General features: G+C 42.0%; 1 protein-coding gene across 1 annotated transcript; it reads left to right on the forward strand.

The window, feature by feature from the left end:
- The first annotated feature begins 30541 nt into the window (after positions 1 to 30541).
- On the forward strand, positions 30542 to 56957 carry Rgmb (repulsive guidance molecule BMP co-receptor b). The gene is made up of 5 exons (XM_052750697.1): positions 30542 to 30649; positions 31576 to 31651; positions 34968 to 35227; positions 40231 to 40739; positions 53600 to 56957. The coding sequence occupies exons 2-5, from the start codon at positions 31647 to 31649 to the stop codon at positions 54257 to 54259; spliced, it is 1434 nt and encodes a 477-aa protein (XP_052606657.1). The 5' UTR covers positions 30542 to 30649; positions 31576 to 31646; the 3' UTR covers positions 54260 to 56957.
- The last annotated feature ends 15132 nt before the right edge of the window (positions 56958 to 72089 follow it).

Below are 72089 nucleotides of genomic sequence, written 5' to 3' on the forward strand. Positions count from 1 at the left end.
CCTCCTTCTTCCCAGATAGTTAGTGCCCTTCCTACCTTCAAGTCTCCCTCCCCCCTCTCTTCCCCCTCTCTTCCCCCTCTCTCCCTCTCTCTCTCCTCCCCTCTCTCCCTCTCTCCCTCTCTCCTCTCTCTCTCTCTCTCTCTCTCTCTCTCTCTCTCTCTCTCTCTCTCTCTCTCTCTCTCACCCCATGCAGGCAGCTGCTTTGTGTTCATGATTACAATGTAATATCCAAATGACAGTGTCCCACCATGTTCCTCCTCATCCTTCACTTCCCTGAGTCCTTCCGTCCTGTCCCAATGTTCCCTGGGCCTCTAAAAGTAAAATAGATGTTCAGTTTGGGGCCTGGAACTCAGCAGTCATTGACTCTTAGCACTTTGACCAGTTATGAGTTCCCACTTTGACCACCACCTAACTGCCAAAAGAGGCTTCTCCAAACAAGGCTGAGAACTGCACTATCTGTGGGTATATACGCAAGTATTTAGAAGGCAGTTGATACTTGCCAAATGTCAGTAGTCAATTCCCCACTGAGAGTTCCCCAGCCATACAGTGCTAGACACGTATTCCTTCCCACGAAGTGAGCTCAAATCCAGTCAAGAAACAGTTGGTTATTCCTAGAACACTCATGCCACTGTGGCACTCGTGGGCATATTTTGCCAGGCAGTTCAGAATGATAACACGTAGGGTCTAAGGTGGGGTGTGATCATTGGTGGCGTCTCCAGGAGCCTGAATATCACCTTCTAGCACCATGAAAGCTAGTCAGCAGGGAGCAAACTTTCAGATCAATTCTAGCTTGGTTCCTCTAAGACTTGCGTCTGGAATGGCTGTTGTCTTCAGCAATAGGGTCTTACTGGGTTAGCTCTGGGAGGCATCCAAGGGCAAGTAATATGTTTCTGTCTAACTCTCGCATATACTTCAGTTTGAGCTGACCCTGCACCATCCTTACCTTTCCTTTATGATCCTGCCACCATTGCCCATCAAAGTTCCTCCTCTAGGATTCCCTGCTTCTACTTACACATAAGACCTGTTTTACAGCTTCTCAAACCTCTTTCCAGGTCACAGGTGTTCACACACGCACACACACACACACACACACACACACACACACCTCATGGCTCCTTTCTTATTACTTCTTTAAATTCATTCAGGTATTTATTCATGCCCTCTGAATTCTTTGAACATTGTCATAATTGTTCTTTTGAATTCTTTATTTTTAATTCACCTAAGTTGTTCTCACTGGGACCGTTACTAAGGAACTGATAATCTTTGAAGGTGACACACTGACTTCAGTTTTTCTGTTGCACGTATATTTAGAATTGAATATCTTTTGTTAGTTGTGACTTTTGGTAAGTTTCTGACCTACTTTTTTGCATGGGTCTCTGTGTGTTGTTACCCTGGTTGGTCTGGTTTAAAATCAATTGGGTGATGCTTAGATTTCATTCATGGGTCAATAGTACTGATTTTGGGGTGATGGATCTTAGTTTGTACCAGCTTGGTTACGGGAAGGTGTGGCCTTTGACCTCACTATCAGGTGCTCTGTGTAAGTTGACAGAGACAGGAAGTGGATAGCCAAGATTGTAGCTTCTGACCTGAGGAGCAGGCAAATGCTCCCAAGAGGACTAAGATGCTGGGAATTGGGGAATTACAACAGCCTGACTTGAAGATGAGACAGATGTACCACACAGGTCCATACACACTGGTAATTAGGATGCCAAAGGAGGGTAGGGGTGTGTCATGTGAGCTGCGATGCTAGGAATCTGGGTACTGGAAAGCAGGAGATGCAGCTCCAGACCTGGGGACGAGTCTGTGCTCTGGCCCTAAGATGGCAGCGTTAGAGTGTCAAAAGGCGAGAGAGATGGTCTCTGACTGGGGAGAAAATTCCATTTGGGTCCTGAAGCACTGGGGAATGAGGTTCATGTGAGGCATGAGATTCATATCAGGGTTTGGGGTGCGCTTTGGCCCCTGACATGCTAGAGATCAGGCTCTGTGCAGGTCCTGAGGTGCTGGGGTTAGCGGGCCAGCATGCAGGAGACAGGCCCCTGACCTTGGAAGTGAGCTGCACTTAGGCCCTAAGACACTGGTCATTGGGGTGTTGGGGCAGATGTAACCTCTGACTTGGGGAGTAAGCTCTACATGGGTCCAGCGGTGATGGGGATTCCGGTGTCAGAAAGCGGCCTCTGACCTGTGGAATGAGCACCATGCGAGTCCTGGGGCTCTAGAGAGCAACTGCATGGGGACCCTGAGACTCAGGAGGTTAGAGTATAAGGCCTCTGACTTGAGAAGCGAGTTCCACTCAGGTCTCAACAGATATTTTTAAGCTCCAGTTTTCTTTTTTCAAAAAACAATAAATTTTGATGTAATAAACAATTAGTAATTCTGTGGTATTTATTTTGTTACCATTTGCCTTCTAAATACCTATGATTCTTAACCCTTGAGATGTTGAAATGGGAGCATTACTGATGTCTTTTGGTGGGGGAAGTTCTAAAAAGTAAGGTGGGTTTTGAAAGTTAATTCCCATGCCATTAGTAACATATAGATGGTCCTGGTAATAGAGCAATTTTTTCTTGCTGTTAGCTAGGACAGTTTTGAACTTCTTACATGATATCATGAGAAGTAGACAAGACTTTATTATTAATTTGTCTAATATTAGATTTAAGAGCTAAACATTTTTAAAGAATTTTGATGAACCTTTGATTACAATATTTAAAGATAGGTCATGAAAACTTTTATTAGCTTTAAATCTCTTAAGTTTCTTAGACATCAACTTTTTTAAGGGTCTTGTAGTGTTTTCATTTTCTGTTGTGGTTTTGTGGTATTAGGATCAAACCCTGACTTTACTCACGCAAGGCAGATGCTTTACCACTGAGCCATATCTATAGCCCTTTGTGTTTGAAGACAGCGTCTCCTTAGGTATCCCAGGATGGTTTCAAACTCATAGTTTTTCTGCCTCAGCCTCACAAGTGTGCACCACCATGCCTGGTTTTACTTACAAATTTTTGGAACTCCACATTGCCTTAGTCCCTTGGAAGACAAATAAATGTAATTTAATTTAATTTGTTGTGGGGAGATTGTTGTTATTGTTTGTTTGTTTGTTTGTTTTATGTTCCAAGCCATCAGAGTTAAGCTTCATTCCACAACAATAACTTTGTTGATTTGATTGTTTCCCAGCAAAGGTCACATTTTCAAACTTCTAATCATTCAAATGTATCTAGGTAAAGCCAATAGGAAAGTATAAGCATGCTTAAACCCAGACTATTTCAGTCACACTTTACTAAAGTGATTTTGGGTGGCGGGGAAAACTTTCAAATTAGGATAATTATCAGGCAATATCTCTAAAGAATCTGTAAATTAAATATTCAGATGTTCCTAAGTCAGGAAAGTAAAAAATTATCCTATGTAAATTGTTAAGAATAAGCCAGCTGACTCTTTCAAAGAGATATATACAACAGAAAATATCATGCAACAAGTTATATATGACATGCAGACCACTTCTAGCTAGAATTCTATCATCCAGGGCATAGTGTAGCATGAATCTTAAAAGTTCTTAATATTAAAATCAAACCTGAGGCCAGTTATTGGGGTGAACACTGGATGATCAGAGAGACAGAACAAGCCACAGCTATCTCACCTGGCCAACTTCTCAGTTGGTCCTGTTTCCTCAGACTGGAAGCTTCTGTGTCCTCATCCCAATGGCTCTCTGCTGAACTGCTGCTAGAAGCCTGAATGCTTAACCAGCCAAATGCTTCTAGTTTCTGGTCCTCATGCCTTATAAACCTTTCTGCTTTCTACCACCACTCCCTGGGATTAAAGGCTGCTTTCTGGGATTAAAGGCGTGAGTCACCATGCCTGGCTGTTTCCAATGCGGCCTTGAACTCACAGAGATCCAGAGGGATTTCTGTCTCTGGAATGCTAGGATTAAAGGCGTGTGCTACCACTGCCTAACGTCTATGTTTAATATTGTGGCTTTTCTGTTCTCTGACCCCAGATAAGTTTATTAGGATACACAATATTTTGGGGAACACAATACCACCACAGCATAGCACAATTTTTACCTATGTCAAAATATAGTCTGTAAATTTAAATTTATTCCCTGTGTTATAGAGAAGGGACACCTTGTTTAACATCTACAGCCTCCAGCATCACCTGGTCCTGCTTTCTTCCTTTCCCTCAAATGTGCATAGCTCAGCTTGACCTAGACTTGTCTTGAAGTCCATGGCAGCTCTGCACACTCAAGCCTTTGTCATCAACATTCATTCACAACAGGGAAGAGCTGAGAGGACAGGAGCATAGCACAGCAGTGAAAGGAAGAAGCTATAACTTCAAAACTATGTGCAAAATGTGATAGATCAGTCTGATTGCATATTCGGCACACAGTTATCCTAAGTCATTATGGAAAAGATATTGAAATCAGGGCATTTTAATAAGTTTCTACTGTTAACTTATGCTGAACCACCCTGGAGAAAATACTCAGAAAGGTCTCCTTTTCTGCTTGCCCAGGAAATACTTGGGTTGAAGAAAAATCAACTTCATCAATAGACATGTTTGTAGGTGCCAACACTTCTAGATTTCTCTAATCTGCACAAAAACAACCGAGTCAGTATCAGGTTGGGATTTCTAGCAGTCTGGATTTGGCACACTGAGGTTCTTTTACTAACAAGAAGCTATGATTTGTGTTACCAAAAAAAAAAAAAAATGTCAGCTCCATGGATGAAGCTAAAATGAATTGTGCCCAGGTCTTTAGATGTGGTGTGGTCTACAGTGAATGAATAATCTCAGCAAAATCAGCCACTGGCATCCTGAGTGCTTTGAATAAGTCAGTCAGCAAACCTCGATGTAGGCATTTAACAGATGGAGGTGTGGAGAGAACTAATTATTAATGTATTCTTGTAAATTACTTAAAGTTACTTTAGTAAAAACATAAAAAAGAGAGCAAATATTCCTGTTAACCTAGAATAACTATCATTTAACTTAGTACTAAGCCAAAATACAGGCGTTTTTCCCTGTTTTCCTGGTTCTCTGAGTCGTCGTTGCTAGCTGTTCATCATTGGTTTGTTTTCTAAATAATAACTTTTAATGATTTGCTGTCCATCTCTCAGAAAATATTTTTGCACTATTCCCTACATATTCCATGAAATGGGAAGTTCCAGTTTAGGAGAACACAAAGTTTCCCTTTCAGGGACATCCATGGCAAAGAGAAGAGCTCATTCCCCAATCTTCACAAGAATTCTATAACTACCATTGATATTAAATGTTGATAAACTTCTCAATATATAAAGCATTGGATTCCCACAGTCTAGAGTTGAGACTAGGAATACAGAAAGAAATATCCAAAGCAGTGTAAATGCATGAGACACCTAAGTTCAGAAATATCCAAGTATCAGGCTGGAGAGATGGGTCAGAGGTTAAGAGCACGGACTGCTCTTCCAGAGGACTTGAGTTCAATTCCCAGCACCCACATGGTGGCTCACAACCATCTGTAATGAGATCTGGCACCCTCTTCTGTATACATAATAAATGAATAAATCATAAAAAAAAAGAAGAAGAAAAGAAAAGAAATATCCAAGTATCAAGAGTTCTTTAATTTTATGTTGAGGAACACTGGTATAGAACAGAAGTTATTTGATGAATACTGAAAGGTCTACAGCAACTAAACACACCTGTAAAAAGATACATTCAGAACACTGTCTGGAATTACTATGTTACATGGACCAGCTATCTAACAAATACACTGCATTGGTAGCAGAGATGTGGAGCTAAAAAAAAATAATGTCACCCATTTTATTAAAATATGTCATCTACCCCAGGAAGCAGTTCTACATACTCTGTCAGTATATTATGCAAACTAAGTGAGTTTTTGTATAATACAGACCAGCAATGATATGAGCACCCTCGATGTGAAAGTCACACCTATACTTGCATTATCAGGACGTCACCATCAGAAAACTTCAAGAGGAACTTAGGACTGATGAGATGGCTCGGTGGGTAGAGGCATGCCAGGCATGATGAGCTGAGTTCAACCCCTGGAACCCCGCTAGTGGTAGGAAAAGAGAACTGAATGCTGCACGTTGTCTTCTGTTTAATGTCCACATAGGAGCCACAGCATACACATCCTCTCCCAAATAAGTAAATAAATGGAAAAAAATAATAGAACGTTATATCAGGAAAGCAAAAAATATCAGAATCAACATTACTAAAGAGATTTTAGTAGTAAAGTCTAAAAAGCAGAGAAATTTTATATGTTCCACAAAAGAAAAACACAGCAAATAAAATTTTCAAATGGAAGTCTATTTGTCTTGGACATTTTGCAAATGGAAAACATTAAACAAGTTTTTTTAATACTGATACTTTACATTTTTGAGGATGTACAATTACCATAAACATCAAAACAAGTCTGTTTAAATTTTTGTTTTCCTTCATCCTTATAGCAACAGAAAAACTGAACAGGAATAAACATAATTGCCAAAAATAGATCATTTATTCTTGCCTAAGTTTCAGCATGAAATATCAGTACTATAGAAAAATATAACACACAAGTCATGTGTGTAGAGGATTTGGTCAAGAATAAGCAGCTGCTAACTATTTGAGCTACCACCACAATTGAAAATACTCAACTTACCCAATTCTGAATATTCTCATCTACAACAAACCCCACGGAATACCAGCTGTCATTGTCTTGGCACAGACGGTGTTGCCTTTTTTTCCTGCCCAGCCCACACATCTCCCTTGCCTCCCTTGGTTGTTTATACAAGCCAATCAGGCTTCCCCACAGTTCTCCCTGCTGTCTATGGGGTAAAATTCTTATAAATATTCCTACCTAACTTGCCTGTACTTAAGTGAAAATAAGCTAAAATTATCCCTAAATTGGGCATTACTCTCCACGCCCTTAATTCTAAAAATAATATAAAAGAGATTTCTACAGCAGGGGAGGACTTCTTGCACACTACACAGCAGCTTCATCCCAGGGATGACACACATATGAACTGGGTAGGTATGTCATCTCCAGGCAGGAAATGCAACAACTCTCTTCTCTGTCCATTGAAGTACCGGGTGTCAAAGCCACACAAAATTCTTCTTTCTTCTCAAATATCTTCATGGGGCTCTTCTTTTCAATGAGTGTATGATTTTATTTTCAAGTTGTATAGAGAATTTCTGTAGACTACAATTCCATGTTTTCTACTGACATGTTATTAAAAGAAACTAAAGAGGAAAAAATTTAAATATCTAAATTTCCTTTGCAAACGAAAACATTTCAGATAGGAGGGAAGTGTAGGGTTTCTTTTGTTAGCTTTTTTTGTTTGTCAGCTGGGATGTTCAGGAGAAGTTGAGTATTTTTAATGTGCAAATGGACACATTTCATTTTCTGAGAACATTTTTACTTTGTAAATATTCTTCAATACATAATTAAGATGAATCATCAATTTTGTTTTAAATTAATTTCAAAGTCTAAATGGCTCAATTCACATCTAATATTAAGGGAGGGGGGATGAGTGATCCTCTTTGCTGCATTTTGATTGCCCTTTCCCAATCAAATTCATCATGGATCAATTGTTCAGATAGTTGTTATAAGTTGGAAAATATTCACTTTAACAAGAATCTATATTTAAGAATACAAGGACCATGGTAATGATCTTTCTCATTTTCTCACTCCCTCAAGCAATGTTGAAAAGTAGTCACAGATATCAGAAAAGCTATGCTGACATACTCCAATCTGAAGGCAGAGTCTGACCTGCAGGAAAGTGAGTTGCCAACAGGAAGTAGGTACAGATAGTCCTAGGTTACTAATTCCACAACAGCAACCCTAACACATTAGAAGCCAGAAGAACCACCTCAGTTACCACCTTATTTTTCTCTCTCTTAAAAGGAAGCAAAGACCTATGAAGTGATTTCCCTAAAATAATTCCATCCCACCACCACAAATGCTGTTGGAACTGAAAAACAAAATAAGAGGAAAGCAAAATCATACCAAGATGCCAGTGAATACCAGGCAAAAGAAAACTGAGCGTGCTAATTGAAGACCACTCACTTTGTTACAAGTAAATGGCACCAGAATCACCCAGAGAATTTCTTAAAACTGGCCTCCACTCTCACCCTCACAGACTAAGGAATGCAGGCAGCTAGTTGACTAGAGAGTGGATGAAGGAGGGATTCTGGATATGAGTGCGGTAGAGCTGACCTGGTAAACCTGCTCTGACAGAGCAACAATTTGGAAACCAATAACATTTCCCAATAAATAGGTAAGGGTGGGTACCTTGGTGGTCAACTTGATTGCATCTAGAATCAGCAAAGAGGCAGGCCTCTGAGCAGGTCTGTAAGGTAGTTCCTTGAAGAGCTAAATGAGGGGGGAAGACTCTACCCCAAAATGCATGACACTTTCTGGCCCCAACCTAGATGTAAAGAAGTCCAAGGAAAAAGTCCTTGCTCTTCACCTGCTAGCCTGCATACCCTGTTGGTAAATGCATCACTCTGTTGCTGCTGCTACTGTTGCTCCTTCACTAACAGAGTAACCCATATCCTTCAGCCTTCCGATGTGGGCGGGAGACCAGCAGATCTCCAGGAGTTTACCAGGCCTTCTTTCCATCTATCTCATAGGCTGAGCAGCTACCAAGTTGTCCAGACAGCATTGTTAGGTTACTCAGTGTATCACGTAAGCCAACAAATAAATTCCCTTTGTAATATATATTTACTGCCTCTGTTCTTCTAAAGAACCCTGACTAATACAGTATCTAAATGCCACTATCTTTATGTAATGCACTTTCTTGATCCACAATCTTCCCCTAGGTTTCCCCTGCTACATCCCTCAGTTCTATTGGCGTGAACTTTGAAAAACCTTAAACCTCTCCATCTTCCTCATGTGTCCACTTGGCCCAAAGGAAGAATCCTAGGGTTTCACTTCCACCACCTTACAGAATAAAGCTTAACCAACTGCTCACAAACATCCCCAATGCCTGCTTTATCAGAGAGAACACATACCTTATCCGACTGCTCTCACACATCTCAATGCCTGTTTTACCAGAGAGAATACACACCTTAACCAACTGCTCACACATAATTCAATGCCTACTTTATCAGAGAGAACACACTTTAACCAACTGCTCCCACACATCCCAGTACCTGCTTTATACCAGAGACAACATACACCTTAACCAATTGCTCACACACCTCAATACCTGCTTTACCAGAGAAAACACACACCTCTTATCTCTCATCTACTTTAAGGCTTATCCAGCATTCTAAAGTATAAGGCATGTCCTATGTACTTTGTGTTATATAAAATTTGGAATAATTATATTTAAAACATTTGGTTGCATTCATAACTTTGGATTGTTCTAATTCACATTTGATAAATTAAACAGTCTTTCCTCAATTATTAAGAATAGCACAGTATCTAACTCTGCTATATTCTCACAGAAAGGTCACGTATTTGAGTATTTTGGTATAATGGTTTATGTAAATTTCAAACATGAAGTTCACTTTTTTATTAGTTAAAACAGCCAATTGTTCCTAAGTCATTGACTTTTTTGCACAGGAACTGAGTCTTCTCTCAAGAGTGCAGGTTTTCTTTCAAAATACCGAAAGAGGTAAATATTGTTAGGTCTACTCGATGTATCGTCTTTCCTTTTTTATTTGATTTTATTACGTTATGTATGATGTGTGTATGAGTATGGTCATGCATGCTGTGGTGTACATGTTGAAGACAAAATACAGCTTGTGGAAGATGGCTCCTCCTTCCACCTGTGCATGGGCTCTGAGGCGTGAAGTCTGATTGTCAGGCTTGTAGCATCAACAAGTATCTTACTGCTGAGCCATCTTTCTGACCCTCTTAATGCCATGTTTTACTTTGAGAAATGAATACAACTTGCATCAAACAAAGTGTGGCTCTTCATAGCCACAATTTGCAGTGAATGTCGAGGCGTTCTTTTTGCAGAAAAAAAAAAAGAAATCCAACAGTGTGACTTTGAGGAAGGCACATAATTTCTCTAGACCTCACTGAAACCCATCCCTCCGTCTCCTTTTAGGAGCAGACGTAAGCTACATTTACCCGTGCTCCTTGCAATTAAATATGCCCATGTGGCTATGTTCTAATCAGTAGAATGTGGGCAAAAGTGATATGTGCTTTGCATGCTTATCCCATGAAAACCTTGAGTATATGCTCCTCTGTGTTCTCTCTTGTGTCTGCTACAATAGAGATGACTCTCAGGAAGACTTTGACAGTACTCATTGCTGGACAAAAACCATGTGCCTTCCAAAAAAGTCCCAGCATCCTTTCTTCTTTTCAAAGACATCAACTGCTGACTAGGCAGTTCTAGCTCTGCCATTGTTGGTACCCCTAATGAGAATCCTAAGACATCCAGATCATCAGGAGCATTACCATGCCTGTATGCCTTCCTGACTACTCTGGGACATTTTTTTACATTTGCATGAAGTACCACACTGTACTGGGTCTTGTTGTTTGAGTAGTTATTGCAGGAAGAATTCTATGTGCTGAGTCAGAACTCTGTAGGATGAAACTTATTCTCATTCCACAGTTACTGACTTCAAATTACCAGAGGTAAAACATCAATCTATCTCTGTGTGAGTGTGTGTGTGTGTGTGTGTGTGTGTGTGTGTGTGTGTGTGTGTGTGTGTGTGTATACATGGTGGGTGCTCTATATATGTATTGCATGCTTGAGGAAATAAGAGGACTACATTGTGAAGTCAGTTCTCTCCTCCTATCTTTATTTGTGTTGTGGAGATTCAATTCATTTGCCAATTTTGTGCAGCAAGGACCTTGACCCTCTGAGCCATCTCCCTAACCAGTGACGTTTGTAATCAACTAATACATCATTTCATGATGTTTTCTTTGTCTCTTAGCCTCTACTAGAGATAACTTTAAAGAGATCTTTTGGAGAGAAATTCTATACATGTGATTCTTCAAACCTAAATCCCATTTCAAGACCAAATTTGCTTTCTTCATACACACTATGACCTTAGCTACTGAAATGGCTCTGTGCCTTAAGATCCCTGTCTGCTAGACTCCTTTTCTTCTCTTGTGTCTGGAATTGCCCAAGGGAGTGTTCCTTCTAAGTCCAGCTGCCTTTTGTGCTTTCTCTTTATCTACTGATTTTAATGTTCTTTGTTACTCTGCTATTGTCTGGTTTTGGTTTTAGATTCTGGCCTATTTGATAAGAGTATGGTAAAAGTATGGGTTACTTCTACTCCAGAGTGGACACACACCATATCATGCATCCACACCATAAATAGGAGTATGTCACAACACAGTACATATTATTTACCATGAGTTAACTTCCTTTTGAGAGAAACAATGCTTCACAGTAACATGATAGAGAATATATTTTTCTGTTTACTCAGAATATTTGAAATAGAAAAAAATGTGATAATAACTCTAGGTCTATAACTTTTAAAAATTGAAGTTTTGATGAGTGAAAATTTTTCCCTGGTGTGAGAAGGGATTTAGTAAAAAGAACAAGCCATGACGGCTTGTGCTATGATCATCCTTCCCAAGGTCCCATCTCCAAAGGGACATAAAGCATCCTTTGCCCTCTGCTTTCTCCTAGCCCTACTAACTTTTGTTTAATTTGTATTTATTGGTAGTAGTAGTACAATGTGTGTGTGTGTGTTTGAGAGAGAGAGAGAGAGAGAGAGAGAGAGAGAGAGAGAGAGAGAGAGAGAGAGAGGAGAGGAGAGAGAGAGAGAGAGAGAGAGAGAGAGAGAGAGAGAGAGAGAGAGAGCACTTTTGTGTGTCAGAGGACAACTTCAGGACTCCTTCCAGAATGAATTCTGAGGTTTAAACTCAGGTTGTTAGGCTTGCAAAGTGTGTCAAGAGCTTTTATCTACTAAACCATCTTGTTGGCCAATCCTAGATGATGATGATGATGATGATGATGATGATGATGATGATGATGATTCACATCTTGAAATTACTTTTTTCCACTTTTGAGATTATAATATAATTATGTCATTTCTCCCTCTAATTCCTCCTATGTACCCCACTTGCTCTCTTTCAAATTCATTTCCTCTTTTTCATCATTGTTACACACACATATGTATATACGTATATATTCCTAAATACCGCCTGCTCAGTCTGTATAATGTTATTTGTATGGGTATGTTTTCAGGGTTGACCACGTGGTATTAGATAACCCATTGGTGTGCTCTTCCCTGGGGACTGTTTCTCCCACTCTCAGGACTCCTTAGCCTACCTGTGGTTCTTTGTGTAGGGGTGAGGCCTCGTGAGCTTTCCTCAACCACTTTAACATGTTTATTGTTGTTATTGTTGTCGTCCCACGAACAAGGACGTGCTCGTGTTTAGGCAACCATGTTGGTGAGACTTTACAGTTGTAGCTTCTGACATGACTAGAAGACCCAATCTCACAGCAGACTCCCTTATCCTTCCACTCCTACAATCTTTTTGAACCCTCTTCAGAGAGGTCCCCTGAGCCTTCGGTGTGGAAGTTATTTTATAGATGTGTCCATCCGTTTGGACTGGGCTCCGTAGCTCTGCCTTTTGATTGGTTGTGATTTTGTGTGATGGTTCCCATCTGATGCAAAGAGGTTTCCTTGATGAGAGCTATAGACTACATTTTCTGTGGATAGAAAACTATTTAGGATGTGGTTTTAGGCATCAGGCTGCTTTGGCCAAGCAGTGGTTGATAGTTCTCCTCCAAGACCCATGATGTCACTATCCCTGAGCAGTTGGCTAGATTTCCAGTATCAGGTATGACTTCCTTCTAGTTGAGTGAGTCTTGAGTCCAACTTAGAAAGCGGTTTTCTGCCATGGTATGCATACCACTACCGCACCCTTAGTAGCAAGCTGATTGATGCTGTGGTTCATAGGTGTCATAGCTGAGTAGGACTGTTAGTTGCCTTCCTTCTTTGTATATCTATTACATGGCATTTTCTAGTCCCTCAAGGAGGAGGTATTCAGATTCTTTCCAGCTCAGGGGTCTCTGGATCCTAGTCATTCTCAGTGTCATGCTGAGTCTAAATGCATTGTCCATCAATACTTACTATATATATAATTTGGGGCAAATAATGCAAACTTTCTGAGTTTCAGTCTTTCACTATAAAGGTATTTCTACTGCCACAAATGGTCTAAATAATGTGTTTAGAATATTCTAATATACGATCTATCAGATGAATAACACTTAGTGAGGCAGTATGACATTCCCTTCCCTTTTCTGATTTTCATCTTTCTACAGTTAACTGAAAGTGAGTCACATCTAAGCATGATCAGGAAAAATAGATCATATCCAACTGCAAGTAAGAAAGTTAACCTGCTCTCGTTTATTATATGAGTAACTGGACCACTTACAAATCTCTGCTTTGATAATTCCAGTGTTTTTATTATAAAATCAAGTCCCACATTAATGAGTTTGCCTTTCTTTCAGTATAGGGAAGTATAGACTCTTGCCTAAAAGCTTTTCTATCCTTTTAAGATCATTAGAATTTCTGCATCCATTTGTCAAAGTCCAAGCAGAACCCAGGGAACTTGAAAGCAAACTACCACAAGGTGCTTTCTCTTTATTGACAACTAAATAGATACTGAAACCACACAAGAAGGTAATTTTGTCAAATAATATGGATGTGAATAACATTATAAGCAATCTCTAAGTATGTCAAAACATATATTTTACTCTTTTTTTTAACCACCTCTAGGTTCCTTGGCCTAGTTCTCATAGGCTCCAACTAGAATCCATCAAAATAAACAGAAGCCACTGTGTAGGCCAGAAATAGAGTATTTGGGATCTTTTAGCATTTAAGCTACTTTAAGGTAAAAGGAGTTATGTACAACTTTAGGTAAAAGAATTAGTCATATGCTTTTGTATATTTTCTCTCTGATTTCATTTGCCATAGATATGTCAAAGTCAGTCTCTATGGCATGCTGTATATATACATGCTTGTATGTGTATTTCTACCTCTAAAGTGGAATCATCTCATCATAATACGTTTTTAAAAAAACCTCAAAGACTTTGCAGTGTATGATCCCAACTCTAATAGGCCAAACAGTGCTAAGGGAATGCATGCCTTACCTACTTATTATACCTCATGCCCTTTGGCCACCCCTTCTAACATTTAATGAGCCAAAATGTGTAAAGTAAACAAAAGCCAAATAGCTAGATTCTTTTTTAATCTAGGAGACTGTGTCTTTTTCAGTTTAGTTCATAGCAGTAAACACCCATTTAATTCTTATCATGTGCAAGACAGAGTGTTAGGGGCTATAACTACATAATTTATCAGGTTAAGCATGATACTAGTGAATTCAAGTTTAGGAAATAAAGCTCCAGAATCATTCAATTAATACAGCTCTATTATCTTATCACACCATGCTTATCTAATCCTAGGACTTGAACATTAAAGATATCCATTCCTCAGAGAAAAGGAAAGCTAAGCAAGAATACAGGCCCATTAGAAAATTCCATCACATCCTCCCCAGCCCCCACATCTGATAGAAAAACTCAGGTTGCAAATTAAGTGCCTATAATTCTGAGCTTCTTAAAGCTTCGTCAGCTTTAAAGTGTTTCTGTTTTGTTAACACATTTTCACAGTAGTCCCCATGATACAACCTCTTAGGTCTTCTTTCCCAACCTTTATTTTATTTTATTTTATTTTTGATTTTTCAAGACAGGGTTTCTCTGTGTAGTTTTGGTGCCTGTCCTGGATCTCACTCTGTAGACCAGGCTGGCCTCAAACTCATAGAGATCCACCTGGTTCTGCCTCCCCAGTGCTGGGATTAAAGATGTGCACCACCACCTCCCGGCTTTTCCCAACCTTTAAAAGGCAGTTAACATTCTAGTTGCATGTTTTACTTACTCTTATTCCAGTGCTTTATAGCCCTTACTTGTCTCAGAACCTCTAATAATGAATGTCATATATAAATGTTATTTATTATTTTTCTATTGTCTTTCAATTCTGGGATCAAACTCTAGGCTTTGTACATGCTAGGCAAGAGTTACATCACTGAGCCTTGCCCCAGCAAAATCCTTTTTTTCCATTGGAAAATTTTAACACCAACTAGATATCTTGGGATGTGGAGCCAACATTTTGAACTATATTGAACTATAAGTTTTTCTACAGCTTTTCTTCAGATAGATAGAACTAGTAGGCAGGTGAAATGGATCAGAAGGGACAGGTACCTGCCTCCAGGCCTGATGACCTGAGTTCGAGTCTATGGAGTCACATGGTGAAAGCAGAGACCACCTTCCAGGTGTTGTCTGGCCACCAGGAGTCAACAGTGGCACACATACATATACAAACACTCACAGAAACACACACACACACACACACACACACACACACACACACACTAAATAAATAAATAAATAAATAAATAAATAAATAAATAAATAAATAAATAAATAAATGTTCTTAGAGAAAGAACAACTAAGGCTGGACAACTGAGCTCTGAGTTCTTAGTGACTTCTTCCTCTAGCTCTCCGCTAAACCTACAGATACATGTTTGCAGTTATGAAATCAAAACTACAAGAGGGAGTTTCAGAAGTCGTCGTCTTTTCTCTAACATTGTGTCAAATAGAAGTGTTTAAAGGTTATGTCTTACACTTTTTCATTTTCATTTGCAACACTGGGAATACAGGAAGATTCTACAGGGACTTCCAAGTCCTAAGTACATATTGGTATCTATTAGGGCGAGGGTACAGTTGATCGTCATCATCCTAAGTACATATTGGTATCTATTAGGGCGAGGGTACAGTTGATTGTCATCGCCTAGGGATTCTATATTTATGAATTTGTCTACTTGCTAAAATTTATCTGTAACTCCAAATCAGCATGTATTGTGCATCTGTGGCCATTTTCCCAGGTGTAGAGAAGGAAGACATTTGAGACAGTGTTGTGTCTGTTCCAAGCTGACAAGGCACTAATTGGCAGGTAAAACTCTACCATCTCATTTCAGCTTACTTTTATGAGCTACAGCAATTAGGTTTTTTCCCTTGATCTACTTAATGCCACATTTTTTTTCAAATTTAATATTTTTTCCCTTGGTGACTTTGCTGTTTGAAATGTCCTTCAAATGAAGAGCTGAAGAACCATCTGTCATTCTTGAATACAGGAAGGCTGTGGTAGGTCTTACAAAGAAATACATATGTCAGATAAGCTTAATTCAAACCTGAGTTATAATGCTGACAGCCAGATCCTCAGTGTTAATCAATCAGCAATATGTATTAAGGTGTTATTAAACAGAAACACACAAATGACAAAGTTATGTATTGATTGGTTGATGAAAATTTTGTGGCACCACAGGAGGACTAGGCCCTGTATTTTCCTTTGTTAAATATTCATTAGCTCAGTGTTTGCAGTAGCTTTATAAAAGGCAATTACTAATAACTATTAATAATGAGAATTAACTCTGAAAGCTTGTGGCCAGAATACATAGGTGATCAGGTAATGGCAACAGACCCTTAAGGTGCTCTTGATCATGACCCCATTGTTGAACGTTGATGTCAAACACCGCTGCAAACACATACACACACACACACACACACACACACACACACACACACACACACACACACTCATTCAAGAGCATTCCTTGCATTTCTTTCCACGTAGTCGAATTAATTTTGTAACCATTTGTGGTAGGATTGCCCAGCTTTCATGATAGACTCAAATCCCTATAGAATCCTGAGTCTCTCCTTAGAATTTCTTCAAATTTCCAAACACTGTATGATTTCTTCACTCTCCTCTGGCTCACTCTGCAGCTCTGATGACTTCATTCAGTTTATGAACTTTCTAACTATTCCATCCCACTAAAACCATGCAAACTGGGGGCAGAAGTCACTCACAGTGCTCGAAATTGGGGCCTGATGTGAGCTTCCTCATGTACAAAAGATGGGGGGTTGGCAGAGAACTTGCTAGTGGAGACTTTGACTTTTATGATAGCTGAAAACCTAAGAATGTAAAGATAAAAGACAATCCTGGCACTCAAAGCTAAGCTAATCCCTGTAACGGGTCTTCAGTGTTCCCGTTCCCCTTTGGACCATACTCTAAAGGCAGGTTGCTGAGTGGAGGTTCAGAGAACTTAAGTGGAAGCAATTATGACTCAAAGAACCTGTAACATTCTAAACTGCAGTCCTGCGAAGACAGTTACCACGCATTTTCTTCCATAAGCAGTCTCTGGATTTAAAAAAAAAATAAGGTGGAGGAGAACCTTAGGAGCAGAATGAGAACGTCAGGAGATGGGATGAGACAGAGAGCATGTCAGTAAATATAAACATAGCGCATTACATCCATGCTCGATCTTACTAATGTGCCTCTTCCTCTTTCCTTTGCTTACCTGTGAATAACAGCTACCTTTACTCTAGTCTGTGAATTTGCTTATTCTTCCCATTTCTAAATGTACAGATGTTACAGAGTTCTTATTTGTGTGGGCCGGTCTCCTCTCTGAAATAGGAGCTGTACAAAGAAGAGGAGTATGTCTCATTCACTTCAGATCCATGGAGACTCTGTCTTAATTTGGGGAATGTAGTAGATACACTAACTACGAAACAGATAACTAGAGAGAGAACTCAGGAGCAAGCACAGGGAGGTTCAAACTAGCCACTTGCTATATTACAGACATGCTGACACCTCAATATCCTCATACAAAAAATATGCATAATGATGCATCATCCATAACTGATGAGAAATTAAACCAAGCTTGAAACAAGTCTATATAACGGCTATCAAAGAAAATTCTCAACAATTTTTAGAGGTTTTTTCTATCCTATTCCCTACAAACATTATATAGTTTGATAAATTATATAACAGGTAATGCAACCAGACTATAGAAATGTACTTACAAGCAACAAGGAAGACAAAATTGAGTAAATTATAGGAATCTAAAAACAAAAATTTTAGCAAAGTACTAACTAGAGTGAAAAAAATTAAATGTAGCAGAAAATTAGAAGCATAGGGGACATCAGTGATGATTTCCACTATAGAACAGAAAATAAGCACAGGCCATATTATTCACCTGTTAAAAATTTCTCCTCCAAAGTTCCAGCAATGTAAGTAACTGACAGTAGCATGGTAAACTATAATCTAACTACCGTTAAGTTGTTAATTAGTCAGACACTTATGATCTGTTAGGACTTCATCAGCAATTCCAGTGAGTAATCACCCAAATGAGTTGTAAGCACTGAGCTCATTCCTAAACAATTTAACGATAACAGTCGGCAGAGGGCAACAGCACAAGAAGAAATTGCTAAAACCCAAAGTGAGCTAGAAATTGAAATTACCTTAGTACTTAGTTGATTCCCACTCTTTCACTAGTTACTTGCAGTCCTGGGCTTTCTCACGAAATGTCCATTAAACCCTTTTGATAAGGTCTAAGGACTGGAAATACCAGGAGTTGATCTAAGTATCAAAGTGAAGTGGAGGATGAAACATCTACTCAGATTGTACACAAATACTGCAGATTAAGAGAAACATCTTAGCCACTAATCCTTTCTGTAGAGAAGGAGTACAACTTTATAGCAATACCATTCTCCTGATGGGGACGATGCTGGCAAAGCTCGTTGTAGGTTAGTCGTGTTAACTACAGCCAACACAATCTATTGTGCACATATTTAGACAAAAACTGTCTTTTGTCCTCTTTTGCCATGGAAGCCTTGATAGATGGATTTTTCTGAGTGGCTCATTTTATAACTGTATATGCCTAAGCACTTTTGTTTTAATTTTCTTAGGTGGAAAAAAATTAAAACTTCTTTTCATTAGCATATGTAAAGTATAAACAATAAATGACTTCATGTGATTATTTTCATACAAATAACATACTTTCATCATACTCACACTCATACCCTTACATACTCTTTTCTACTCTTAGGAGTAATTTTTTTCTCAAATGAATTACTTATGTGATTCTTCAGTGAAAAATGTTTTTCATTTATCAATATAAATAATGATTATTAAATCCTTAAATATTTGAACAAGAAGATTCCCTACATCCAACTTAACTTCTGAAGAAGATAATGAACATGCTTGGGTTTTTCTACTCTCTTCTTCAGAAAGGAGCTAAGAACTAAAGAGAGAAGATTGAGTGTGGTCTAATCATTTACAGTAATCTGAAATAATCATCTCTTAGCTAGATTGTTCCTCACTTAACAAGATTAAGATTCCCTTTGGAAAAAAAGGGGTGTGGGGGTAAGGACTCATGCTGGAGATATACCTCTGCAGCAGAGCATTTGCCTAGTGTGTGAGAGGCCTAGTTTCAACCCTAGCGCCAGAAGTGACAACAGCAAGAAGCTTGTTAGGCTTGTTGGGGACAAAAATGAACTGCAGTCTAGGTGTAGTGACTCTCAGCTTTCCCTGCCCGTCAGAGAGACCTGTAGAACTTTTTTACCCACCCCTGCCCATGTGCAGCTAGTATTTTAGAATCATTAAGGCAGAATCTCTGAGGATATTATTTTAAAACTGTCCCTGGTACTTCATTATGCACCCCCAAGGACAAACACTTACCATAAAATGGCTAACCATGTGCTACCCAAATTTTGATGTACCAAGGATGAGCTAAGGATAGGTTATTCAGAAGCATACTGAGGAACCAGTGACATGTTTCAGCTGATAAAGGCGCTTGCCAAAAAGCCTGACAACCTGAGTTGTATCCTCAGAACTTATATGGTAGAGGGCTGAAATGAACTCCCAGAAGATGTGTTCTGACCACACGCGTGCACACACACACACACAAGTAAACATAAAACATAATTAAAATCTCTAAAGCACATTCTGATTTAGTAGATCTTACAGATCCCAATGGTCTCAGTTTCTCAGTCTCTTCCAGGTGGTACTTCTGTGGCTGATTTGCATACCAAACTGAATAGCTGTAAGGTTTTCATGAAGATTCACTGAGTTACACGGGAATCCTCTGGAGAACTTCTTAAAATGCAGGTTGTTAGCCTGACATAGTGGCGCACGCCTTTAATCCCGGCATTCGGGAGGCAGAGGCAGGCAGATCTCTGTGAGTTCAAGGCCAGCCTGGTCTACATAGGGATTTCCAGGACAGCCAGGCTACACAGTCAGACCTTGCACTTAAAAAAAAAAAAAAAAGGTAGATTTTTTTTTAAAAAATGCAGGTTGCTACCTGATCTTCAGTATGTTCTCAGGCAATTCTAGTGCTGTAGATACCACTGAAATCCAGGAACCTATCCAGACAGGAAACGAATATAAACTGCATGCAGGAAACTACCCAGACAGGAAGTGCCCATGAACCACATACAGGAGAACGGCCCAGACAGGAGGCATGAATGAACTATATCCAGGAGACTACCCAGACAGAAAATGAACTCTAAAATCAGAACACAGATTTTGTAAATTTCTCTTTCATTTCCCAGAAGGCTTTTCATCTCTTTTCATTCCCTACTCAAGTTCTACCTACAAAGAGTATGATTGCAAAGCTCTTCCAGAAAACGCTAGCTACACAGCACTGTATATAACGAGGGGCAACACCATGTGACAGGCCAGCAAATGTGCTTTGGGAGAAGAGACAGAAATGAGCATGAGGTATGTGACTAGCAGAGACTTAGGCTAGATTTTGAATGATCTCTTTCTCGTAGATTTTAGGTGTAGCACATAACCTATTTCCCTATTTGGGCAAAACTTTAATGTTCTGAATTTTTTTTTTTTGGGGGGGGGGTTGGTTTTTCGAGACAGAGTCGCTCTGTAGCATTGGAGCCTGTCCTGGACTAGCTCTGTAGACCAGGCTGGCCTGGAACTCACAGAGATCCACCTGCCTCTGCCTCCCGAGTGCTGGGATTACAGGCGTGCGCCACCACCGCCCAGCAATGTTGTGAATTCTTGTTTCCATTGTATATGTACTTTCTAGTGTGTTTTGCTCCAAAACACATTTGTGCCTTTTGTGAACATACTGTATAATGTAAAGTAAGAATAACATAAAATATTAAAGTGTGAAGAGTTGAGTTCTGTATGTAGAAAATATTTTTCAGTAAAATTCTCAGAATAATCATTCCACCAGGCTATTTTCATATGAAAAGGTGACATATATTTCATGTCACCTATATATTTCTAAAGATATATCACTCATTCTCTTTCTCTGGATATTATACCAGAACAATTACTTAAATTATTTTATTAATAAAAATATATTTAAAGCTAGGAGAATCAGGATATAATTTTGATTTTTATTTCCCCAAAGGCTTTTCATTTCTTTTTATTCCTCACCTTGAATTCCAGTTACAATTATATAAATATGCCCAGAAGACCTGGGTACAATTCCCAGCACAAAATAACAAAACATATTCAAAACAATAAACTAAGAAATGTTGCTTTTCCCTAATAAACACATTTCAATCTAATAAATAATTGGGGTTTTGTTGATGACCAAGATCTTGAAGATAACATTTAATTAGCTGTTTATAAAGAAGAAATAAAAAGGAAGGAAGCAGAAAAGACTCACTGCAGATCTTCACCTTTACCTTTAGCTCTGCAGCAGACCAGCTGCTGTGCCCCCACCCTCACCCCACCCTGTGCTCCCATCTCCAGTGGATCACACAGATCTTCTCTTCCAACCTTCATGCCTTCCCATCCCTTCATCCTAGCCCCTATTCCAACGGGCATTCTCAGGGAGTACACAGGCCAGGAAAGCAGGTGTTTCCAGAATCCTGGAATAAGTATTCTTACACCAATGAGAGTATTAGAGAGGTGATGTCATCAGTGAACCTAAGCCAGAATATCTCCTGAGAGGTTTCAATGCTAGGTCTAGTTTGTATTCTCATTTTATACTCTAAAACCACAAGGTAGGTCAGGCAAGCGAGCAAGAGTTCACAGAAGCCTACATGGCAGTTGTTCAGGGCAACAGCCCATTGTTTCAACTATTTCTCTAGGTCATTCTGTTCCAGGTAGCAAGTGAAGTCACAATTGGCAAATAGACAGTACAAGCAATGCTTTTAGTAAATCACAAGTAAATCAACAAAGTAATATCTAATAATAGGTTTTCTCTACACTTTATTCTACTTCACAAGTAGGATAACTGTAGATCTTCATCTTTCCCTCCTCTCCTCCAAATCCAATCCCCCAGTCTTACCTCCAGCTCTGCAGGAGACCACCAGCTGTGGCCTTCCATTTCTCTCTGCCAGTGGATCATGCAGATGTTCTCCAGCCTTCTTCCCCACTTAGCCCATTGCCCAAGCCTCCAACTCCAGCAGGCATTCCCTGGTAACCGGTCAGCCTCGCCTATCAGAGAAGCAAGTAGGGCAGCAAGACAGGAGGCAAGCCTCAGAGCTTCACTCTCCCTGCTCTCCTCCAAGTCCAGTGCCAAGCTTTTCCTTTTAGGCCACAACCAGCTCCCAAATCATGACACCGAGACTTCTTATTAGTTATGAATGCTCGGCCTACCTCAGGCTCGATTCTGGCTAGCTCTTTTAACTTAAATTAACCTAAATTCTCTTTAACTACATTTTGCCTCGGGGCTTTTTACCTTCTTTCTCTGTACAGCTTAACTTCCTGCTGTCTCTGGCTAGCTGGCGACTGTCTGGCTTCTGGCCCCAGCTGTTTTCCTCGTTCTCCTCATTCTCTTCCTTCTCTCTCGAGCCTAGATTTTCTCCTACTTATTCTCTCTGCCCACCAGCCTCACCAATCACTCTCTGCCTAGCTATTGACCCTTCAGCTCTTTATTAGACCAATCAGGTGCCTTAGGCAGACAAGGTGAAACAAGTGCAACATATCTTTGCACAATCAAACAAATGCAGCAAAAACAAATGTAACACATCCTTACATCATTAAACAAATGCGGCATAAACAAATGTAACACACCTTCACATAGTTAAAGTAATATTCCACAACAGGCATATGCCCCATTGTTAACCTGATAACCACTTGCAAATGAAAATTTAGTTTTCTTCAAGGGAGTCTCTCCAGAGAAACAAACTACTCTTAAGGGTAGGCCCCATGCCCAGCTACACATGGCCAATAGAAAATGAATTCAAGGGCATCTTTGGAAGTTCCTTGTTTCATAATGTCATGCCAGGGCCTTTTCTTTTTTAATATTACCTTTTTCATTTCATATTTATGTATTTATTTATTTACCACATAGGTCCTTTGCATATGCATTATGGCTTCCAGTTTTCTGTTTTTATAGGATTCCTGATTGTGCAAAGAGTATGTCTCTGAGTCTACATCTGTTTGGTTGTATCTTTTCTTGGGCTCTTTTTCTTCTGTTTGTTTTGTCCTATTCCAATATTGCTTTTGTTGTATCTTGTATTTTACTTTATCTTATTATTATCCCTTAGATGCCTGGTTGTTTTCTAATGAGAAACAAAAAGGGTGTGGATCATGATAGGAGGAGACAGGAAGAGGAACTGGGAGTAGTAGAGGAAGGGGAAACCTTAATCAGAATACATTGTATGAAAAAAATCTATTTTCAATAAAAGAAAAGTACCCAGCACTCTGCTATGAATCAGTTAAGAATTCATACAGTGATGATAGAATCAGAGTCATTTTTTAAAATTCATGAAACCAGTGTGGATTTATAGGTCTCTAAATTATAGCATGAAAATGCTAACTTTATATTTGTCAAATCAGAGGCCAAAGGATGGATGATTGCAAAGCTCCAAATGTTCTGTCAATTACCTTTTATTCTCAGAACAACGAATAGCAAGGAAAGCTGTAACAAGAAAGGTAACTGTTTTCTTCTACTTAATTTAAAATGTATCACATAATTTTTAATCCTCCTGATTAGAAATATCCTCTTATAAATAACAGAAAGAGAGGAAAGAGAGAAAATAATAAAACTTCAAGTTACATTTTGTTGAGATGGTTAATTGTTTGCTTGCACATGTATTGGCTTGTTTACAGTGTATCATTATGTCGCACAGTCTGGCCTTGAACTTTCAAGCCTCCTGCTTTTTAAGCGCTTGGGCTACAGGTATACATCATCATAGTCCCAGCTCTGGCATTTTTAAGAAAGCAAAGGCATGACTTTTAAGACATATTATAATAAGTCTGAACCCCAAGCAGACCTAGAAATTATACATCAGAAAGTGAGATTTGATTGATATCAGACTTTGCAGCTAAAGAAAATCAGCCTAAAATGCCATAAGAAGCAGCACAATAAAGCCGAGGGATACACAAATACTCAGGTAAATGTTAGAAAGGAATTTTTTTTCTGTTTTTGTTTTTGTTTTGTTTGTTTGTTTGAGATAGGTTCTCTTTATGGGCTGCATAATTTGTTTCACAAGTACTGGGATTATAGGCCTATGCCATCACATCTGGGTCCAGAAGGGTGAATTTTAAACATTGAGTCCAGCAATACTTTGGCTTTACAATTTCACCTACTCATACTCCATAATACTGACCAGCTATCAAAGCCATGGCTAGAAATCCATTCTCATAGGTTTTCAAATATTGTGAGTGCACACACATTCTGATTATTTGCTTGTTGTCCTTTAGAACAACTCTAGAGGACAATTAGAATTCTGGCAGCCTAGAGGGAATCTGACTGTGGTAGTTTGAATGTATTTGACCCCCATAAGCTCATAGGGAGTGGCACTATTAGGAGGCATGGCTTTGTTGGAGTGGGCATGGCCTTGTTAGAGGAAATGTGTCACTGTGGGAGTGGGATTTGAGGTTTCCTATGTTCAGGATACTGCCAGTGTCTCAGTAGATTTCCTGTTGTCTGAAAGATGTAGGACTCTCAGCTGCTACTCCAGCATCACATCTGCCTGCACACCACCATGCTTCCCACCATGATGATAATGGACTGAACTTCTGAAACTGTAATCGAGCCACCCCAATTAAATGTTTTCTTTTTAAGAGTTGCTGTAGAGGGAATCTTAGAAGGTCTTATTAATAAAATCAAACCCAGGCAGGTATTGGGGTGAACACTGGAAGATCAGAGAGACAGAACAAGCCACAGCTAACCTCACCTGGCCAACTTCTCAGCTGATCTTGTTTCCTCAGACTGGAAGCCTCTGTGTCCTCATATCCGAATGGCTCTCAGCTGAACTGTGCTGCTAGAAGACTGAAAGCTTAACCAGCCAAATGCTTCTAGTTTCTGGTCCTCACGCCTTATATACCTTTCTGCTTTCTACCACCACTCCCTGGGATTAAAGGCTCACTTTCTGGGATTAAAGGCATGTGTCATCATGCCTGACTGTTTCCAATGTTGCCTTGAACTCACAGAGATCCAGAGGGATTTCTACCTCTGGAGTGCTAGGATTAAAGGCGTGTGTGCCACCATTTTCTGCCTTTGTATCTAGTGGCTGTTCTGTCTCTGACCCCAAGATAAGTTTATTAGGGTGCACAATATTTTGGGGAACACAATACCACCACAAGTTGCCATGGTCATGGTGTCTCTTCACAGCAATAGAAACACTAAAACAATGACCAAAGTCAGTTGCATCCTAAATAACCTTAATTGGAAATTACTGCCAGGAATTACTACTAAAGCCATTGTTACTAATGAAGTATAATTTATTTCATGTCTCAGATCCTGGAAGTAAAAGAAACTAAAATTAAATTATTGGTTAGGTGTGTTCCAGCACTTCAGAGTCTAATTCAGGACGATTACCACAAGTTCAAGGCCAGCCTGGCCTACTGTTAATCCCAAAGAGGGGAGGAGAAAGACCGCTGACCCCAATCATCATGGCCAAGTTAATTAAAGCAAGCTTTTTATTCATGTTCACCAGCTGCCTTCCCCTCAGGTGGGGTTGTAGAGGTCAACACTGGATGTGAGGAAGACAGGACTTTTATAGCTCAACTGTACGGGATTTCGAGATGGGGGATTTGGTGGGCAAAGAAGGCAGGGTTAACCAAAGCAGAACATGAGCATAACAAGTTAGTCTTAACAACCTCCTGAAACAAAGACACGATTACAAGGTGTTTGCAACAACAGGTAGCCATAACAAGGTAGTCATAGCAATGCTTTTGAAACAAAGGTAGGATTGTAAGATGGTTAGAAACTTTTTGAAACATATAGCAGATCCTTTCTTTCACAGGGAGCAAGTATGAAAGATGTTAAATCCTCTCCAGGAAAGTTTTGGTTCCTCATCTCTCCAGCCAGTCCCACTCCTTAAGGGTCCTGAAGAAAGGAAAAATTTCTGTTTCAAGAGGAAGCCCTCATCAACCATACATTCCTCACATTCTCCAGTGATGGACAGTTCCAGCTGTGACAGTTGAAGAGCACATTAACAACTCAATAGCAAGAGCCCAGACCTCTAACAAGCCCTTCTGGCTCCCAAGCTATATCATCTTTTGAACCAAGCTCCACTTCTAAATTCAGGCAGATTTCTTTGTAAAAATCTTATTAGCACACACTGTTTTCACTATGTTCATTATCAATTTAGTTCTGGCACTAAATACTACCTGAGGCTTCTGTGTGGCTGAAGCAGCTTGTAAGGATGAAATAGAAGAAGAAAAAGGAGAATACTTAATAATTTTATATCTGTAATAATTTGAACACTGGTTTCACTATATGTAGTACAATTTATAAAATTGAACTTAAAATATACTTGCAATTTTTTTCTAGTATTAGTCTAAGTACATTTCATCTGTACATTAAAATATACTCAATACTTTTCCTAATTTAAACTTATAATTGATGTAATAGGCTCTTGGAATAAAAGGTATCCAATTTTCTATTTCACAAAGATTACATGTATTTTAAACACTGACTGTAGTATATTCCATTTTGTCATTTTTTTTTTTTAGTGTTCTTGCCATTATGAATATAGGTGAATGTGGGTATAAAGACTTTGTCTCTAAACAAAGTTATGAAGTATGTTAATTGGTCTAAATTGTTTCATATCTGAGCAACTTCACCATTATTTACTTCTCTACAAAGGTTCTTTATCAGTGTCTTGAAGTTCATTTGTTATAGAAAAAAATGCAATGTGTGAATGCCTTTGGGACACATTTTCCTCAAGACTTATAAGATCTAAAAATATTCTGCATGTGAAAGTCTAATTAAAGTCTGCAATTGTACTATGCAAATACAACAGAAACAGCTTCTAATATTTCTCTTCTACTATTTTTCTAATGAGCTGTATGGCTAAAGAGCACATCAAGTTTTTCTAATAGTAGGAGAACCCAAAAATATTTTCTTCTGATAATTCAAAGAAATTATTGTCAATTTTCTCCTTATTCACATATTCTCTCATGAATAATGACTTTATTATTTTAATATGCATCCATTTACCTAATTCACTATGTACCTCTGTAGGGATATGTTAGCATGGCAGGATTTCCCTTGAAAATCAGGGAGGAGAAGGAGGAAAAGGAGGAGAAAGAGGAAGAGGAGAAAGGGGAAGGGGAAGGAGGAGAAGGAGAAGAAGAAGAGACTTAAAATACTAATAGAATTTTATTATTTATTTGCTTATTAATTTATTTTTCTGCTGGGGAAATCAAACTTGGAGCCTCATACATGCTAGACAAATTCCCACAGAGCTGCCCTCAACACACCTTTCCTTTGGTAATTATCTCTATGACTAGAAGTTTCATATTTCACATTTACAATTTTCCAGGATTCCATACTTTAACCATAATATTAAAAGGTGACTCAAGAAAGCTGTTTCAGCTCCACAGAAGCTAGGCAACAAGGAGGATCCTAAGAGGGATGCATGAATAGCCCTGGGAAGGAGAAATAGATGAGATCTCCATGAGTAAACTGGGGATGAGGTGGGGGGAGAATAGAGGGGAGAGAATGGGGGATGAGAACATGAGGGAATGGGATGGTTGAGCTGGAGGTGGGATGGAGTGGGAAAGCAATGAAAGAGATATCTTAATAGAGGGAGACATTATGGGGTTAGGGGGAAACCTGGTACTAGGGAAATTCCCAGGAATCCACAAGGATGACCACAGCTTAGACTACTAGCAATAGTGGAGACGGTACCTGAACTGACCTACCCCAGTAATCAGATTGGTCAATACCCTAACTGTCATCATAGAGCCTACATCCAGTAACTGATGGAAGCAGATGCAGAGATCCACAGTCAACCACCAGACTGAGATCTGGGAGTACAATCAAAGAGAGGTAAGAGGGATTATATGAGCAAGGGAGCATCAAGATCATGATGGGGAAATCTACAGAGACAAGCTCATAGGAACTCACGAACCTTAGACAGACAGCTATGGAACCTGCATGGACCAGACTAAGCCCTCTGCATACAGGAGACAGTTGTGTAATTTGGTCTGTTTGAGGGGCCCCTGGCAGTGGGATCAGGGTCTATCCCTGGTGCATGAGATGGCTTTCTGGAGCCCATTACCTATGGTTGGATGCTTTGTTCACCCTTGATGCAGTGGAGAGGGGCTTGGTCCTGCCTCAACTGAATGTACCAGGCTTTGCTGACTTCCCATGGGAGCCCTTATCCTTTTGGAAGAGGGGATGGAGGGTGGATTTGGGGGGTGGGAGCTGGGGGGGATCGGAAGGAGGGATGGGGGGATATGTGACAGTGGACCACAGAAGGAACAAAAGCTCAAGGTTCCAAAGTGGGACTGAAAACTATCATGAGGCTAAGGAAAAGTAAAATGTAGGGTTTAAATAAATGTATGCTGGAGTAATCCACATAACAATTGGCATCCACTTTGCCTTGACCAGTATTTGTGGAAACGGGGATTGTGATGGCTTGTGTCCATGTTTATGTGCCGTCCAAAGGGAGCTAGCTATACAGAGGACTGAAGGACTCTGGGGCTGCACTGGATGATGTCTTCTGTGCTGGCCCCTGGATTTCCTTTGAACTTTTTTTTCATCATTACTTTATGCAGAAGTTTGTCTTTGTGTTGGTAGAAGGGAAAGGAAAAACACAAGAAACTAGCCTTTCGTTTCTAAATTAAAACTGTGCTATGCTGATTGCTCAAGGGGCTTTTCAGAGGCAAAACAAGTAGGAACATTAAAATTCCTTATTTCTATAGACCACGAACTGGGCCCACCACCACCACCTCTTTTTTGTTTTGTTTTGTTTGTTTTAATTCTCAGTAGTAAATGGAACAGTTTTCTGTTTATCTTACAGATACCTTAAATCAGTGGTTCCCAACCTGTGGGCCAAGACCCCTCGGGGGCAAGCAACCATTTTTGGAGGAGTGGCCTAACACCATCAGAAAACACAGATACTTACATTATGATTTGTAACAGTAGCAAAATTACAGTTATGAAGTAACAACAAAAATAATTTTATGGTTGGGGGTCAACAGCAGCATGAGGAACTGTTTTAAAGGGTTGCAGCATTAGGAAGGTTGAGAACCACTGCCTTAAATGGTCTCCGGGTTCTGTTTTGTTTGTCGTTTTCCAGTTCCATTGGCATTTAGAGAAGATAACAGAAGACGGAAAGCAAAAATACAGGCAAAGGATGCAATGAGGGGTCTATGGTCATGGAATTTCTGAACCTGGAGGAGTTGAGTCCTCAGCCTTCCACATTTTTCTGGACAGCGAACCCAAGGTTCTGACGTTAAACACGCCGAAGTCCCGCCCTTTTCACACTGCCCCATGCTGCCTCTACCGTTAGATGGGGGAACTGCAGGTAAAGGGTAGAGGAGAGAAGGCGTTTGGGCTGAGGGTTAAGTAAGGTTAACTCCTGAGTCCAGCAGCTTGAAGTTTTGTTTTAACTAAAAAGAAAAGGGTGGGGGGAGGGGCGCGGGAATCAGCACTCTTGTTCTAAAACGAGCGAGCTAAATATCCGCCGCTGAGTACCTACGAAGCTCAAGAACCACTCTGGAGAACATAGCTCCATCTCTCCTCCCCCGTCTCGTTGTACAGGATGGAAAGGACTGTCGACCTGAAACATTTCCTGGGCCGGTTCTTTTAAAACACACGTTCTCATCTGGGTCTTGGAGGGTTTCTTTCTGCCCTTTCTTCTGCTGTGAGGCCAAGTTACACTGGCAACCTCAGGTGGCCAGGAACGATAGCACTCTTATGCTCGCACACGTCCAGAGGACCATCCCTGCCCCCCCCCCCCTTCGTGGCTACACACAGTTGGAAGAGCCTCGGGGATAGTTGGGGGGGGGGGGGACGTGCCTTTGAGGGCGCTGGTGGATAGCTATAGAAAGCGAGGAGGAAATCGAGAGGAGAGTATCTGCTGTCCTCGAGGCGGCGCGAGTGCGAACACCGCACGCGTCTGCCGCTGCCCCGTCCCGGCGACAACTGGCGGAGTCCCCACCGGGACCGCGATGCTGCGGGTGGGTAAAGGCAGCGCTGCGGGCCGGGAGGGCGGCGCAGAGGGCGGCGCTGCCGGCGTGAAAGGCGCCTTTGTGCAAGCCCGGGTGTAGGACCCGGGGAGAGGAGAGAGCCGACCGAAACCTGGAATCGGGGACAGAGGCGTCCCACACTCCCAGCCGTCGGGTCTCCAGCAGGACAGCCGGGGAGCGCGGTGGAGCGCGCGCACGGGACCCTGCAGAGGTTGTCCGAGGCGGTGGCCCGGGGGCCGGGAGTGGGAAGAAAGCAGTTTCGAGGAAGTTGGGGAGAGGGACTTGTCTCCCCGCCCTCTCCCCCTAGGTGGCAGGGGCCCCGCTTGGCTCCGGGGTGCCACCGCTGCCCCGGAGCTCGCTCCGGAACCGGCATCTGGAGAGCGGCCCCCGGGTGGAGCCGCCCGCCTGCCGCCCACCTGGGGCACAGTGGCGGGCGCGGTGAGGCCTCCCTTCTGCGCCCCGGCCGCGTGGCTTGCGGCTTATTTTCCCAGCTGGCAAGCGTCGCGCTGCAGACAAGGGAATGCCTGTGGTGAGTTGTTTATTTTGTTGAAGTTTGCGGTGGGCCAGGAGGACGTGGGGGGCGAGCGGCAGGCAGCGGCCGGGACTGTTTTGTTTAGGTCTCCGTCCACCTGTGTGGTATAAATCTGCCAGGCTCGGGGCGGTGGGGCCCAGGGTGAGGAAGCCCCAGCGTTCCAAAAGCTCCTGGCCACGTTTAATTCGCAATGCCTGGAACTGACTACAATTTAACGAAGGCTGTCCCCGACCCCCAGCTTTCCATGGACGCTTCCCTAGGGACAGTCGTCGCCCATGACCCGGGGACAGCTGGCCACTGAAGTTTCCACAGCTTCCCTTCCCTGTTCCTTGAGAGCAATGGAGCTGGGGGTTGATGAGAAAGGGGCCCAAGAAAAGAGAGGAAACTTGTCCTGGGGTTTGGGGGGTGTGAAGTTCGTTCAGGGGTGTCGGGTCGCCCTGTTTCTACAAACTGGTGTCCTGGTTGGCCAGTTTCCCAGGCTAGGCTGGTGAAAGGCTAGCGGCTGGCTCCTGAGGGAGCCCATTGGAACCCCTGGGGCTGATGTTAGTCACAGCCTCGGCTTCGTTTGCCTGGAAGAAGAGCCTAAATACATTAGCGAGAGGGTAAAGCTTTTAAGGCCTTCTTGGGAGTGAGTGGCTGGCTAATGAGAGGTTAATTTTGTTTCGAAGGGAAGGCTGCGCTGGTTTCCTGAGATAAATGGACAGGAAGCGCATTACCTCCAAGCACTGGCAAGCGGCTCCCAAATGCTTTTTGCACCTGCTGCTTCTAGCCTTGCGAGCCAGAGGCGAGCCGCACTGGAGTCTGTAGGGATCAAGGGGCCCCGGCTGTAAGCGCGGGTTATGAACCTCCTGCGCTATCCGTGGTCTCTCTCTCCTGGGGCTCAGCGCTCACAAGGAACCCTGGGGCTCTTCTCTTACACCTAGGTCCTGCGTGTTCCGGAGCTCGGGGGCATCCTGATCCCGTTGAGCCCCTTCCAGGTGCGGAAGGGTTAAGAATGATGTAAGTACAAGCCAGGAGCTACATGCCTTGGGGCTCCTGGACTCTGGGCTATTCCAGCCCCTGATTTTCAAACACTGTGGAGCAGCGAGCAGCAGGGGAGCCCTTACTACAGAATGGGTTTCACAAATCTCTTACTGAAGGCTTTCTCAGTCCTAGGTGAGCTGTTAAGTACAGATCCTCATGTTAGGTTTCTGGATGTGGAGATACAGTACCTGGGGAACAGTTAAGGCACTATATAAGGGTTCAGGAAATGAAACTGCATCATGTTTAAAATCTATTATCGTTTCTGGCATCCGTTTTAATTTTACCCATTTGCATGTCCATGGCGTGGTATGCTTTGCCGGGTCTTCTGGATGTACTGTTCTGGTCTCATAATTCCTTCTTGAAAACAAAGGAAGAGAGAAAGAATGTAAGTGGTAAGACCCAGGGTGGATTTTTGGGTTGCTCAAGTTGCCAATCATTTCATTTTTTTTCTAACTAAAATGTAAAACTTTCATAATCATCAATTTTGTTCTAGCTTCCTCCCTGGGTTTTTCTTTGTACAGTCCCAAGTTCTACTTAAACTTGCCACACAGGAGCTTGAAAAGTGGCTGCCCTATAAATCATCATCCAACATGCCCTTGATTTCCAAGCTGATTTCAAATCTTGCTAAGAGTCCAGATTCACCCCCAGAGCGTGTCAACAGACCTAATGTCATAAAAATAGGACCTGCCTTGTGATTTAATTGTAAAAAAGAAAAGAAAAAAAAGCATTTTCCTATAGCAGCTGAACACTTACGCAGTAATAAAAAGTGAATTGTTAGGCATACATGTCTTAAGCTTGTCAAATTTTACAACAGAGGAGCAATAAAACACCTTAGAGATGAATTTTTTCCTCTGAACAGTTTTTTTCTTGACATGAGGATTCTCAGCAACTCGAGGGTGCCCTCTACTGATAAGAATATCTAAAGCCCCATGTATTTAAATAACATGATAGTGCCGAGGAAAGTCAGCAGAAAGACCCAAATCAAATTGAATGTATTGATCTTTAACTTTTTGGTTATATGAAGTCTGATAACAATATAAGTTACCTTGTAGGATAAGGTATAATTAAAAACTGAGGTAAGAAAACTCTACATTTTGCTGTTAGTCAGCTAGCTAAAAGCACTTAAAAATCTCTATGCGTAAGAATGTTTTGCCTGCATGTATGTCTGTACACCATGTGTGTGTCTGATGCCTATGAAGGTGAAGGGAATTTGGATCCCCTGGAACTGAAGTTACAGACTGTTGTGAGCTGCCAGTGGTCACTGAGAAGTATATGCAGGTCCTCTGGTAGGAACCACTGAACCATCTCTCCAGCCCCAAGCTAAAAGGACTTTTAAGAAGAGAGTCATGTGATCACTCTTTAAAAGATACTTATTAGTATTTTCTGAACTGTATTTCATGGATTATATGTAGTAACTGCAAGATGGTAAAAAATTTTTCTCTGATAACATTTAGTATACACCATTATGTAAAATTGTCAGATACATTCCACCCCTCCTCCCATGAAAAGTCATTTCTCCAGGCAACTCTGAAGCTATTATTAAGCATATTAAAGATAGACATAAGGCTTGGATTATATCTTGGGTAGCGAAAGGTGTGTTTACCACTTGAGTCATCACAGCATGTAATAAGTAATGAAAAATTACAGTAAAAACAGATAGGTCTCCTTCATTAGGGACCTAGTGGTTTGAAGAATTCACAATGTGTCTAATGAGTGAGATAGTGAGACCTAAGACTTGCCCCCCCCCAATTATCCTGATCCATTGATTAGCACATTGTAACATGTGGAATATTAATGTGTCTGTGGTTGATAGGAGATTCCTAATTAGAGATTCTGAGTAATGTAGCAGGTAAAGTTGCAAACTGTAATTTAGATTGCAGTAAGTGCATTTTAAATGGCAATCCTAAACAGTTTGCGGAATGGCAAGGGGAGGTAATGTGGCTCTTAGCACTGACGCCATTCTCCAAAGGACATACCACTTCACACTAACTGATAACAAATTAGTGCCTGTCCTCAACGCCACAAGTGCTTTCCTAACCCTTGGCGATTGTTTGTGGGGTTTGCCCTTGGTTTGGGAGGACAACTCAAGTAGAAACAGACCTACCATTGGATTAATTTAATAGGCTGAATATTTGTGGAAAAGCCACTGAGCAACAAGAAATCGTGGCAATAATTACACTACATAAAAACTCACCACTCTCATTAATCTAATTACCTTGTAACCGAACACGTTGAAGTTCGCCCAATCCCTGACTCCCGCTCTCAGCTTTGAAGCAGGGAAAATGTCAAAGAAACCAAAACACCAGAGCCTCCTACAGCTGCCAGCGAATTCCGCCGGGAGCTCGCAGGTCCTTTCTCATTCTATCCATCTGCTACGGACCTCGGGTGTCATTTGAGTACCTAAGGCGGCTCGGCTGGACTCTTGTTTTACCTAGAGACCCCGACAAGTTTGCTACGAGGTCCTGCAGATGTGATTGGCTGAATGTGTGGGGGGAGCGGGGCGTTGCGGGGGAACCTGCTATATGGAGCTCGGGGAAAGTGCTGGCTTCCTGCAAGCCGCTGGCCAGCCGGGCCTGGAACGAGGAGGAGGGGTGGTGGTCATTAAAAACCAACAACGAACAAAAAACTAGGAGGAAGCTGAACCTGAGCTCATTAATTCAAGGAGAGGTTAAAGGCCGGTTCTCCTGGAACGCGGGCCAAGCGAAAGTCGCTGTCGCCCATTTCTATTGGGTACCAGAAAACCGTGATCTCGGAAAGGGGTGGGGGAGGAAAAAAAGCACAAGGAAGCCGGTAGGAGGCGGGGCCCTAGCGAAGCTGCCCCACCCGCGGGCGGCGGACGCGGAACTTGAGTGAGACGCAGAAGGGAGGTGCGAGGGCGGGAGGCACGCCTGCAGCCAATGGGAATGGGGGAGGAGTGCGGCAGGGGGCGGGACCTCCCCGGATTGGTGGGAATTCGGCGGGGGCGGGGCGAAAGTGCGGGACTGAGATTGATTGACCGCGCAGGCCACGGGTGCGGAGCTCTCCGGGCCGCTGCCTGCCACGGCTGGTGAGGTTCCCCCGGTTCCACGCGCGTCGAGCTCACGCTTAGCCGGGGCCCGGCCGCCCGTGCGCCCGGGGCTGCTCTGGGCGTTCGCTCACGGTCTTTGTATCTTTTCTCCCGCCTCTCTCTCTCTCTCTGCCTGCCGCGTCCGGCGCCGCCGCGATGTCTCTGCGCCCTGTTGCCACCTCCCTCCGCCCGCGACGCCCTGTTCGTTGCGGCGGTGGCGGCTGGTCTCGGACGCTGGCCTGAAAGGAAGAAGAGGAGGAAGCGAGGCGCGCCCCCCGGCCCATGCCGCAGCCAGAGGCCCGGCCCAGCCGCTGCGCCCGCGCCGCCGCCCTCGCCGGAGCGCACGAGACCTGCATGGACGGGCATGGGCGTGAGAGCAGCACCTTCCTGCGCCGCCGCCCCCGCCGCCGCCGGGGCTGAGCAGAACCGCCGCCCCGGGCTCTGGCCGCCGTCTCCCCCGCCGCTGTTGCTGCTGCTGCTGCTCAGCCTCGGGCTGCTCCACGCAGGTAGGCGCAGGCCGGGTGGGGAGCGGGCCGCGCGGGCTTTGTTCTGGGTTCCGGAACGCCACGGCCCTAGCGGGCGAGCCCGGCGCTCTCCGTCGCGGGTTCACGGCTCTAACTGGCGCCCCGCCGCCGCGCCGGGTCCTGCCCGCCGCCTCCGGCCTCCGCCCGCGACAGCCGCTTAGCCGATCCCGGCGTGCGGGGGCCGCGTGCAGGACCAACGCTCCGGGGCTTTATTGCTCTCCACAGGGGTGTTTACTGGAGCCGCTGCGGATCGGGTTTCCGCTGCCTTAGCCGCCTGCGAGCGGAGACTAGAGCCTTGTGCTGCTGCTGCTGCACAGCCGGGGGTGGCGGCGAGGTCGGGAATCGCACCGGGTGCAAAGATTTTTCACCCAAGTTTGGGGTGGATTCCGAAGGAACTTAAGTTATCCGGGATTTCTTTCGGTTTTGCCAAGGCCGCTTTGGGAGCAGAGTTTGGCGGATTGAAGAGGTGTTTTGAGGCTAGCCTCATGTTTTTGGTTCCTAGCGGGCTGGACAGATGTGTGCTGCCGTGTGGAGGTCGGCAGGGCTCCTGACGACGCAGCACTGAGGAATGTGCTTTTCGGATAATAAGCCTGAACCTGAACCTGAACCTTGTGACATGTGATGCCTATTTTTGTTTTCTTTACAAATAAGTATCGTTTCTTTCTAAGACTTTGCCTAGACCATGAATTTCCCCTCTAATACAAAGGTCAAAAGAATCATTGTCCTTCTGCTTGAAAACCAGAGCATTACATAGATTTCCTTGGAGGCCTTTTCCCCCTGTGTTTATGATGACACTCACAACGCTCTGATCTGGAGAATAGTTTAATGTCACTCAGCTGTACTAAGAACTTTTTACTTGTTAAGGCATACCAACCGTGCTAAAATAGCCGGGAGGTCTTTTAAGTAATGGAATAAAGTGACATTGAAGAGACAACTCTTCCAGGTGGTATAACGGCAGCATTTTAACACTGTCACTTGGAGAAATGGACTGGTCGCACTAAAAATGTAATAGCCAGTTGTGGAGTAATTAAGGCTTTAAATTAGTAGCTTTAGAACCTCAGGGAAAAAATGTCTGCCTGTGGTTTCATGGAAACGTTTTGTTAATGTGCCAGTATTCAGGAGTGTTGGGGAGAAAAATATGTATCCATTGTGTCAAACTGCGTTTCATGAAAGGGAAGTTGAAATGCTAGGTTGAGAGCTCTGTTCTCTTTGGCAGCTTGGATATTTGTTGCTTTAGGGTCCTGACAGGATTGGGGAGTAGTTCCTGGAGATTTCCTTCCTGCCCTGTGAAAGGCCTAAGAAACTGGACTAAAGGTTTCCAAAATTAAGGTGCTTTGGTTAAGGAATTTGGAACACGAGGTTCCTTTCAGAAACTCAATATATGCTCACACTTAGACTGGACCCAAAGGACTTGCAAGACTCTCATTACTGTGAACTTGTTGGAGTGGAGTTCCTTTTGAGATATCTCTTTGAAGACTGGTGCTGTTGAAGTGCGGGGGTGGGGGTGGGGGGTTTCTTTTCCAGACCAGGGAACCTAGCAAGTGCTTCTTGCAGATGGACTACCATATGTTTTACGTCTGGGTCCATATCATTTGCCTCGGTGCCCCATATGGCTCTACAGTTCACTCAAATCAGCTTCATATCTCATTTCCTCTATTATAAACCGGTGACTGTGCTGCAGATTCACGGTCCTGGCGTGAAGGAAGCTGTCTTACATGGTCAGTCTTTTATGTCTGATTCATTAAAAAATGATGAAAGCTTTAGACCACGAATCCTTTAGCACTTACAGTAACTGGCATGAAAATACACCAATTGTAGATGATCTGACCCCAAAATAGAAAAATTTTCTTTGTAAGGGCATCTTTTGAATTCTGCCCTTGGAAAATGGCATTTATTTATCCTCGTATATGTTTTGTTTTATCTTAAGACCTTTGCAGTTCCTGAGTGGATATCAAATAGGGGAGTTCTTGCTTACTCATACACTTCATGGCCTCCTTGGCTACATCCTGGAGCGTGTTTCTGCTCAGCACTGTCTTGGCATTTTGACAGGAGGCTTACTTTACCGCTTCTAACAGGCAAAGTGTCCATTGTCATTATAAATTCATGAAGCCTGGATATTTCTGGGTTTATGCTGCAAATTAGTCATTATACAGGAGCCTACAATGGAGCTGAAAATTCTAACCTCTAAGCATTTTCTTTTCAGTTAGCCCTCCTCCTACTGATCCTATCTACAGCCAAGGGTTGTTAGGACCCTTATCCAGAGCCAAAGAGCTGCTTTGTATGTGATTTCTCAAAGCAGTCAGCACCTTCTTACCATAAAAAAATGGAACAGATTGAGGGACTGTGGACAAAGGAACCCACTGGGAATAAGTGCTGCGTCTTCTCTCTCTTCAGCACTTACATTCTGTGCTTTTCTCCATGCTTTTCTTACTTTTGATATTTTATGACTATTTGAAATAATTATAAGTAACTGTATGCTCAGATGGAGTTTATAGACCATAAAAAGAACAAATAGGTCCCACAAGTTTAGCGGAAAGTTCTGGTGCTGTCATTGTTTCTAGTCCAGGAGCTGTTTGTTAGTGAGTGATCTTGGCCCTGCTTTTACTTCCCGTTCTGTGCCTGCTGTGTATCTGATTTTAAAAGAAGAGTGGTATAATTGTCACCCCACTGTTTGTGTTTTTCAGCTATCAGTGATTACTGTGTTAGTCAGGAATTAAAAGGAGAATGGCCCTCACGCTAGTTAGTTGTGTACAGTCCCACCAGGACAAGGCAAGGCCTTGAGTCTGCCTTTCCCTTGATAAACGGCTCAAAGGCTTCTGGAAGAGTGGATTTTTTTTTTTTTTTTTGCTTTTGTTGTTTTGTCTTGTTGTTCAGTAAAAGTAGTTGAAAGTGAATAAATCTGTTTGGGAGAAAGGAGTCCTATGAAGTGAACTTCCTTGGTCAGCGTTGCACTGAACAAGCCTTAAATGGACCAAACACATGAAGATAATTACTTTATTTTGTGTTTTAAAGTGGTCTGGTGGTTGCTGTAAGTCCATAGCTCCAAAATAGTAAAATAATTTTAATCTCCTTTATTCTGGTAAAAATGACAAGAAGGTTCAACTGATCCTTTTCCTTCTCAGGGCCTTTGAAATTTCACAGCGATGACAGATTGTTATCTCCCACACTTCTCTACAACTAAAACCAAAAACAATTTAACATTTAATTAAAATTTTAAAACATCCATTCTAAATTACCTATCTAAATCAATATAGGGATTACTACTACATGATGTCTTTTATCAGATGAAGTTTTAGGTATCAGTATCCTAAGGTTTACTGTATCCACATACTGAAATAATTATATATTTAAAAATAACCCACTGACTTTAATTAGGCATAGTGGCATACACCTGTATCCCAACATTCTGGAAACTGATACAGAAAGATTGCAAGTTCAAGGTCAGCCTGGGGTACAATTCAATGAGACCTGCCTTGTCTCAGAAAAAAACACAAGTAGGTGCTGGAGAGATTTCTCATCAGTTAAGTGCACTGACTACCCTTCCAGAGGACCCCAGTTGGATTCCCAGCATCCACATGATGGCTCAGTCTTCTGTAACTCTAGTTCCAAGAGATCCAAACCATCATCTGGCCTCTGAGAGGACCAGGTATGCATATGCACAGAAATGCATGCAAGCAAAACACTCATACACATAATATAATAAACACACACACAAACTAGCCAAAATCAGTGAATGAGCCAGTGATGTCGACCCCCCCCCATACAAAATGTGAGATATTTTATGCCTGGAAAAGCCCACAAAGCTGCTATAACAACTTCCTTATTTTTCAGAAGAGCAAGCTGCTAAAATGTGGAGAAATCAATAAGACTTCTTCCATAGGTTAAACATCTCTAAGGAATTTCAAGTAACAAATACATGCTACAGTTCATTTTATACAACTTAAGATACATGAGCAATGTTTCTTTCAGTAAATCTATTCTCACTTTTTGAAACACTATAAAATCGATTGGTGCACATGACTGACCTAGTGTTTTTGTTATTTTTGTCCTTTTCTCTTGTTGCTTTGAGAAGTTTCATGAATTGTTGTATGAGAGACAAGTGGTGACAAAAAAGATAATTTGGAAATTTCTTTAATGCGGGACATTAATCCTTGGGTTTTCATTTTAACTTTTTCTTCAGACAGTTAACTGAAGAGGGAAAGTGAGGTGTGTATGTTCACACACACACTGGGAGTTCTTGGCTTTATAGCTCTCTGATTCATGTTTTGAAATACAGTTTTGATGTTGCATACTTTTTTAGTGTTGTGTGTGTGTGCGCTTGTGGTTTGAGATCTGTGTGGATCATGGTCAAGTGAATCACATTTTTTAGCAGAGTGCTTAGATTTTATAGAAGCGAGGGCATTGTGGATGTAGTTTGTTAGTAATGTACCTCAGGAAAGATAGAATGACTTACTACTTGGACTTTTTTTTTTTGCTCTTGATTTTCATACCCTATAGCCATACAAATATCAGGTAAATATACTTTAAACATACTATAATTAAGAATTTTAGTCCTTCGGGTGTGTAAGCTTTAATCATAGCTCTGTGCATAGTGTATCTCTCCCAGTGCTTTCCAAAGCAAATAATTCACACGGCTTTAAAAGTCAAAACAGTCCATGTCTTTGGCTTTGCTTTGGAGCAGAGGAATCTTTGTCAAAATCTGTAAATAAACAGCAAACAAGAAACAATATTTCATTTGCAATTTTAACCTGGAGACATTCCAAATTAGACTCATGTTCAGTTACCAAAGCCCAAGCTTTAAAGTTTCAGTTAACTGTATCCAGTTTTTCTCCCAGTGGCTTTATATGAGAGATGTGATAACTCAGTGCAACCTTAAGTAGGAGTCTGAGATAGAATAGACAGTTCCCAGGGGAGAATAGCACCTTCTTATGATGATCAGAAGTGATGAAGCATTTACATGCTTGGTCCTGTCTTCTTTTCCATAGGTGATTGCCAACAGCCAGCTCAATGTCGAATCCAGAAATGTACCACAGATTTCGTGTCCCTCACTTCACACCTGAACTCTGCCTCTGATGGCTTTGACTCTGAGTTTTGCAAGGCACTCCGTGCCTATGCCGGCTGCACCCAGCAAACTTCAAAAGCCTGCCGTGGCAACCTGGTGTACCATTCTGCTGTGTTAGGTATCAGTGACCTCATGAGCCAGAGGAACTGTTCGAAGGATGGACCCACATCTTCTACCAACCCAGAAGTGACCCATGACCCTTGTAACTACCACAGCCACGGGGGAGTCAGAGAACACAGGGGAGGGGACCAGAGCCCTCCCAATTACCTTTTCTGCGGCTTGTTTGGAGACCCTCACCTTAGAACTTTCAAGGATCACTTCCAGACGTGCAAAGTGGAAGGGGCCTGGCCACTCATAGACAATAATTACCTTTCAGTTCAAGTGACGAATGTTCCTGTGGTCCCTGGATCCAGTGCAACCGCCACTAACAAGGCAAGTGTACTTTGTCTCTCTTTCTACTCACGACTCTCAGATGCTTGGTCCTTCAGACAACTTACGGGTGTGTTATAAAGGCCTCATTTAGAGGGACCATTTGTATATCTTCTTGGGAAGTTATTAACGGGGTTGGTAAATGTTTGAGATTACTTAATAAGGATTTTTTTTTCTGGCATGCAAAATATGGGTCTAAACTTAAATAGTCAGTGATATGAAGAATAAAACGTAAACAGTGAAATCAAGTTCTCCAGGGAGAAAAGGCAGGCCTGTTTAATGAGAAAAACGTGTGCCTTCTCTAGTGCGGTCTTGTGAGTGCTTATGTGAGTGTGACTCTTCTCAAAAAAAAATCCCCAGTCAGATTTATCAAATGAGTAAAGTAGGTGTTCTGAATGAAGAAAGCTGTGAAGCCTGGGGCAATGGCCCATCAGGAAGCAGTCTTTATTGGAGGTTTAGAAACTATAGTCAGTGTAATGGCTGTAAGCCAGGCTTCCCAGTGGCAAACCCACAATGGTGCTTTAGTTACTAACCTTTCGGTAACCAAGGAAGTTAAGGATTGGCTATTGCAGAACAGTGCCGTATAACCCCCATGTAATCTCACACCCTCGTAGTAACAGTTTAAACCAGAAGCTGAGGGGAAAGTCAGCAAAATTAAGTTACATTTACCTTGGTCCAGTGTCTGTGCTGTATGTTTATTTTGAAGAAAATGATGCCAACTGCAAGGCACCAGTGTCTTAGTACAAGGCAGGAGAGTGTCAAGTGGGTTTCCAGTTACCAGTCAGTGCTAAGTAACGTAAGTTAGTAAATAAAGGAGTTTCTCCTAGTGTCCCAACTACAGCGACTCCTTCCCTGTCTTCCCCAGCTACAAACCCCACAAACTGACTGTCTCATCTTGCTTTAATTTCCTGTATTTATTAATCTGTTCCTTAGTTGTCATAGACTAAATATAATTGACAAGGATCAGGTTTTTGAAGTCTTGTGACTGTTCATTTGATCCCCTCCCTTGCCTTCAAATGTGAGGCATATTTTTAAGTGAGTTTAAATTATTTTACTTGGCATTTTGTGAAGGGAATTTTACAGCACCTCAGGAGATATCTGGAGACACCCAGGAGTGTCACAAATCTAAAAATAGAAGCCATTGCTCTTGAGCAAAGAAGACTGGTGCACTGAAGCAGACATTTTAGGGGATCTCCGAAATGTTTATACTTCAACCCAGTAAAATCTCAGGCTTGCCTTTTGCCTTGGCAAATTCTACATCTCAAAATAAACGTTTCTTTCCCTGGCTCTTCTTTATTTATAGATAACTTTTCTTATGTGGGTCTCAGAATATGTATTTGGTAAAAGTTAGGTTATAAAGATACATAATTATGGGGCTAGTGATATGGCTCAGCAGTTAAGAGCACCCACTGCTCTTGTAGAGGTTTGGTTATCGGCACCAACTTGGCAGCTCACAACCATCTGTGACTGGTTCCTCTTCTGGATTCTGAAGGCACTTGCATGTATCTGCATGCTCATGATACCCATGAACTCAGGGTGTGTGTGTGTGTAAAATAAATGATTGTGAAGTTGTAAGGTAGACCATTGCCAAAAATCCAGGATTACAACAGTCGTCAGACACCTCAAACTTGGGAATAGTTACTAGATAACTGAAGATTCCATGAGGATTCGATGAGGCGTTACATTGGGAATGGGAAAGTTATTCATTGTTCAGAGTTGAGGATTTGGAAGACTCTTGGTCAAATTAAACTATTAGTAATATATATTTTTATGTATATATAAATAGTAATATATTTAGAACAATTTACAGTGTACTTAAGATTAGCAAATTAATGAAAAACACAGGTCTGTTTTCTCCATCTGGTAAAAGCCAAAGATTTTGTTCTTTCAAAATGGAGAAAAAAGTGGTCTTCTGAGGTTCAAGAGGCAGTAGAGTGTGGTTTCTCAATTGCACATTAGTGTTTTGCCTCATCTGGTGGTCATGCCGCTCAGCAAGTTACTCTAAGGTCTTCCATCCCCAGCAGTCACTGTACTCTTTATTTTTTTTTGTTTGTGTTCTCCGGGTGCCCAAGGATCTGAAAGGCTGTTTTTGATGGCCTGTCTCAGACCTACATGATATGTGTTGCTGAAATCGGCAAAGGCCTAACATTGCTACACAATATTACCTTTAAGGACTTTAACTTAATAGAAATAAAAATAGTTGCTGGGTGTGGTGGCGCACACCTTTAATCCCAGCACTCGGGAGGCAGAGGCAGGCTGATCTCTGAGTTTGAGGACAGCTAGGGCTGTTACACAGAGAAACCCTCCCTCGAAAAACCAATATTAAAAAAAAAAAAAAGAAAGAAAGAAAAACAGTGAGGCACAATGTCCTTACAAAATTCATTCTAAATAAAATCTGAATTTTTTCTAATTCTATTTTACAATATTTTCTCTTTAAAAAAAATTTTTTGGAAAGGTTTTCTTCGTGTGAATTTTACCTCATGTTAATCAGCCATCTTACCTTTTTATCTCTGTTACAAATACCTGAGGAGAGACAGTTGAAAGGAGGAAGGTGTTTTAGGGTTTCAGTCCTAGCTTGACAGGATTGCTGCTTTGAGCCTCAGACAAGACGGGGTACCAGGATGACGGAAGCCTGTGAAAAAGGGTGCTTACCTCAGGTAAGCCAGAAAGAGGCAAAGAAAAGAGACTACAAGAGAGGAACTAGAACAAGGTGTAACTTTCTGGGGAGATGACCCTCCATCTAGGTCCCCTCAGCTTTCCACCCCTCCCAAAATGTTATCCTGTTAGAAATCCATCAAGTCTTTCGGAGGTGTACTTCATTTTCTTACTGAGAATTTCTGGATTTACCTAGACCAGCATCAGATAACTCAGCACTGTACGTTGCTGATATTGAACCTTGTGTGGTCAAGCATTTCCAAAGACGTATGCTTGTGGGCCGCTGTACGTAAAGACTAACTGATGTAGAAGGCCAGCTGTGGTACAGAAACACCCATGCATTTCACTGCTGAAGAGAAATGCTAGATTCTGGGTACTTTTCTCAGTAATGTCCCTAAGACAACTGAGCTCTGGGAGCCTGGCTTCTTGAGCCAGCCTCCTGCAAGCTTAGCTTAGTGAGGTCTCCCTCCCAAAAGTACCTCCCACCTGTCACCAAAGGATACCTAAAGAGAATGAAACCAGATGAAGTCACTGGACTCAAGGGGTATTTATTAACTAAACTTTTTTCCACATATGAGCAGTGAGTGAGTTAGGACAGATAGGCCTGTAGTGTGATTTATCTCCTCATCCATTGTTCTCTCCACACACTGGCCCTCCCCTCCACATGGGAAAGAAGGACATGGTCACAGGGAGCACAAGTATGCTTTCTCAGGACCTCCATGTTTGTGTCTATACCCTTCACCCGCCATTCTCTTCCTCTCTGGAAAAGTCTGTACTAGTAGGCCAGCTTGCCAGGTAGATATCTTATTGAAGGTGAGAGAAGCTAGGGCAAGTTTTTCATCTCCACCCTGGAGCTGCAAGCGTTTCTGGCACACCTGCACACCTCCCCTCATCTCAGATACAGTCTTCCCACCGTTGGCTGTGAGAAGCACATGTAGGCATGCAGACTCTGAAAGAGAAATGAGGGGACAGTATTAGAACTGGCAATGTTAGGGACACAGAGGAAAAGCAGTTTTCCTACTGGGGAGGAGGTAGTCACACCCTGCTGGCTCCCGAGAAGCATGTGGCAGTGGCTGTCCTGTACCTCACATGTTCCAGAGGAGCCAGGTCACCTGTCTGTGAGGGTGGCTGGCTTAGTGCCTTTGCTTGCACATTTTCTTTAGCACTTTCAGAGTCAACTCATGCAGTTACTGGGATGTGTTTTTAAATAAAGGTCCTTAGAGAGGATATTTAAATGCATGATCACAAAAGGTGGCTGGAGACTAGAGTTCTTGGTCCTTTGATGTGTTTCCAGTAGCATGTGTTACAGTTGCTGAGACCATAGTACAGATGAGTGGGAGAGGGCTGCCTAACATGAGCAGAGCAACTGAGTTACCTCCTCAGACCTACAAAACAATGAAGATGAAAGTAAACCGTTTTTAAGTCATCAGTCCCCAGCCAGCAAAATGGCTCAGCTGGCGAAGCACCCGAGGCTGGGCCTTACAACCTGAGGTTAATTCCTGGAACTCGTGGTAGGGGAGAGCTGGCTCTACAAATTGTGCTTTGACCGCCACACAAGCTCTCTCACATACAAACACACAATACATAGGAAAAATGTAATTTTAAAAAACTAAAATTAAGTCAGTGTCAAGTACGTTCTCCATAACTTTTCAAAATACTTTCAGTTTTAAACTTTCGTGTTACCTACCTAGCACTGGCTGTATTTTTAATCATGACTTTCACAAGTATCTTTTTGCTTTATGTTCCCTGTAATTTTTATGTAAAATCATATTTTTCCCACCACTTTCCTATATAATACTTAAATCTCATGAAAACAAAATGGAAGTCGGGAAAATTGGGAACCACACATCCTGGTCTCCCTCCTTGAGTGAGAGGAAGGGTTTGCTATAAGTCAGCTTGTCCAAACCAGATGACTTGTACTGGCCAGCCCAGAGTGGCCACCAGCTCCTGTTACCCTTTGGGTAGCACCCTGTGCCTATCCAAAGTATAACAGGATGCCAAGCCTGTCGGTTGGGGTTGTTTGTGTGTATCATTTTATATTCCATAGTATTTCTAAGTTTCAAACTCTGTAACTCCTTTCTTGAAGTTCCTGAGAGGTTCCACCAGACCTGGAGACAGCTTGGTTTTCTTCCTTTTGGTTAATGTCTTCCTTCAGCTGTATATTCTGATGAAATCCACCAGTCCTTGTAAGCACTAGAGCATGTTATGGTCACTTTTTTCTGATAGCCCTTCAACACTTGCACAGCAGCAGTGAACATGTAAATCACTCTGTCATTATCTGTTGTCTAGATAGACTTGGAGCTGGAGCTGGGCATGTCTACATTGCAAAGACTTTCGGCTGTTATTTTAAGTGCATTTGTGGATCAAGGTTTGGAAATCTGTCCTCTCCTGACCTCATGCCTAGTACATTTTTTTTTCTTGCAGGCAGGTTTTTATAGCGCTTTGTTTTAGCAACTGTGGATACCTGTGAGCTACACAGTAGTAATCTTTTATTTTTATCAATGAAGATATTCTTCCTTCCCGTTGGTTGAATTGTGTTTAGATGTATGGACCCTGTTCCTGCTTGTGGTGGTAGTCATGGTGACAAGGGCATGTTGTCTAGAGAAGCATCTAATCCTTAAAATCTGAGATTTACTTTCGTTGGGTTTTTTATATATAGTGTAGATAATTCCAGCCATTTCTTTGAGATTTGTTCCTTCTGATCCTTTGCTACAAAGTTCTAAGAGTGGTCGGTATTCGGTCATACTGGGAACCGATAGGAATGAAGTTTATAGTTATAGCTCCCTTGGTGTAGTAATTTCTGATTAAATGTCATAAATTTGGTGCTGCTGCATTTAAAAAAAAAATACATGTCAGAGATGTAGGGATGAATGTAGCCTCTGCATTCAGCTGGGCACATACCTGAAATGTACAGTCGTGGGAAAGTATGGGATTTGTGTGTAGACCCAACATCTTCAGAGCTTCTTGGTAGAATGCATTGGTTCCCAGAGACATTAGTTAGCAAGGTGACACTGGTGTCAGGAAGTAATACAGAGAGAACAGATGATGTGAAAGCCTGTCACAGGCTACACCCAAGGCATGCTGCTCCTGCCTTGCATGCCCCTGGGATTTGGCTTCCCACCTCCCACAGTCAATGTGCCCCTCACCTGCATCTATATTTCCACAGTCACCAGTCTTAATTAATTTTTCAGGGTCCCATCTCATTTTTAAAACCCTCATTGAGTCCTGTGTTAGACATTTTTTGTCATTCCTGAATTTATTTCAGAAATAGCACTGAAATGTTAAAGAAATCAGCTCTGCTCCTGGGTGGAACTGGGTGTGTTGTCTTTTTCAATTTCCTGCAAGGCTGTTGTTTGTACTGGATTATAAAGTGTTAGGCCCAGGAACTACTGTGTAGTGTAGTTTCAGTAAATTGCCTGGAGGTAGAAAGATTTCCAAGTGCATGTTGGGAGAGAAAGGGGAATCTTCACTGGATGATTGATTTGTACTGTAAAAGCATTTTGTAAGATGGGCAGGCTCCTTGGTTATTCTTTATGCTGTGCTTTTCAGATAAAGTATCCCTTTGTTTTTTCCACTTGTGTTAAAACACCCTGGGTAAAAAAAATTCTTTACCATCTTGTAATCTTCCTGACACTGCCCATTCCCTGAATCCCAGATGTCCTTGGAAGGAGGAGACCTTCCAAAAATCCCCCTTGGTAAGTGAAATAACCGGAGGCTTGTCTAACCAGGCAGGATTCCTTGGGTGGTGTAGGCCTCTGATGCTTCAAAACACATCCACACTCCTCCGTAGTTCAAGGCAGCAAGCGGCAGGAAGCCAAGTCAGATACACAGCTGAGAGTCAGAACTTGTTTCTCTGTCACGTTTCCAAATGTCTCTCTGCCCTGTTCAGTTTTCTTTGAGTGGACGTTTTGAGGGGAAGGGGTAAGAAGGAAACTTCCGTTGGTGTTGTTGTCATTGACTTCAGTTAATGCTAGCCAGATACTTTCTGCCTCTGTGGAATGTGGCCTGAGAGAGTTACCTACAGTGTACAACAATGAAAAATGCTCCTTTCCCATTTTGTCTTTATTTGTTTTGACTGCAGTAAAACTTGCTCTTCCAGTGTTTGGATTTTGTGTTCTTGTGGGTGGGGTGACTTAACAAAGTGCTCAGCCTGTCTGTGAGTGGTAAGGAACAAGAGCTAACACACCTCAGAAGAATTTTATTTTAACTAGACAAACTTGGAGTAAACCTATGGTACTGTTGGATCCTAGATAGAACTCAAGTGAAACCTCTTTGCTAGAGAATGGGAGCTCTTTCTGCTTCAGCTCAGCTAATTATTTCAGTACTTGGGGTGGGAGTAGGGGTGGGGTTGGGGTTCAGCTAATTCTGGTAGGCTTCGTTCATGTTGGCACTGAGTATCTTCACTGTGGATGGAGTGGGTACCACAGCGTTTAAACATGAATTTCTTCTGTGCAAGTGCTGCTGAAACTGATTTGGGGTTCAGTCTGGACCTACAGACACTTGGCAGGTTCAGATGTCTTCCCCTTTTCCTGCCCAGGAAGAAGGATATTTTTGGCCAGTTACTGGCTTTTTAAAACATGTGGTCACCAATTCTGACCATCTTGATCTGTTTCTTTTTTTGTAACTTTGAGAACTTGAAATGGAACCTCGAGCTGGCAAGATCTGTGTGTACTGTGAAGAAGTTGAAGCTTTTTCTCCCCTTCCTAATGCTAAGAAGTAGCCAGAGAGGCTGTGGCTTCCTCTTCTCCATCAGTTTAGGAAACAACAGTGGAACCATTACCCTGAGCTCTGGAAGGGTCTGTAGTCCTGCCCACTACTTTATCCAGAGGGAATGCCCCTGGAAACCAGGACTTGCTGTGGCAGATTCTGCCTAGCTGAGGGCCACTGCCCCCACCACTCTCAACTTTTGAAGTCCTATCGGCCTCAGATCTGAAACACAGTGGCAGCTTACTCTGTAATACTTCAAGCATTTACTTTCTCATCTAAAAAGCATGGTGATATTTGCCTCCTCACACTACAAAATCTGAACCCTAACTGAAGGAGACATGCAAAATCTGAACCCGGAGTTGCTGAGGTGTACAGGCCTGGAGGGCTTGCTTCCTTGTGCTCAGCATGGCGTTATGCTGGTGTGTAGAAGGAAGTTGGCTAACTTCCCGTCTCTGTGCCTGTTTATGCTTCCCGCCTTCCTTTTTTTAATTATGTAGAAACTGGTTTTTGAAAGTTGGCGTTTCTGTGCCTGTCCCTTTCTGTGTTATCCCTGGGCCGAGTGCTTCTCTGGACCACCCTCGCAGCCTTCAGCTGTGGGTGTCCTTCCCTCTGGTTTGGCTTCTTAATTCTCTATCTGCTGCCAAGTACCCCTTCGACAGCCAAAACAGCCCCTGTTCTTGCTTGTGTTCATTACCTAGGGCAGCACTGAAGCCTGAGCGTGAGCCATTCCGCTTCTCTGCGTCCTGTAAATGCTCTGAATGCAGAACTTGGTAGAGGGAAACTTGGGGTAGAGCAGCATACATACTTGATAACTATTTCGAAGGCAGTGTGTTTCTTAGTCTCATCTAAACCCTAAAAGGAGTCTAGGGTAAGACTTTTTATATGCTGCTCACCTTGTAAGTGTGCTGTCTTAACTGTTAGTACATTGTCCTAGTCCAATAAAAATCATTTAACATCTTGCACTTCTTATAATATTTGATGTAAGATGAATAGTGATTGTAAAATTGCTTCCCAGTTTATTAAGTTTACAGCTTCCTAACAGATCATCTCCCTGATGCTTTTGGGAAAATTGTCAGTGACAGCATGTATCCCCAGCCCATCCTGTAATATACTACATATAAAATCATGTCTAGGTTTTTTGTTTTTTTTTTTGTTTTTTTTTTTTTTTTTTTGATTTTTTTTTTTTTTTTTTTTTTGTAATATTTATTTATCATGTATACAGTGTTCTGCCTGCATGTGTCCATGCAGGCCAGAAGAGGGCACCAGATCTCATTACAGGTGGTTGCGAGCCACCATGTGGGTGCTGGGAATTGAACTCAGGACCTCTGGAAGAGCAGTCAGTGCTCTTAACCTCTGAGCCATCTCTCCAGCCCCCATGTCTAGGTTTTGTATGAAGTTGTTCAGACAGAAAGGTAACCTAATGAGGGTGTGTGAATTTTCTCCCTGTTTCACAAAAGGGAGAGAGTTACCCTCATTTTTAGTAACTAAAGGTCAATTTCCTCTTTGCCTGCATAGAGGGGTGGCTCCAGCTACAGTCCACACTCTGGTGGCCCTGGAGATGAAGTAAGGTATGGCTTCCTTGGCCAGCATTTCAACATTCAGAAAAACTGGCCCTCCAGAGTAGAATTTGGGTGTGTTAGGGATGGAGACAAAGCCAGTGTAGTGGAAGCTTGTGCTGTTGTTGGAACGGTCTTGTTATTCCATCTGGAGGACTGAGTGTCAGGGCTGTGTTACACCTACCTGTGCAGACGTGAAAGGGGCTCTGAGCCCAGTCCTGGTGTCCTTAAGGGTGGTCTACTGTTTTTTCATCATAACCACACCCAGACAATGTGACAATGTGAACACATCAGCTAATTACATGAAGTAAAATTTATTTTAACTTCCTTGTACATGGGCAGAATTTTAACCAGATACAAATCAAATTGCCTTTCAAGCCCATTTCTTTGCTTCTGTTTTGTTTCCAGTCCCATGATGAGCTCTAAAAGTCTGGTTTTCTTGTTGAGGATTCATTCCAGAAAGTTCTTTGCACTTGCACACTAAATGATCTGACTGAACACTGGTAAATGTTTCTTCACAGTATATGCAGAGCTGCAGTATACACAGATAGCTGACTGCAAAGTCTTTGGGGAGTTGTATTTTAAAACCTGTGTGTAGTGTTTTACAGGCTGTTCTGCCTTGGCAAGATTTCTCTGTATCCGGGTAAGGCAGGACCTGGATTTTCCTCATGGACCTGTTCAATTTCATTTCATACATTTCGTTTTCTTGCTGGTGGGAAGGAGAAGCAGGCAGGTGCCTCTTAATCAGTGGTTCTCAACCTGTGTGTAATGACCTCTTCAGTGGTCAAATGACCCTTTCGCAGGGAAACACAGATATTTATATTATGATTCATAACAGTAGCAAAATTACAGTTAGGAAGTAGCAACAAAATAATGTTATGGTTGGGGGTCACCACAACATGAGGAACTGTATTTATTAAAGGGTTGCAGCATTAGGAAGGTTGAGAACCACTGCTCTTGATTTTACAACACACCTTAAGTTCTTGTTGCCTTTCGTATGTGCAAAGTTGACCTGTTGTAACTGCGATCTTCCTCCTCCTCATAGACCTTGTGGGTGGTAGAGATCTCAGGAGGGAGATTAAAAATGAATGAGGAGAGCTAGAGTAGTTTGTCTAAGGTGGGATTGAGAGGGACTAGATGGGGGAGGTTTAACAAAAGACATTGATGTTTTAAATGCACAGAAATGCCATCCATCAATAATAAATGATGTGGCATTGAACAGATGTGCCAAATTGAGTTATTACTGCATATGGATCAGTTAGTGGAGGGAAGCAAACTGCATAGCAGTGTTTTATGATTTTTAAATGCAGAGTGAAAACCTCTATACAGATTAGAATACCCATTCTAGGCTCTTGATGCAACCATTTAAAAAATGGAATTTTTTTAAAGTTTGGAATTTGCAAAAATTCCAGTGAAATTTTGTGTATTTTTGAAGTAAGAATTATTACGGATGAATGAGTTTGCTTTTCTGAAAAGGTAGACGATCTGAAATGGATTTCATGCTGTTCACAGCTGAGTGGTCGCTTGTTGAGAGCTTGTGTTGTAATTGTCCCGGGGAATGACATTGCATTACAAAACTCAAGTCGTGTGCAACTGTTAGCCAGAGCTTTTTCTACATTGCAATGATTACATATCTAGATACCTGCTCCGTACATACTTAAACTACAGAGAGTCCTCTTAGGAATTATTACTCATGCTTTGGGATTGTTTTATCTCAGCATGTTGATTCAGTAGATATCTATACACATTCCCAAGTGAGAAATATTGTAATTTTATCAAAGAGAAAAATCAACTTCAAGCAAAATGAGTAAACAAAAATCTGTGAGGTAGAGGACAATATTTAATAGGTACAGATCCTAGAGAATGCTTGTTTTCCATGCGCCTTGCATAGGAAAGGATAAGTGTGTGAGGTTATTTAAATGCGTCCTGAGTTGCAGAATTAGAATTGCTGTGCCTAATGAAAAAACCAGACTTGGTTTAACATGAAACTATTCCACTCATCTTAATGCTGACCCCCGCTGTCTTTTTTTGGTAACTTGTTTGCAATTGAACATGTCTGCTTTGTTGCCCCAACAAAAATGAATTCCTTTTCACTCTTCATAATGTGAAAATGTTCACAGTTCTTGCATGCAGTGCCAAGTGGGCTTAAACTTGAAGTTTGTTAGACTAGAAAGACATATTACTGAGTTGTTAAATCTTCTGTTTTTGAACAAGGATTTCGGCTGTAAAAAAACGGTATTATTGACTCTTATTTTAGCTGTCTGTATTGTTAACCTTCAGTGCTTTCTAGTCTTCCTCCTGTGTTTTTGGGTGCAGAATTTACTTGAATTAATCTCTTCACTTCCTATCTATCCCAGCATGTCTTAACAGGGACTTGTCAAACTGACTTTAGAGCCACCAAATAAATCTATTTTATAGTCTCCTTAGATACCCACCTCAGAACCCCTCACAGTGGAAGGTTCCGTGGTTGGAATCAGCAGTTCTCCTGAAGTCATCTCTTTCTGGTCACCTTCTCTGGGTTGTTAAGAAGGTGTTGAAATGTGAGAAGGGCTGGTAGTGAAATCAAATTGTGGCTCTGGGTAATTAGGAGAGAAAGCTCAGGGTTTTCACAGCACATTGTCTGGCTTTCGGTTGCAGCTGCAAACAACGGATATGAACTTAACCAGTTGCTGTGGTGCAGCTGGCTCAGATCTGGCTTTGTAACTGGCTGAAGTAAAATGAAATGGCTGGAAAATTCCAGTCAAGTTAACACCAGTGGGAACGCGCGGAATTAAATAGTGAGCAAATGCTGGCTGGATTGGGGAAAAACTTCAGACATAAGCTTGAGGGTGGTAGTGAGGATTTGGGGGGCATTTCTGGCCTTTCTAACAAGGGTCCATTGTTTTGACTAGTTCTCTTACAGGAGCTTAGAGGTTCTTGCCATCAGAATGACTTAGAGAATGTGCGGCTTGTCTGTCTGCCTTCTTGACTCAAATCACTCAATTCTTTATTCAGTTTTTTTACTAAAAAGCAAAACAAAAATCCAAAATTGTTACCACATAACTGACAGACAATTAGCCAAATCTCAGATGCTCCTTCAGTTGGTACTGGGGAAATGTTCCTACTTTGGGTGGCACACAGAGAACTTGTGTCCCTTCCTAGTTACCCTGTCTCATCACATGTTGGCTGCAAAAATGGGAGCAGGTTCATTTGTTTCAGTGGTTTTTATAACTGTTATAATGAAAGGATTCTGCAAGGAAGGAAATGGTCTTACAGAAGGAAGGTTTTGTATTAGCAGTAGATAGTTTTTTCTCCCTGAACTGCCTGCTTCATTTGGAAAATTGAGAGCTAACTGGGAAAAGATGTGAGGAGTCAAAGGCCCCTGGTGCTGTTTGGGGAAAACATCTTCTGTTACTTGGGGCATGTTATCTCTGCCAGTGCTTGAGAGCTATATGCTTGCCAAATAATTCCCTGTCACAGGGATTAACCAGTGATGCGAAACATTTGATTAAGAGACTTAAAGAAATCTCTCAAGAGGAACATGATTGGTAGTTGTTGCAGATGTCCCCCAAGAGCCTCTGTTTCATCTCTCAGTATTTATATTAAGTTTATAGTGATGAGTCATGTGAAATGGAGATAGTCCAATGTAGGATCTCTTTAGAGGCAAGACTCTAAAGATATATCGTTAATTAAGTCCCTCAAAGCTTCTGTATATCTTAAAAAGGAACCTCCACCCCCACCCCAGCTGTGCCATGCCTGGGTAATTTTTAGGAGAAAAAAAATTATCAATAAAAATGGGCTCTTTCCCAACAGTGGCACTATGTCAGGAAAGCTAAGTAACAGCTTTTGCATTGCATTTGGAGCCTCTGCTCCAACATAGTAGTAGGGAGAGTTCCCTAGTACTGTGGAGTGTTACTGTTCAGCTCCCCTCCAGTTGTATTAACCTGTACATCTTCCATCCCACAGATCACCATTATCTTCAAAGCACACCATGAGTGTACAGATCAGAAAGTATACCAAGCTGTGACAGATGACCTGCCAGCTGCCTTTGTGGATGGCACCACCAGTGGGGGGGATGGTGACATTAAGAGCCTTCACATCGTGGAGAGGGAGAGTGGCCGCTACGTAGAGATGCATGCCCGCTACATAGGCACCACAGTGTTTGTGCGACAGCTGGGTCGCTACCTAACGCTCGCCATTCGAATGCCTGAAGACTTGGCCATGTCCTATGAGGAGAGCCAGGACCTGCAGCTGTGTGTGAACGGCTGCCCCTTGAGTGAATGCATTGATGATGGACAAGGCCAAGTGTCTGCTATCCTGGGGCACAGCCTGCCACACACCACCTCAGTGCAGGCCTGGCCTGGCTACACACTGGAGACTGCCAGCACCCAATGCCACGAGAAGATGCCAGTGAAGGACATCTATTTCCAGTCTTGTGTCTTTGACCTGCTCACCACTGGTGATGCCAACTTCACCGCTGCAGCCCACAGTGCCTTGGAGGATGTGGAGGCGCTGCACCCCAGGAAAGAACGCTGGCATATCTTCCCCAGCAGCAGCAGTGGAGGCGGCAGAGGTTCGTCTGTTGGTCTTGGACTCACATGCTTGATCCTTATTGTGTTTTTGTAGGGGTTGTTTCTTTGTTGTTTTTTGTTTGTTTTTCTCCTGGGTTTTTTTCTTTGTCTATAACAAAATTTTAAATATATATTGTCATAATATATTGAGTGAAAGAGTATATATGTATATACCATGTATATGACAGATGTTTGTCCTGGAACACCAGATTGTACATTATGTGTTTGGCTGTTTTCACATATGTTGGTTGTAGTATTTTTTGATTGTATCAATTTTGTTTTGCAGTTTTGTGAAATGTTTTATAATGTCCCTACCTAGGGACCTCTTAGAAAGCACTTTATTTTTTATATATTAAATATTTATGTGTGTACCTGGCTAATATGTACAGTGCATATACACAGACACCGCAGCAATCCATTTGAAGGTGACCAGTTTGTAGCTACTCTGGGTGTTCTTCCTGCACTTCCCATTGCTACTGATTTGCCAAGGTACACAGTCCTGATTGAGCTGTCTCCCTTCCTTTGAAGTGTCAGTTTGAGAGGAAAGTTGTCAGCTCCCTTGTAAGTACTTTTGATTCTTAATACTCGGATCTCACTTAAGAGCCCCATTTCTAACTCACTTTTTCAGAACATGGGGACAGTATTGCTACAACTCAGTCCTTGTTACTCTGATTGTGACATTTGAGCACATGTGGCCTATGAGGTTAACCCTTCTGAAGCTGCTGTTTGTTAAGTACGAGTTTGGTGATGGCCGTTTCAGGTAGATACCAGGCATCTTGCTACACCTGAGCTAGTCCCCTATCCCTGTTTAAATTGTAGTTTTCCCCTTCTTTAACTCTTTAAGCAAAACAAAATCATCAACTCAGTAGAGTTCATGCCTTGCTCTGCCTCTCTGCAATTTGTGGAAATCATGTTCTTAACTTTCTCTTCCTTGGCTGCTTGGAATCCTAACAGTGCTCTCTGGCTCCACCCCAAAGTCTCCATCTCACCTCAGGATTCTAAACTCTGGCTGTTTGTCTTCCTATGATATTAAGGTCCAGGTGTAGGGCCTTAAGAACAGAAAATCTTCCTTGGTGTGTATTAGTACACACTTCACTTGCCTGTGGATGCTGTTGAGTCCTGATGTTCATAACTAGGCATTGCACTGCCCAAGTCATATCTGTCTTTTCAGCTCTCTTCCATCTTAACACCTGTAGTTGAATATTAGGCAGTTGTTCCTGTCACTTAGTGAAATCCCCATAAGGTAAAGTCTCTCCTTGTCTCTTCCATCCCATTGTTGGTACCAACAATAAAAGGGAATTAACAAAAGGCTGTGAGAGTAGCAGAGTTAACTCCTAAATAGATAGATTTGTATTGTTATATCTAAATGTGAGTGTTTGGTTCCAAGAAGTAATACAATTTGTGTTTCAATATTTAAGGTTTACATTAATGAAAGCAAAAGATATGAACTTTAAATACTGTAGTTATTTAGGCCAAGGTGATGCCTTTTGCCATGTCCTATTGGCCAGTGGCACTGACAGACTCAGTCTGGCAGCAGAAAAGGGTATCACTTTGTGAAGTTGTATTTCTTAGAGAAGTGATATCATCACAGGGTAGGATTGTGTGTTCATCTAGAGGTGGCAAACCCTTACCTTGGGGGAAATTATGAAGGCATCCTTAAAAGCTGAACTCCAGAGAGCTGTGATCTAACCCTGTCAAAACAGTCCTTTTAAGAAAGCTGGATTAGAACCAGCCAACCCTGAGCTCTGAAGCATGGCCACTTTTGTTCATATGTGGAGCCATGTGCCAAGTTTAGAATCTGTCACTAGCCAGTAACTAGTAATTGAGTAGAACAAGGAAGGAAAAACGTTGGATACTTTTAACCACTATTTTTGTGCAAATAGTATAAAGGTAAAGTAAAAACAATAGGAGTTTCTACAGTGTCTGGCTTTAGAGGGTGATTGATTGATACACCTTTATTCTTTTGGGGGAAGAACAGAACTACCACCTCTACTCACAGGTTGGAAAAGGAAGTTTGCTTGTTTAGCGGGGAAGGGTACCCATGAGATGTACTACATCAGTAGTATTAGTTATATAGTGTGGTGGGTTGTTCTCCCTCATAATCAGTGTCCCTATACAATCAGTCCCCACAGATAACTTTTAGAAATGAAATGTTTCTGTAGAGAATGGCCAGGCTTTCTTTGGGGTTTCTAAGGAACATACTGCTTACACTTGTTTCTTGAGGTCCTTAGCCAAAAGAATTTCAGACCACGCCAGCATATGAATAGACTATCGCTCTTCTCAGGTCTCCTGGGAGAGGAGCTTAAAACTTGAGCTAAAACACTGATTTTCACAGAGTCGTGTGGCTCTTTTCAAGAAGACTCAAAAACACTTTTTGCCCTCTTCACCGTGCTTGGAAACCCCACATTGTGCTGAGTCATTACAGAGAAACCCGTAGATGTGGTTCATAGGTATATGAGTAAGTGTCTGTGTAAAAACAGTGTGTGTGCAGTATGTAAATACTTTAAATTATTATGCTAGAAAAAAAATAAAGTTACAGACCATGCTGTCGAATGTTTGTTCTGTGATTATGGTGACACCTGCTGGAAGAGTTGAGGAACCTCTGCAGAAGAAAAGGAGTAAGGGACTTAATAAAATCCTAATCGATTTTGACAAGATGTGCTCCTTGTCCCCTAGCTTATTTGACTGCTTCTGTAGTTTTTCCTTTATAACCTTGAAACAAATACAAATAAAGCAGTGTCTGTGAGACTGGCCGCTGGTCCTAAAGTTCCGTCTTTAATGAGTAGCTCTGCCCCTTGAGGACACTGCACTCTGGGTCTTTTGAAGGCGTACTGGAATGCAGCAACTTACCACGATGGAAAGATGTGGGAGGTAGGATTGGTTTTTGTCCTGGAAAACCCTCACTACCTGGGTGTTTTTAAAGGGGATTGCTTTGGGATGTTCTGTATGGCAAATGTGTTGCTAATTAGTCAATAAATAAAACACTGATTGGCCATTGGCTAGGCAGGAAGTATAGGCGGGACAAGGAGGAGAATAAAGCTGGGAAGTAGAAGGCTGAGTCAGAGAGACACTGCCAGCCGCCACGATGACAAACAGCATGTGAAGATGCCGGTAAGCCACGAGCCACGTGGCAAGGTATAGATTTATAGAAATGGATTAATTTAAGCTGTAAGAACAGTTAGCAAGAAGCCTGCCACGGCCATACAGTTTGTAACCAATATAAGTCTTTGTGTTTACTTGGTCGGGTTTGAGCGGCTGTGGGACTGGCAGGTGAGAGAGATTTGTCCTGTGGGCCAGGCAGGAAAACTCTAGCTACAGGGGATGTCATATATTATGTTATTTATGTTAAAGAAATAGAGGATAGAAGAGTTTGGAAAAGAAACAGGCTCAGGAAAGCACCTGCTCTCACCAAAAGGCATCTTAAATGGAGTAAACCTGGGGTGTGGGACTCACATAATTCTTGAATAGAAACATTTCTCTGTGTAGCAGTTCAGAGCACATAAACGGGGAATCTTAGGTCAACTGGATCATGTGAGCTACAGAAACCAGGGATACAGTTCCTGGGTGCTGAGTAGATGCCATGTGTGTAGCCAAGGAGTCTATACTTTCACATTTAATTCACATCTGACCTCCAGCTTTCCAGAGACCAGAGATTTCCATTTCAAAATCCAAGAATCCTGTTGCCTGACTTCATTTAAAAAAAAAAAAGTATGGATGCTGTTTTATTGCCTTTAGTGGGCAAGAGTAAGACAATCTTGGATCCCTACAGACTTACCCTGTGTCCCTGTAACCAAATGTCTATTTCTGTGTGAGTCAAACAACACCTCTCCACCCCCAAGAAGGTAAACAAAAGGAAGAAGTTCAAAATTCAATTTCTACTTCTATCTTCTGTATGTCTTCTAAAGGGAAATTAATTCAGTACTTTTTTTTTAAATTCACTGTTCTTCTTCCCAGAGACCCTCTAGTAAGGTGTTTCAAACTGTCAACTAAATAATACAATGTCCCCCACCTTTGTGCTGTCAATGTGTTTGGAGTGGTGATGTTTGTGTCTCCTCTCTTGTGAATTGCTTGCATATTGACAGAGACTGGCAACTAGGGCCAGAAGGCATACTGCACACAACCAGATTTCACTTATTTTCACTAGAATGGTGTCGACTGAGCAAACTGATTGTTAACCAGACATATTAATACAAACTACCATCAGAAGAAATTATAAATAGGCCAATATTTCCTAATTGAAGGGTCTTGTCTTTATGGTTGTGAGCCCAGCCCTTTATTGGTGAGCCATCTCTCCAACCCCTAACATTTTTTTTCTAAATGGGTAATGCATCTATGGTCCATTTTTTATAATTCAAAAATGAAAACTCCAAAATTTTTTAAAGCATTCTGTAACCAGATCAAGTAGACAAGACTAAACCACAAATGAATTGGCAAAGTAAAAATGCAACCTGCCATAAATAAGCAATCTTTACAACTAGGGCTATTTCAAGGTCTGAGAAGATAGTCAAGTGTTTGCCACACAATCATGAGGATCTGGGTGCAGATCCAGATGCAGTGGCACATACTAATGATTCCAGTTCCAAGGAAGTGAGTCCAGGAGGATCTCTGAACTGGCCAACCAGACTCGATGAATTGGTGAGCTCAACGTTTAGTGAAAGATGCTGTCTCAAAAATCAACATAATAGGACTGGAAAGGTAGCTCAGCTGGTGAAGGCTAGGCTCACAACCAAAAATATAATAAGCCACAGAGAGTGACACCTAATGTTACCTCTGGCCATTACATTCAAGTACACATACATCTACGTAACACTGTATACACCACACACCAAGAAACCGATGGTATGAATAAGAATGACTACTATAGGCTCATACATTTGAATACTTGGTTCACAGTTGATGGAACTGCCTAGGAAGGATTAGGAGGTATGTCACTGGGGGTGGGCTGTGAGGTTTAAAAAGCCCAGGCCATTCCCATTCTCTTGCTCTCTCTGCCTCTTGCTTATGGGTCAGATAAAAAGTCTTAACTAGTGCTCCAGCACTGTCTGCCTGTCTGTTGCCATACTCCCAGCCATGATGGTCATGGACTCAACCCTCTGGAACTGTAAGCAGGCCCCCAATAAACTCTTCTGTAAGTTGTCTTTGTCATGGTGTCTCTTCACAGCAGTAGAAAAGTAGCTAAGGCAGAAGTCTAGGAACATTTCAGTCAATAATATAACACTATTAAGGGAAATAGTTATGCTAGCTGGTTTTGTGTGTCAACTTGACACAAGCTTGAGTCATCAGAGGAGGAGCCTCAGTTGAGATGCCTCCATGAGATCTAGCTATAAGGCATTTTCTCAATTAGTGATCAGTGGGGAAGGGCCCAGCCCATGGTGAGTGGTGCCATCCCTGGACTGGTGGTCCTGGGTTCTATAAGAAAGCAGGCTGCACAAGCCAGGGGAAGAAAGCCAATAAGCAGCTCCCCTCCATGGCCTCTGATCAGCTCCTGCTCCAGGTTCCAGGTGTGCTTGAGTTCCTGTTCTGACTTCCTCCAACGATGGACTATGATCTGGAAGTGTAAGCCAAATAAATCCTTTCTTCCCCAGCTTGCTTTTTGGTCACGGTGTTTTCATCTCAGAAATGGAAACCCTAACTAAGACAGTTACCAGTATCATGAAGTGGGGAGAGGTACTGATTGCCTTGCTCTAAGTGAAAGAAAGACCAAGCCTGTGTCTCATGAATATTACTTTCTTTCATGGCTTGGGTAGAGAGAACACTGAAATAAGTTGATATAATAGAAATACCAGATCATTAGCTCCTATCAAATTGGAAATTTAGATGACATTTGGAGTTCAGGAAAGAGGTTAAAGACTACCTGAGAAGATGGAAGAGCAACAACAGATAGGAAAAGTTGCAGATAAAAAAATGGTTTCTGGTTGCTTTGAGCTGCAGGACCATTAATGGTCCCTTTTATATAGTCTGCTCAGGAGGCAGCATACCATCATGGTCAAGATTATGGACTGAGAGAACTGCCAAGTGTGAAGTTTAAATCCACTTTCTTTACTCATTGTCCCCTTATGCATTCTAAACCATGTCTAGACTTCCATTTTCTCATCTTTCTAATAAGAGTCCTAATATCACACCTCAAACATTCCCTGTGATGAGTAAATTTACTACTTTATCTAAATCACTTAGCGTGGTGCCAAACACCAGCCCTACACTGCTTAAACTGCACCTAAGAGGGACCGTTTATGTGTTCACCCTAGGGAACTGGCAGGCCACTGAGTTATCCCCATGAAGATTCAAGAATTTAGGACTGGGCCAAAGTTCTGAAGAAAATTTGGACATCCCGGAAGGAGACAAATTTATGTCACAGCTTCCAGGAAAGCACCTGACACCAAATCAAAAGGCAGACACACCCAGAACCTTCCTCACTGCATCTGCTCCCAGACTGTCAGCACAAATTTACTAAAACCCCAAGACAGTAACACTAGCTTTTGAGCAAACATTTGCCCTGGATCAGTCTTCAGGGACTGGGAATGGTCTGAAGGTGAAAAGAGCCATGATGTGACCAGCACATCAGAGCCCCAGTGGAAAAGCATGTAATTAAGGACTTTGTCAAGTGTTTTCCTTAGATTGCATGGCAAGAGATGTAGTTATTTAGTGTCTCACACTCAAATCAAAACTGACTCTTAGATCTGGAACCTTCTAGTTGTACAAACTAGGCCAATGATAATATTTTCATCTATAGCGAGAAATCCAAGGGAGTTTGCTTAAGGGGTATAATGAATTTATTAGGACATAAATTGGAAAAGACAACTCACTAAACAGAATAGACGAATCTTCGCAGGGTCCTAGAAGGCTAAGGTCCTGTCCCATGCTGTTCTGCCACCCGAGTGAGTCTATACCATCCAAGCCCATGAGGGAGAGAGTGAGCATAAGTCTTAAGGGTATAGTCTCTCAGGTCTTAAGGGTAGCCCCAAGGCCACGCCCCAGGGGCTGGTACTTCAAGGTCATAGGTAGAACAGGTATCCACTAAATGTCCCCTCTTTGTCTAAATAAGAAAGTTCTAACTAATAAAACTATAAATCATTATACCCCTTAAGCAGACTCCCTTGGAATTCTTGCTATATTCATCTTCTCAGAGTGGGAACAGAAAAGGCCATCTACAGAAGGCTGAGAGATTTAGACAGGCTTCGTAAAGCAAAGTTGTTTCCCTCTGGATTTACTCTCTCTTTCAGGAGCTGAAAAGGTGGCTCAGCAGTTTAGAATGCTTGTTGCTCTTCCAGAGGACCTGAGTTCAGTCCCCAGGACCCCCTAGCCAGGTAACAATTGCGTATAATTGTAGCTCCAGGGGATCTGACACCCTCTTCTGGCCTCCATGGGTACCCACACACAAATGACATATCCCTGTTGTGGGATATTTGATTGCACTATGAAACCCAAGACTGTGTTAATAAAATTAACCTTGGATCAGGGGGCAGAGCCAGCATAGAGTACAGAGGAACCAGGAAGATGGATAGAGAGATGCACAGGAAGGAGTCAGGAGGGACTTGGAGTTTCTCGGTCTTTTTTGTTTGGGACAGCTGGAAAGATGCTCTCTTGCTGGTTCTCCCACCAAAAGGGAGTGTCAGCTGGTTGCTTCTCGGCCTCTCTGAGCTAACAGGTTTTCACCCCAACATCTGACTTCCGAGTCTTTACTGGTAAATAGAACGATAGAGACTTAGTTAAACACTACATTTGGTGTCAGTGGGGCCAGAAGTCCCACCAGGCAGCAGCCTGGGTGGCAAGGGGTAGGGGTGGGGACACTAACTGAGGGGGCCACTGGTCACAGATGGTAGTTAAAGTATCAGTAGATTCAAGTGCAGCCACTAAGCTGACAGAAAAATAACACATCCTCATATAGATAAACACATACACATTTAAAAAAAAAAGTAAATCTTTAAAATATATTTTTCAGCCAGGCAGTAATGGCCTATGCCTTTAATCCCAGCACTCAGAAGGCAGAGGCAGGTAGATCTCTGAGTTCAAGGCCAGCCTGGGCTACAGAGTGAGTTCCAGGACAGCCAAGACTTATACAGAAAAACAAAAAAAGAATTTTTTTCAAATGTGAGGGTGAGAGGGGAGGAGTTATGCGAAGTTGCACACAAACGTTCAATAAATACACAACAGATGAGAAAATAAAAAATATTCAAAAGACTGAAAACTCATAAATGGAGAGTACAGAAGGTGGCTGGGCAGGAGGGTAGTGCAGACATAATTGATAAAACCTGTAAACAATTAATGAATAGAGATGTCAGAATGCAGGGACTGCTCAGGTTCCCAAGAAGATCAGAGTTATGGATGAACCGCCTGTTGTCTGTTTAAATGTTTGCCTTTAGAAATGATTACGTGTCTCCTGGGCATTAGGGAGTCTAATAACTAGGCAAGATTCTTTGGTTTCAGTAAGTCCACTGTGACTATGAACTGTTGTCTCCAGCCTGGGGTAGAGAGGAGAAACTTATCACACTGTGGTAGAAGCACCTCATGCAACCTGAGGGCAAGAGGGCAACACCTGAAAGACAGGAAATCAAGCCTGGGAGCCGTTAGGATGTCACTGCTGCTAAGACTCTGCAAGCCCTTTCTTCTCCCATTCTGCAGTTGATTTTCTGTCTTGTGGATACTCTTTGTAGAATAAGACCACCCTCTGTTCAGTGTAGGTTATATAAAACATCATAACATGCAGAGGCATTCTCCTGGTTTCAGCTAGAATTTTTTTAAGAATCTTGTCATAGAAAAGTAAGCATTCTTCCTATAGTCTTACTCATCAGAGATACTTTTTTGATTATTATTTTTAACATGAATTTAAGGGCTGAGGATATAGCTCAGTTGATAGAGCCACTTGCCTGTAGATGTATGTAATCTTATTAAATAAGAAACACAGAACCAATGCAAAGAGGAAAGCCAAGAGATCAGAGCTAAGAGCCTTACCCGTCTGCTGCAGCTAGCCTCTTCAGCCAAGAGACCTCTCTGAAAGAGACCTACTTCCTGTCTGTTTGTCTTTATACAGACTTCCTGTTCTGCCTTCTCATTGGTTGTAAACCCAACCACATGACCTCCTCGTCACTGCCTGTCTGTACAGACCTCCAGGTCTTCTATGGTTGGTATTGAGATTAAAGGCGTGTGTCTCCAATGCTGGCTGTATCCTTGAACACACAGAGATCTACCTAGTTCTGTCTACCAAGTGCTGGGATTAAAGGCATGTGCCACGAACACCCAGCTCTGCTATGGCTTGCTATTAGCTCTGACCCCCAGACAACTTTATTTATTAACATACAAATAAAATCACATTTCAGTACAAATAAAATATCACCATACTTGCCTATCATGCACAAAGCTGTCCCAGCATGACATAAAGCAGGTATGGTAGTGTATGATTGTAATCCCGGATTCCAAGAGAGGCAGAGGCATGAGGATCAGGCTACATAGCCAGCTCAAGTCCAGCTACATGAGACCCTGTCAAAATAAATAAAAGAACATCATCATCTTATTTTCTAAATCAGTGGGGGCCAAAAACTAAACCTGGTCAATCTGTATAATATTGCTTGTATGTATGTTTACAGGGCTGACCATTTAGTATTTCATAACCAACTCCCCTGGAGACAGAAGACTGTCTCCTCACTCAGCATTCCTTGGTGCCTGTAGTTCTTTGTGTAGGGTTGATGGTTCCTAGGCTCCTCGACACCAACACCCCCATCCACACTAGCATGTATACTATCCTCATCATTGTTCATCTCATGTTCATGCAGTCGTATTGGTGGGACTTTATGGCTGTAGCTTCTGACATTCCTAAGAGACACAATTTTGCAGCACCCTCCTGGATCCTCTGCTCTTGCAATCATAATGACTCCTCTTCTGGTTTGAAGGGAGATAAGGGAGGGGCAATGGTGTAATTATATTGTGATCTCCAAAAAGAAAAGGAATAGTTAAGATAAAACTAAAAACTAAAGACCAGTTAGTCTTATGTGTTTAACACTATCTCTAGAGGGCTATATATTCACAATACTGCTAAAACCTTATGTGAGTATCAGGGTTACTAATCACTTAAAAAAAATGTGCTGGAACTTTTTCATCAGAACCATGCTCTTCAGCAATCACAAGGGAAGATAATTAACTCAATTTATAACAAAAGGCAGAAAAATATCTCTTCTTCAGGATTACTCTCAGTGACAGTGGCTATGTCTCCACACCTTTACTGGGGGATTTATTAAGGCAACTCCACGTAGTTAAAAAGGAGGTTTATTTGGGGGTAACTTACAGCCAGTAAAGGGGTTGGTTACAGGATCTGGGAGAGGTGGAGTGCGGTCCAGCGGTGTTCTCTGGAAGACTCTGCTTGGTCTACCATCCAGCATCCAGGATCACAAGGAACCAAGCGAGCGAGCACGTCCGGATCTCGTTTCTTTTTTTTTTTTAATTATGTATACAGTATTCTGTCAGCATGTTTGCCTACAGGCCAGAAGAGGCCACCAGATCTCATTCTAGATGGTTGTGAGCCACCATGTACTTGCTGGGAATTGAACTCAGGACCTCTGGAAGAGCAGCCAGTGCCCTTAACCACTGAGCCATCTCTCCAGTCCTCCCGGTTCTCGGTTCTTAAGGGCTCCTGTATTCACCCCGCCCCAGGGGCAGGTCATAGGTAGGCATGGCAGTTACCAGAAGCCTCACTAGGGGTAGTGCTTCCAGGTCAAAGCTGGAACAGCTACCCACTACACACCTTCAAATAGCTACCTAAATACATTGCACAGGTACAGAATTAGATTTGAGTATGATGATTTTTTACCTTCATTCATTCAGAAACAGTTTAGCATTTAACAGAGTGTAGGGAGTGAGTGTACCCTGAATGGATGAGCATTCATGACATGACCATGGCCATGTCAAGGGCCCCAACACCTCAGACCTGTGGCAATGTCTAGGCCTTCCTGGGTCAGACTCAGGTAAATAGCAAGGCCTTCCCTTGGTTCAAGTATAGATGGCAACTGTCCTCACAGATGACTGCAACCTGGGACTGCTCACCTACAGAGACCCATCTCCTCCTTCAACTATGTAGAGCAAATGCATTGACTTTCCAGGCTGCTGTGTCTCCGTCAGAGTGTGCTGTCCACTGATCCAAGTTTTTCTGACCATGTATCTGTCATTTCTTCCTTCCCTGCTGCCCTAGTCAGGTCTTCCCCAAAGCTGCACAGGACTTCATTGATGATAAATCCAACACTTATCTCAGGACATTACATCCTTTCCATTCAATTTAACAAAAACTAGCCTGTAAATACCATTTATTTGAAGAGACAACCCTTGTCTTAGTTAGGGTTTCCATTGCTGTAAAGAGACACCATGACCATGGCAACTCTTATAAAGGAAAACATTTAATTGGGGCTGGCTTACAGTTATCATCATGGCAGGGAGCATGGCAGCATGCAGGTAGACATGGTGCTGGAGAAGTAGCTGAGAGTCCCACATCTTTCAGGCAACAGGAAATAGACTCAGACACAGAGCGTTCGTTATCTTGAGCATAGGAAACCTCAAAGCCTGCCCCCACAGTGACACACTTCCTACAACAAGACCATAGCTACTCCAACAAAGCCACACCTCCTAATAATGCCACCCCCTATGAGCTTATGGGGGCCAATTACACTCAGACTACCACAACACTACTTTAATTTTTTCACTATTTTATCCCCAGTGCTCCACATTCAAAACAGAAGCATGAGGTGACTGGAGAGATAGTTCAATGATTTAAAAACATTTACTGTCCTTAGAGAGGCCTTGGGTTCAGTTTCCAGCATCCACATGGTGGCTCCCAATCATCTGTAACCACAGTACCAGGGGATTCAATTCCCTCTTCTGTCCACCATAGGCACCAGGCATGCACATGGTACACACACACACACACACACACACACACACACACACACACACACACACACACATATGCAGGCAAACACTTGTATACATGAAATAAAAATAAATATATATTTTTAACTTGTTTTCAAAAGAAGGAGAATGAGTGCATTTTGTAACCAACATGATCTAACTTTGGGAAACGGTTAGCCCACGAGCAGGTCTTAGAATATTAAAATATTTCCCCAATGCTTAAAAACATCTCTGTGTATTTTAGTCTTATTGAAAAGAACATTTAGTGACGCAAAGACCTCGAACATCCTAGATTACAGTAATAACAGGTTCTCATATAGCAAGATGAGAGGAAGGCATGTTAGAAGCACTCAGTTGCAAATTTTTCCTGACAAGAATTTCCTCCTGCTTTGCCTTTTGGTTCAGTGGAGAGAAGCATATACCATAATTCTTATCACATAAGCAAAGTTCCAATGCCTTTCCCTAGCTGGTGTCACCAGCAGGAGGGAGTCTTGCTACTTTTTGTCAGTATGGGTGAGCTACTCCTATGCTTTCCTAAATGATATAATTACAGAAACTGTAACTGGAGATAAAGTCATTGGAGGATACTGGAATCAATTGTGAACATGCACTGTATCTAGGCCAAGAGCTCCTGTGGCTCAGAAAAGACAGTTGCTTTTTTGGGATATTTCTGACTTCAATTTAAACAACTTCTTTATCATCAGGATTATGTTGTTTTGAAAGTAAACTGGAGAAGCCAATGGGCAGCGCAAGGGTTGCCTATTTTGAAGCCTCTGCTGGTCCCACAGAGATGTGATGCACTTAGATCTTTGAGGGAAAATTAATAGGACCAAAGCAATAGAGGTATAGAAAGAAAATTTAAAACAATTACCAATAAAATAGAATTTCCCATTTTGATCTGCCTCTATCCAATAGGTAGAGTGTGGACCAAACTTCCTACGTTTTAAAAGCACCGGGGATCAAACCCAGGGTACTCTACATACTAGGCGAATGTTCTCCCATTGAACTGAACCCCCGAGCTCCTAAAAATACATTCAATGTATTGGTGCTTGATAACAGGATAACAACTTTTTCTTTACTGATTATACATTTGTTCACTTGAGAATCTTATTCGCCTTCTCAAGGTCACTAAGTAATATCAACCCCAAGCAACTACAGTGACCTCTGTTATCCTTGCCCACACCTTTTCCCAACTACCCCAGCTATTTAGATATGTTTAGGCCAAACAATGAAATTACTAAGTGAACATTTGAGGTGATGTGCCAAGTTTCAGAGACAAAGAAAGGAGAAAGTGCTCTTTTTACCCCACCCATGGAATATGAAAATGATAAAAGAAACGTTGGGTATAATCCAAGCTGCTGCTGAAGGCAGGAATGCGGTGTTTCAGATAGAGATCTAGGACATTCCAGCCCTGGGTCTTCAGTGTCTCCATCTCCTACCTTTGAATGACTCATCTCTACAATCTGGTTTAGCTGGCCTTCCTCATCTGCAGCTTTTTTTTTTCACAGCGCTGGCCTATTATGTAAAACAAGATAAATTTCCCAGCAGTACTTCTGAAATCTCTTTCTCATGAGTTATTGTGCAAGGAAGCTTTCCCTTTGACATGTAATACAGCACAATATTGCATCAATATTGATTGATGTGTAGATTGATGTGGCATTTGCCTCAAGACCAATTACCTGACAAGTTTGGTTATCTAGAATGAATCTGATAATAAGTAGGAAAATGATAAGTTATTGGAACCACTAACGAAATCTTTCATCTGAGTATGTGTGTGTACATGTGTGGGTTCATGTGTGTATGAGCACATACATCTGCATGTAGAAGCCAGAGGACAACTTCAGGTGTTGTTTCTCTGGTGCCATGTATCTTTCTTTCTTGTTGGTATGTGTTCATGAAGGTTTGTGTGCACGTGTGCGTGTATGCATGCAGGGTGTACATGCACAGGCCACAGACTAATGCCTTCTTAAGTTGCTCTCCACCTTATACTTTTTGATACAGAGACTTTTACTGAACCTGGAGCTCACCAATTCATCTCGGCTGGCTGTTCAGTAAGGTCCAGGGTCTACCTACTCCACCCCCACCCCAGTGCCAGGGCTATACATGCATGACAACATGCCCAGCTTTTTATGTGCTACACACTCCACTCTCATCCTCTGTCTTTGTTTAATTTTGAATCACTGCGGCCTGAAAGATAAATTGTCTGTTTATTCCTCATGGCATTCTCAAAGTTACTCTTAGTCTAAGGCAGCAATAAAGATGCAGGTTAACTGACCATAGTTCCCACCCTCTCAGGTGTGCCGTAGCCCCGTTTTCCCTCAATGGGATGTTTATGACGTGATGAGAAGACATTTAAGAAGGCGATGAGACACGGTCCAGTAAATCTCATTGCTCATATTAACTGTGTAAATCAATAAAAATAATAGATACCAGAACCTGAGGATGCATTTTCTCATATTAATATAAGAACTAGTCACCTATTGTTGACATTATGAATCAAATATTGATTTTTTTCCCTGTATTGACTTTGTTTTATAAAACTCAAAGCCAAGATGATGAACCCACTTCACTAACATGAAGGAATTCATGGCAATTATTTTGCCTACTGCATTTTATTCATACGTTTTTTGTCTAATTCTTCCCACCTATTCTGAATTTATATTTGAAATAGTAAGAGATTAGCAATCATATTATTTTAGTCTATTTTCTGGTGTTATAACAAAATTCCTGATTTTGAGTAATTTATAGAGAAAAGTAGATTGTGTAGCTCACAGTTCTGGAAGCTAGACGTCCAACATACAGGGTCTGCATAATCTTGGCTTCTAGGAAGAACTTCATGCTGTTCCAGGCATGACGGGAAAACAACAGAGCAAGCAGGTACATGTGGAGGAGAGTATGTGTGCAAAAGAGTAAAGCAGATTCCAGACTTGTTTATAACAACCTGTTATTACACAAGTAACACACTGCCATAGGGATTTCACTGACCCCTTCATAAGGCTTCAGCCCCGGACCCAGGCACCTCTTCAAAGTCTTGTACCTCCATTACATTGAAGACTGAACCTCCAGCATGCACATTTAGGGAACATAGAAACCACATTACATATAACTCTTAATCTAAGTAAAGTCTCACAATCTGCAATTAGTTGTTAAATAGAGTTCATAGAAAATTCATTTATATGAGTATTTCCATTTCCCAGCAGGGTCAAACGTATGAGTGTGTGTATTTGTACATTGCATGCCCGAGTGTATGTGTGTTAGCTTAAATTTAAATGACAACACTGGACGTGGTGGTGCATATCTATAATCCCTGAAGAGGCAAGAGGGTCAGGATTCAAGGTCATCCTCAGTTAACATAGTAAGCAACAATAAAAAAGGAAAATCATTCAAGTAATGTTCACTTGTTTTTATATTTTTGAGATTCAGTCTTACCACGTAGCCAGTATTGCATAACTTTTCTGGGGTGCCATGAACAAACATCTGTTCACCCCAGACAGGCACTAACAACAGACCAAAGAAACAATTCTACCCAAGTCTAGCCTGGAGAGACAGTGAGTTTACTGGGGTTACTGATAGTAGCACAGCTGAGGAATTACTTACACAGGTGCACACTAATATCCCACTGCAGCGCTGGTGTGAACTCGCAAAGGCTGCATCCCCACAGCCCCCTGCTCAATGCGTAGGCAGCTCTACTAGTCCCAGACCCCCTCTCCATTGTAAGTGCTTATATAACCTCGGGGAGGAGCCTCATCATTCTAACTCTACAGTTTCCTGAGACATGAGTTCTGTTTACTTTGAGAGACTTTATAGTTAACTTCCTTTCCCTCCTGAATCTTAAAGTGATGTCTCCCTTGAGAAGGAATGTTTCAGCAAACACTCTGTGTTGGTACTACTGATGTATTCCACCACGTCCACTATCAAGTGATTTCAAAGTGTGTTTCTGATTCTTGAGGACTTTAAGATGCCCTGTAAAAACATCTGGGTGATCAGTTGTGAGGGTCAACAAGCTCTACTGCTCAAAGAGAAATGAACCGTGAGAGGCAAGAGGGAAACCCAGGTCAGCATGACTCAGTGAGCCAGGCAGGTTCAAACTTCTGGAGTCTGACCCGAGCAGTTTATTTTTACATACTTAAAGACATTGCAACTTTGGAAAAAAGGTTTTCTCGTGACAATTATCACAATAAAGCTCAGAGCAAGTGTCTTAGTTAAGGTTTCTATTGCTGTCAAGAGACGCCATGACAATGGCAACTCATAAAGAAAGCATTTAATTGGGGCTCGCTTACAGTTTCAGAGGATCAGTCCATTGTCATCATCGCAGGAGCATGGCGGCATGCAGGCAGACATGGTGCTGGAGCTGAGAGTGCTATATCATGGAGGCAACAGGAAGTCAACTGAAAGTCACATTGGGCCCCCCCCAGTGACACACTTCCTCCAACAAGGCCACACGTCCTAATAGTGCCACTCCCTTTGGGTCCATTTTCTTTCAAACTACCACAGCAAGATTACACTGAAACTCCTTTGCAAAGCCCATGTCTTTTGCAAAGTACCACCCTGTAAATGAGATGAGCAACCCTACCTCATTCCATACCTACACCTGAGAGAATGCAAAAGGAAAAATGATGACATTGTTGTACCCGTTTCTCAAAACCCCCAGAGACCACCAAGTAGCCGGTTTCTGATGCAAGCACATAAGGGTCCTTTTATTCAGGTTCAACCTGGGCCACCACACGGCAGATGGAAGGAAATGTGGTGGTGGACACGAGCCCAGGTGTAGAGAGTTTTTATAGGGAAAAACCACAAGCCAGGAATTGGCAACTTGGGATTGGGTAGAAGGGATATGGGGCAAGGTGATTTTTTTTAAACTATTGGTCTAGACTTTGGGCACAAAACCACATTTGAAACCATTGGGTTAGACTTTTGGCGGGGAACCACAACCCGCTGAACAGGATTATCTGGACTGCTCAGCAGGATTATCTAGATAGCATCAATGGCCATAAACTGCAGACAGGATGTCTGCAGGAGGATACTGCTCTGTATCCATTCAAGTTGTCATGGCACATTCCTGAGGTCCTTCCTGGAAATGAGTACAGCAGGTGGTCTGAGATGGTGGCCCTTCACTAAGATGGAGCATGTAAAATCAAGTCTAGATCTTCACAACATAAAGTATATTTCCTGGCCAAGAAGTTGGATTCCAATCCTGAGAACAAATAAGGAGCTTTTGTAAATTGAAAATATCTAATATTGAAATTAAATAACTCACTGGAAAATTGAAACACTAGCCTAAGAAATCTCCAGGATCAAAGAGCCAAGTGATAGACAATGGGAGGGAAGTTTTTGTTCCTGTTTTCCATCTAAAGCAACAAGTCTGGCTGTGAATATTAACTCAGTAACTAATGAAAACTAAGCTAAAATAACATAGGAGGAAGAGAGCTAAGGAATGGCAAACAAAGGAAAATTTAAGTCAGTTTGCTGAGAATTTTGGACAGGAAAAGCTGTAGTACACAACTTAATCCATTTTAAAATTGTTCTTGTTGTTATTTTATTTATGTGTATGGGTGCTTTCCTTGGATGTATGTCTGTGTGCCATGTTCATGCCCGCTGCCTTCATTTCAATAAATAAATAAACAAAAATTTTAAAAGTTTGTTTCATTAAATATAAGGGTAGGCTTGGCGGGGCAGAGAAAAGGGTATCATATACAGGGGCACATGTTCCTGAGTGTCCTCCAATCCCTGCACTTTGCCATACAACGTTTAAAGAGATGGTGATGGGTATCAAATCACTATGATACATAGATTTCTTTCACTATGTGGAAAAGATGTTTATTTTAAAATGTCAACTTTTAAAATACATCAGGTATCATGCTTTGTTATAACAAAACATATTTAAGTCTGTACTTAGAAAATCATATAAGTGAATGTAAACTCTTTTAGAGAATTTTAATTTCAGGATGTCTTAACGAAATACTTTTGCAAAATACCACTCCAAAGGTGACAGCTGCAGT

This window comes from Peromyscus californicus, unplaced genomic scaffold (assembly GCF_007827085.1).
Source record: "Peromyscus californicus insignis strain IS unplaced genomic scaffold, ASM782708v3 Scaffold_22__1_contigs__length_63687245, whole genome shotgun sequence".
Classification (NCBI taxonomy): domain Eukaryota; kingdom Metazoa; phylum Chordata; class Mammalia; order Rodentia; family Cricetidae; genus Peromyscus; species Peromyscus californicus.

Bases quoted from the DNA above. Each gene is read 5' to 3' on its own strand.
- Rgmb (XM_052750697.1), top strand. The intron at 35,228-40,230 runs GTAGGCGCAGGC...TCTTTTCCATAG, and splicing joins CCTCGGGCTGCTCCACGCAG to GTGATTGCCAACAGCCAGCT. The intron at 40,740-53,599 runs GCAAGTGTACTT...TCCATCCCACAG, and splicing joins GTGCAACCGCCACTAACAAG to ATCACCATTATCTTCAAAGC.